The sequence below is a fragment of the Quercus lobata genome, chromosome 4 (genome assembly GCF_001633185.2).
Source record: "Quercus lobata isolate SW786 chromosome 4, ValleyOak3.0 Primary Assembly, whole genome shotgun sequence".
NCBI classification, from domain to species: Eukaryota; Viridiplantae; Streptophyta; class Magnoliopsida; order Fagales; family Fagaceae; genus Quercus; species Quercus lobata.
Window position 1 is genome coordinate 87364613 of NC_044907.1, and position 69483 is coordinate 87434095.

Sequence of the window (69483 nt, forward strand, 5' to 3'; positions counted from 1 at the left end):
TAATAAGAAAACTCTTGTTATAAGGGGAACTCGATATTCAGAAATTTGAGTTCCAAAATAGGGACATGCACCTAAATAGTTTGAAAACAAGGAAAAATTATTGCATAGTTTAAACATTAAGAGAAAAAACCTATTTTCCCTACTTTAGTTTGTGATTTACTGAAATTGTTGTCTTGTCTATACTCTAAACTTTCTATTCTTTTAGCACGGTCCTAGTTAGCTATTCAACTTAATTAGTACATGTTAAATCAAGAAATTAAACATAAAATAAACCATTTTTTTCCTCTTTTTTTTTTCTTAATAATATTAATATATTAAAGGAAACTGACATTTTCACTCAAGGAAGAGATCCCGGTTACAAACACAAACTGAAAACTATAGAAAAAGCTATGGAAGAGAAAATAAAAATTGTATGCATTTCTTTATATATATAACAAAAAAAAAATGCATAAATACAAAAAAAAAAATAATAATAAAAGCACTAGCATCAGTTGTGCTAAAGGCTAAAAATTTAGCATTTAATATGCCAAACACAAAAAAACTACCTACATGTGCCAAATGCCCCAGTCTCAAAAAATTTAGCATGGGGTACAATGGTGTCCTACAAATGGCTCAGTATAATTTTTTGGCATTATTTTATTCAACTTTCTCTCTCTTTCTATAATAAATTAGCTTCTTCTCTTTAAAAAAAAAAAGAAAAAAGAAAAAAGAAAAAGAAAAAAAAGCTTCTTCTCTTTCATTCAATCTGCTGTGTCTTCTCCCTGTATCTCTTGACCGAAAGATTTCTCTCTCTCAACCAATTTTCTCTCACAAATTCCCTCAACAAAACACCTCTGCTAACCACGAGCTCCAAAAATTGACAGCACTTTCTCTTTCTCCCTCTTCTCTAGTTTTCTCAGCCAAATTCTCTCTCTATCTTGCAACTCACAGGGTCTGGGTAATTTCAATGGGTTCATTTGTTTGGACATTTCAATTTTGGGTTATGGTGGTTGTTGTGGGTTGCAATCGGTGGTGGTTGGTTTTTACATCATTGGTTGGGTTGATTGAAGAGAGATAGTGATGGTGTTGGGTTGTGGGCGGCGGTGCTAGTCTATTTAGGTTTGATTGTTGGGTTATGATTGGCTTTTCTAGGTTGTGGGTGGTAGTGGCTAGATTTATTCAGGTTTGATCGGTTTGGTTTTGATGCTGGATTTGGTTTAGCTGATTCAGGTTGGTGCAGGGATGGAGAAATAAGAAGAAGAAAAATAGTTTGATTTGGGTTTTATGAAGAGGAAAAAGTTGAGAGAGAGAGGTCAAATGAATGAATGAAAAATGCTTTTTTTTATATATATTATTTTATGAATTTTTTTTTTTTTAAAAGATATTATTTTATGAGTTGGTCATATTATTTTAAGGTATTGAATGTTAAAATAGAAGATGTGATGTAGCCATGTAGGGTGTAAAGTTAAATGCTATGGTAAAATAAATAAAGTATGTTTTGATGTATTAAAAATGACATTTAACATAACACAACTGACGCTAAGAGCATTCTCATCAGGTGTGCCAAATGCCAAATGTCAAAAAATATTTGGCATTTGGCACACCAAACACCAAAAAACATCTCTCATGAGATGTTCTAAATCTTAAAAAATTTGACACACATGAACAGTACGCTCTCAAATATGAAAGTGTACGGAGAGATGTGCTATAATTTTAATGAATTTTTATTCTTTTCTCTCTCATCCTTCTGTCAGTCTCTTCCTCCTTTTTTTCTCAAACACCGATCAGTTCTCTCATATTTTCTCATCCCCTCATATTTTCTTCCTCACCATTAGTTCCCTTCCATGCCGTCGTCGACGTCGACGCCAACACCGACGCATCAATTCCATGCCGATGCCAATGCCAACGCATCACTTCCACGCCGATCTCTCTCTAGCTGTGTTTATTTATTTATTTATTTTGGTTGTGGTTTGATGGATGGGTTGGGCAATTGGTGGCTTCGGATGGACAGATCGGTGGTGGGTGAGTTCGGATGGGCAGATCGGCATCCACCACGCGACACCATCCATCTCACACTCTTAGATTAGATCGCCTTGGTTTTTTTTTTTTTTTGGTGGATGTGGGTTGAGTTTCATGGGTTTTAATGGGTTGATGTTGGTGGGTTATGGCGGTGGGTGGGCTGATTTTCATGGGTTGTAATGGCTGATGTTGGTGGGTTATGACGGTGGGTGTGGGCTGATTTTGGATTTTAGTTATGGTGGTAGGTGGTAGTAGGTTGGTTTGTTGATTTTGGGTTTTGGTTATGGTTGTCAGCGGTGGGCTACTATGGGCAGTGGTGGTGGTGGTGTGCTATGGGTAGTGGTGGTGGGGGGCTGTGCAGTATATATAACCGTTTGAATTTTTTTTTAATGATATTTTAATGTGATGTATATATTATTTTAATGTATGAGATTGAAGAATAGAACATCTGATAAATGGGATGTTGTAAAATGATATGGTAAAATAGTAAAGTAGGTTTTTGGTGTGTCAAAATGACTTTTTTTATAGAACAGCTGATGAGAATGCTCTAATGGAGATGGAGATCCTTTCCACAAAAATAAATAAATAAAAATGGAGTAAAAAGAAAGAAAGAAATACAGGTGTCTCAATTAGATAAGTTATGAGCATAAAATGGCTTCCCCTATAACATGAGTCTTTTCTATCATCTTTCTTCCAACGTCAATATCGCAGTGCACGTGTACAACATTACAATAAACCATTGGAAGGAAATGGGTGGTGATCATTACAAGTTTTCATATTTCATATTATGGGGTGCAAAGTACAAAAATAATCCCATAGTTTATGGTTTTTTTGTAAGCTTTTTTATTTATTTATTTATTTTTATTTTTTAGAGTTTTTAGAAATTATCTCTAAAAGAAATAAAGAACCATAATTTGAGTGCATTATGATGCTACCAATACTTATGTTTACAATAAAATCCGACGCCAAAATTTTTCACAAAATAGGTTGTTAAGATAAATGATAAAATAATGTTAGTGATGTATAGATGTGCCTAAGTAAGAATCAATAACCTATGCAGACTTATTAAAAGCAATGCTATTCAGTATTCAGGGTGGTGCTCTAAATGACAGGGAACAGTATTAGTAAGGTCCAGAAATCAGAATGAATAAACAATCACTAAGTTCAAGAAAAACGACTTACATGTATATAATTACAATTAGATAAACAAGGGATAAAGCAAAATCTATACAATATGATAATAAAATTATCTTGGAACATGGTATATAATAAGCGCTGGGTATGAAGCACTAATGAAAAATATATTAAGTAAAAAAAATCAATTACGTACACAAGGAAGACAAAGAATAGAAGCACTCACAAGAATTCGTATTACTTCCGCAAATCCTAAGGGATTATAAACCAAAACAACAACTTGCAGAGAAGATGAGTGTACAGGACGTTAGATCGAGTTTTAATTAAATATTTAATGCATGGGAAAGACCGTTCAAATTAAAATAAAATAATACTCTTTTTTGAGTGAAAATATAGAAAATAAAATGATACTCTTACCAAGCTTCTCCCCATTCATCAATACATTTTGTGATGCAGAACAGTAACTCATAAATGTTTTTTTTTTTTTTTTTTTTACTACAAAGTCATCGATTCACTCTTGAACATTATAGTGAAAGAGTACAGGAGAACGTAATATAATATCATTCATCAATATTAATAAAAAAATTTATTAATAAAGTAATGTTAGTGATGTGTCCAAATAAAAATCAATAACCTCTTGCTGGCTTATTAAAAGCAATGATATTTACTGTTCCGGGTGCTTTAAATGGTAGAGACCCGTATTAGTAAGGTCCAAAAATCAGAATGAATAAACAATCACTAAGTTAAGAAAGAGAAATGCTATATTCACAACATTTTTACAATATTTTTATAACAAATTTCAAGTGATAGGTTGTTAGTTGTTACCGATACACAAAAAAAGTAATTTCAATGATTGGGTTCAAGAAAAGCAACTTGCATGCACGTAAATATATAAAGTAAAAAAATTCAATTACACAAGGAAGAGTAAGAATAGAAGCACTCGGAGGAATTCGTATTAATTTCTCAAATCCTAAGGGGTTATAAACTAAAACAATAACAACTAGGACTGAGCAAGGACCCGGCCCACCCGAAAACCCGACCCGACCCGACCCGAACCGAGAGGTTTTGGATGGGTCTGAGAATATTCGGGTCGGGTTTCGGGTCTCATTTTCGGGTTATTTTCGGGTTAGGGTCGGTTTCGGGTCGGGCGTCGGGTCAGATAAATATACTACTCTGAACCCGAATTTTTTTTTTTTGTTGAATCAAACCCTACTCTGTTTCAAGCCGCCTCCCTCAGCTCTCTGCCTTGTGGTTCTCTCTCCGCCTCCCTCAGGGCTCGGTTATCTCTGTGTAAGTCATCCTTCCCGTGTTGTTCTGTTTGGGTGTGTGTGATAGTGTTGTTTTGTTTGTGTGTGTCTGATATTTCTATCTGTGTGTGTTTTGAAAATGGGTAAGAGGGTAAGGGAACAGTGAGTATCGGTAAGAGGAGGAACTTTGAGTTTGCTTCTGTTTTACTCACACACTTTTACTCGTTTAGTGAAATCAAAGTCATTTTTTAAAAATGCTCCGTTCATTTTTAACAGCTTCTGTCTTTTTTTTTTAAGATTCATATTTTCTTTTATCGCTTGTGGATTTGATAAAATCAAAGTCATTTTTTAAAAATGTTTTTTGATTTATGATCATGTTTCCTGATCTGGGTCGTTCTTAATTTCTTAGAATTTTAATGGGTTTTCTTTGTATTTTAAATTTTTTTATTGTGTTTTTCTATTCAGTTTGAGCTCTGATCTGATGGGGTATGTGGGTTTTTGTTGTTGTTTATCATTGGTTAGTTGCTTCATCATCTATGAACTTTGTTATTCGGCTGTTACTTGTTTGATCCAGCCTTTATGTGGTTAATTTTTAGATTAGTCTCATTTCCAAATTCAGGAATAAAAGGCATTTATCCAAATTCATTAAAAAAAATGATGCTCCCTTGGTAATTTTTTGTGGGTAGTTGTTTATTTTTGTTTTGGAGGTGAAAGATTCCTCCCTTGGTGTGTCAAAACAAGTTGGTTATTTTATTGTTTGCTTCTTTTTGCAGGCCAGAAGAACTTCGAGTTCTATTTGAGAGATTTGGAGCTGTCAGGGACGTGTATATTCCCAAGGACTATTACAGAGGGTGAGTTTTTATATTGAATTTATTATATAAAAGGTTTGGTACAATGATTGAGGGCAACACAAATAATTAGCATAGTATATGATCTCAGCCAAAGACATTACCTTTTGAGCATATGGTCTGAGAATTAAATGTCCCCACATTACAGTTTTTACGCTCGAATATGGAGACTTGTCTGAGTATAGTCATTGTCTCATTTAGGCTCATATTTAGATCTAACATGTGAAAGAAATTATAAAGCTGCATTCCAGCTATAGCTAAATTGTCACTTTTAGTGGTCTTCCAGAAAGTTTCAATCTAAAATCAAGTGAAGCTGTAGGTCATAAAAATCCTTGAAAGCTTTGGTCACTATCACTCACGATTTCAGTTCCTATTTACATGTGCACGGATGTGTGCACAAAATGATGTGTGTATCAGAATTTGACCAATAATGCATAATCCAAATTCCAAAGTTCTTAGTATTGATTAATTTGATTAATTTCTCATATGTTATTCTAGTAACACAGCTTTTATAGTACACCTAATTATAACTAGCTGGCCCCCTTGATTTGTTGCATACCCAATGGATAATAACAACTGTTTCAAAAGAGCATCATTTAGTCACTTCTTCAAACAAAAAACTAACATTTTTTCCATTTATCTCAATCTCAAGAAGCTATCTTTAGAAATTCTCCCTATTGCTGCTAGCCTACACTGCCCTCTCTCAAATCAATACGTTAACTCACTTCTCAACACAACCAAATAAACTCAAGCATATGGACATTTAGATTTAAGTTTTGTTATACATATGATAATGGGCATATGGTTTTTTTTTTTTTAATTATGATATGAATCTGACCATATGAGTCTTTGCCTTTCTAATTAGTTTAATGAATACGTTTTGTTTATCAAGATTTTGTTCTTCAATTTTTATATTGCTTGCTATATTATAATATATTGTATCTCTCTATGTCATCATTTTTTTAAGTTGATGATACATAATACATTACATACCTGCATAATACATTATATTCTTGGTGATACATAATACATTACATACCTGCACCTATATTCATATGTTCATGCTTGCAAAAAGTGTTTCCTTTTGATTAGAATTTGAGCTTTCTCTTGCTTTTCTTCTTCTGTTTTCCATCATTAAGTTGTATGCATTTTTATATACATGGCATTCCTCTTTTTTTAGTGTTTTAGTTTTGCAAACGTATTAGGATGATCAGAATACTCGTTTCCTATGTATATTATAAAAAAAGATTTGGTTTTAAGACTATCAAAGAAAAGTAGAATTAGGACATTGCAGTAGGCTGCCTAAGACATTGAACAGGACTCATTTTTTGATTATGTAAATTTCTATCAGTTGAAGTGTTTGGAGTTCTTGAGTTTCTTTTTTTTTTCTTTTTTTTAATGAATTGTAATAGTTGCTACTGCTCTAATAGAACTATAAACAAATGATTATGCTTTTATACATATACATCTCTATGTTTTTCTTTTGTGAATGCATTGTTTAATGATTGATTTGTTTTGTGTGGTACTAGGTCATGGATTCAATGGAGCCTACACAACCTAATGTTGCCACTACAAGACCAACCATGAGACCTCCTCGTCCACCGCAGGTGATATCTTCTTCTAATCCTAATAAAAGAAAATCACCATCAACGGCTTGGGACCACTTTGAGAAGTTTATAGATGAGGAAGGTAGAACTAAGGCTAGATGTATATATTGTAGCAAGGAGTACATGGCTGATAGCAAAATTTATGGGACTTCTAATTTAAAAAACCATACACCCATTTGTCCTGAATATCTTTATAATGAATTGCATGATGGACAAGACCCATTGTCCAAGGATGTAGAGGAGGGAAATCTAGTGCCTAGGACTTTTACAAATGTTGTAGGTAGAAAAGTTCTTGCTGAAATGATCATATTGGATGAGCTTCCATTTAGGTTTGTAGAGAATCAAGGATTTAGAAGGTTTTGTAATGTCTTCCAACCTAATTTTAATATCCCATCTCGCTTCACGGTAGCTAAAGATGTGAGTCGGATTTATTTTGAAGAGAAGGATAAGTTGAGAAATGCCTTGAGAGGTCGTAGGCTTTGCCTTACCACTGACACATGGACTTCAATACAAAATTTTAATTACATGTGTCTTACTTGTCATTTTATAGATGATGATTGGAAGTTACATAAAAGAATTTTGAATTTTTGTATTGTTGATAACCATAAGGGGAAAACCATTGGCAAAATGGTTGAATCTTGTTTAGAAGAGTGGAATATTGAGGGGATTTTCACCTTGACGGTGGATAATGCTTCCTCAAATGATGTAGCCATTAGTTACTTGAAAGAAGCTACTAATAGGTGGAAAGGTACTGTTTTAGGGAATGAATTTGTTCATGTGAGGTGTTGTGCTCACATCCTGAATCTTATTGTGACCGATGGCTTAAAACATCATAATAAGTCCATTGATAGGGTGCGTCATGCGGTTAGATATGTGAAAGCCTCTCCAAATAGGTTACAAACCTTCAAGAGGTGTGTGGAGAAAATGAAAATAGAGTCAAAGGCTATTCTATGTTTAGATGTGGCCACTAGATGGAACTCTACCTATAAAATGTTGGAAAATGCTGAAAAGTTTGAACATGCATTCAAGCGGATGGAATATGAAGATCTTGAATATATTTTACATTTTCGGGATGGGAACTATGATAGGAGACCTCCAAATGAGGATGATTGGGAGACTTGTAGAAAATTTGTTAAGTTTTTGAAACTTTTTTATAATGCCACAAAGAGGTTTTCAGGTTCCTTGTATGTGACATCAAATGCTTTCTTTGATGAGATATATATGATTAAAAGAAAGATAGATCTCTTTTCTAGGAGTGAGGACCATTTTTTGTACTCAATGGCAAAAACAATGAAAGAGAAGTTTGACAAGTATTGGGGGAGCGGGGAGGATTCATCAAAGAAGGGAAATGTGCTTTTATATGTTGCTGTGGTGCTTGATCCTCGAAAGAAGGTAGATTATTTGAATTATTGTTTATCAAATTTGTATGGGGAGAATGCTGCTAAGGTTATCACTGACCTTGTGGAAAGTGTATTGAAACGCTTGTATGAGCATTATAATTCAACTCATTCATCATATGTGTCTATACAAAGTGCGAGTGAGATATCAAGGATGGAAGGTGTTAGTGTTGATGTTGATGATGATGATGATGATGATCCAGATAGATTTATTGCCTCTCAATACAAGGCTTTTAGGCAAGGAAAACAACCTGTTGGGTGTGTAGATGAGGTTGCAAAATACTTAATGGAGAATATTGAAGGGGAAAATGACAAAACTTTTAATATACTGGCTTGGTGGAAGTATAATACTAATAAGTATAGTATACTATCTCGACTAGCACGAGATGTGTTGGCTGTACCTGTTTCTACTGTGGCTTCTGAGTCGGCATTTAGTACGGGAGGACGTATACTAGACCCATTCCGTAGTTCACTTGCTCCTGAGATGGTACAATCTCTTATATGTACTCAAAATTGGCTTCAATCTTTAGTGCAAATTTCGCTTCGACAAGCCATGGATGATGTTGAGCTATTTGAAGATTATGGAAAATGTAATGTTCTTAAAATTTATTAACTTGTGTTTTAACTGAAATTTAATATATCTTGTTAGTACATTAATTGGAATTTAATATATATTGTTGTTCTAAAATGTTTTGAAGTTTTTTTGGAAGCGAAGTTAGCTTCACCTTCAGCAGCATCACCTTCACCATCAAGTACTATTACAAATCTTGACTGATCTTGTTAGTGAGTATTGTTTTTCTTGATCTGGTTGGTTGTTTTGATCTTAGTTATGTTGAATGGGATATGAGTATATCTTAGAAATTTGAATTCTGTTAAATGACTTGTTTATTAACAACCAACAGAGAAGATGAGAATGTACAGTTAGATCGAGTTCTAATATTTAATGCATGGGAAAAAGACAGTTCATTAAAATAAAATGATACTCTTACCAAGCTTTCTCCCATCCAACAATATAGCTTATGATGGAGACCAGTAACTTATAAATGTGTTTTTTACTCTAAGAATTAACTTTCAATTTACTGTTCCCACTTATTGAGTATGAGGATTGTGATGTGAATATCTAGGATTCTAGATTATAATTCCTTCAGCTAAACATATATATATATATATATATATATATATATATATATATTTATATATATTTATTGAAAGAATCAGTCATCTCAATAACAAAGAATAGAATACAAACACCAATCCAACACCTAACAGCTAATTGCACTAAACCAAGTACAACACCTGCAAAAATGTAAAGCTGTAGTACAGCAAAGCCAAAAAACCAAATGCTAATTGTAGCTAAACAAAACCCATGCATCCTTAACCTAAGGAGTGCCAAGTCAGACTATCCATCTAATTTACAAAGCACAATTCTCAATCCCCACCTTGCAACACACTGATCAAACACCCTTACAAACTAGTAAAACATTCATCCTCCATTTACAGCAAAGCACACGATTCAAAATTGAACTCTTGAACATCCTTAAGATCTTTCATTATGACTCTAATAAATTGGTCTTCAGTATATAGTCTCTTAGCGCGAAGAATCACATTTTTTTTTTTGTCTCCACTCTGGTGGTATATAGTTGTCCAACAAGCTAATTGCATTTTTATGTGAATTACACTCCAATCAACTAAATCCAGCCAGTTGTATTTGGGGTCAGAGATTAAACATAAGTTCATAATAGATTTCCAGATCCTCTTAGTTAAAGAGAACAGAAAAAAGAGATGATTTCTGTCCTCAGTACAAGACCTTCAACAAATCCACCTTCGGCTACAAAGTTATTGACTCGCTCTTCAGCACTATAATGAAACAAAACAGGAAAATGTAATATAATATCATCCTTTAATGATAATAAAATATCATGTGAATAAATAGGACTTCAAGTAGCAGGTCTCCCTTCAAATATCATTTGTATATAAAGTTCTTACTCTTCTTTACTAGTGGCTCCTGCTACTTCCCCAAACCTTCAAATCTCTTGTGGTATAGTTTGCACCCAGTGTCATTTTACACACTTTGAGCAAAGCTCCACCATTATTAAGACATCTACCCTAAGACAGAGCAAGAGGGCAAGACCCAAAATGCCAATTTCATGAATTAACCAACCTACATCCCAGATAGATTTGTAAACCCTGGCCTTATCATTAATAAGCCACTACCCTGAAGATCCATCTATTCCAAACCTATGACCCACCCTCAAATGACTCTCACTCACCCTACCATTCAAGATTGACCAAGACCCACTGCCAATTGTATTACTCATCCAAATTGTAAACCCCCAATCACAAAAAAAACACTTCACACCATGCTGAACCTAATTAAAATATATTAAACTCAACATCAATCACCTATATATATCCCCTCATCAATAACAACCTTATGTTTTCCTACCCAGCTTTAATTCACACACAACCAAAACCTACCCACATCATTCATAAACCATTTATTGAAGCCAGATTCTGAAACCAAATTTTTTCACCACAAATTAGCTTGAACAAGGGGTTAATTTGCACCCAGTGTTATTGTTTAACATCAACGATAACCACTTAACATTGATGCCTCCACCATGTTTGAGAAAATGCCTGAACAAAGTTTCTTCACTTTCTCAAAAAAGAAAAAAAGAAAAAAAAGGAGTTTCTTGAGCCATATCCACTCCGTTGGTCTCTAAACTCCCACGGTCCCACCTCACTAACTCAACTAAAAACCTTATCACGTATTCGAGTACAACTAACCTGGTGAGTAATAAATAAAATTCTAGCCACTCTCCATAGAACACGTGGAAATGCCGCCGCCATTAGGAAAGAAAATTAATTAAACCCAATTCGAAAAAAGACAAAACAAATTGAAATTACATTGATAAACTTTCCACTACTGTTCTGACCGTTGGAGGTTTGTTATCGCTAATTACCATTTTACCCCACATCTCAGACCTCTCTCTCTTTTTATATATAAATATAACCTTCCTTAACCCTAAACCTCCATTAATAACTCAGACCCAAAGCTTTCCTTTCTGTAATCATTATTATTTCTTCTCTTCTCTGTTGCTATAAAAACATTCAATATTGCGTGCTCTTCTCTTCAAACCCACTTGAAGAAATCTTCTTTTACGCAAACTCCATTCATCATCTTCAAACCCTTTGAAGATTCTCGGTTAGTTTCAACTCCAGCGATCTTTTGAGCACTCATTGTCGACACAACAACAAGGTTCATCATCAGATCAGTGCTGGTGCAGAAGCTACTTATGGAGTTGCCACCTGGTGTCAAGTTTAGACCCAATGACCAAGAAATTGTTCTCTACTATCTTCTCAACAAGGTCCAAGGGAACCCAATCTTCGAGGACTCGATGAATGTTATCGTCGACTGTGATGTTTTTGGGGATCCTATCACGTGGATGAAGATTTTTCAAGAAACCCATATGGACCGTCTCTATTTTTACACCAAACTGAAGAAGAAAAATAAGCACGTTGAGAGATCTACACATTCTGCAACTTGGAGAAGTCAAAAGGACGAAGTGCTTTATGATGATAGCAAAGCAATACACTATGGGTCTAAGCGAAGTTTCAGTTTTGTTGCTAAGAATGGCTTCAATGCCACGGGAAGGTGGACCATGAATGAATACCGACTTGACGGGCAGTTTGCAAACACGACTAATAATGTAAGGTTTTTTTTTCTTCTTCTTCTTGATATTATATATTTATAATCCATATTGCTCTGTTTCTTGAGTTTCTTTGAAATCTATTTATATCATTTGATTCTCAAACTTGATTGCCTGAGAATAGATGAGTGTGAACTTTAACATATTCTAGGAATTGGGTGTTGACACATAATTGATTCTATGATCGAGTCCGACTTTAAATGCTTATTCTCTCCCATTTTATTTGGTTACAATTATGGTGACCCACTTTTTTTTTCTTAATGATGTTGAATTGCTTAATGTTGTATATTGTCCAAAGTTATTTGATTTTATTTATTATATATGGAATAAACAGCCATGGATTTTTTGCTGATGCATATATATGTTTCCTAATTTTCATGTTTAATTCTAAAAAAATAAAAAAAAAATACACAATGCAAAATTTCAATATAGTTTAAAGTTTGAACGTCTCCCTAAATGTTTTTATTGTTGTTGTTGTTGTTATTGCAGGATAATTATGTCATCTGTTGCATTTCAAAGAAGGAGAATATCCAGAAGACCAACATCTAAGACCTCGGGCAAGAGATGGAGCATCTCCGGCCAATCGATCTATATTAACTTTTTTTTTTAATAGAAAGTAAAAAACACTAATTTCATTTTTATTATTTCTTAAATAGTGATATATCATTTTTTTGGGTCATTTTCTGAATGAGTTACAGCATTTTTTACTGATTTTTTCAAATTTGTTAGATTAATCATGTTAATATCTTATTTTAATGTATATGTTCCTAATTTGACCTTTTGCTTTATCTTGAGCATGTATATGACGTTACTAATCAACACTAATTTCACAGGAATTCATTTTTATTATTTCTTAATTAGTACTATTTTATTTTTTTTATCATTTTCTGAATGTGAGTTTCATACATCATTTTTTTAATGGTTTTTTCAAATTTATTAGATTAATCGTGTTAATATCTTATTATTCTGATGTATTAGTTCTTAAATTTGACCTCTGCTTTATCTTAGACTATGTCATGCCATGCCATTTCGAAACATAAATAAAAGAGAAGAGGAGAGGATGAAAGAGATATAAATGTAATACAAGATAAACGACTTAACTATACCTTAGGATGTTTATGAATATTATTTAGACTCTAGAGTGATACCGGTAAGCTTGTTCAAAAGTTATATTAGCTAGACTTAAGTGTATTAGACTATTAGTTGCAAAATCATCCAATTTTCCTTATTTCCTTTTGCTTTTTTTTTAAAAAATAATAATAATTTCCTGCTGATATTAGCAGATAATAATTTCCTTCACACACTAGATTATGTGCTGAAACCAAGTAATGCAAACACTAAAAATGCATGCAAGCCAATAATTGGTTGTCTTAGTTGGACTTTGAACTAAACACATCCTTCAAAAAGAAATATTATCCAACAAAAATCAACTTTTTAATCTGGGGCCAATAAATATTCCCAAATCACATCATATATTGAAAGAAAATAAAAATCAAATTACGACAACAAATAAAGAAGTATAATAAAAAGTTAAAAATAGCTTAAGAGTCCGTTTAAGAACAACTTAATTAATTTTTTATTAAAATTTTATTACTAAAAGTACGATAGAAAAAAAATTAAAAAAAGAAAGAAAAAAGTAAAAGAAAATGTCGGCCCAGGAAACCTGTAAACAGCGCTTGCATTAAAAAAGTAAACAAAAAAGTAACTCAAATGGGCCCACAAACACTTGCAAATGATCTTTTGTCCCTGAAAAAGTAGCAAGTGGGCTTGCAAATAATGTAAAGTTTCACGTGTGGAACTTGAAATAAGCTGAATAAGCTAAAAGCTAGTTTTTTCAACTATTTTCAAATGCAGCCTAAATCAATCAGGTTCAACAAGTAATAGGACTATCATCCAAACCCAAAGACAACAGATGGCCTATCCTCCTCTGTTGAGATCCAAATACACGTGGTCAAAGGCTTGTAAATAAACACATTGTTTGGCTAGTATACAGTCCATTAGCTTGAGTAAGTCTGTGTTATGCTTAAGTGAAGAAAATTCAATTAGATTCTTAATTTTGCGTCACGTATTTTATCTAATTTTCAATTTTGTGCAAAGTAAATTATTGAGTGTAAAAATCGAAGAGTCTAAATCTAATGAGATTCTAAATTGGATTTCAATTAGAGTCAAATTTTGCACCACGTGTCCATCTAATTTTTTAATTTTTGTAGCAAATGAATTATTAGATGTAAAAACTGAAGAGTTTAATCAAATTATAGGCCATTGTGCTATCCTTTTGAAGGGGATTTCATTATCTTTAAAATAGATAAAATTTTATTTTGATCAGATGGTTGGATCAAAAATTCAAGCTCAGCAAAAAAAATGGCAAGCTTTTGGGATTTTGAACTCTTGGATCACTAGAATAATTAATCCAATGTAATTCCTCATTTTATTACTTTTTAAAAGCGTGGTTTTCATTTTTTAGGACTTAAACCAATATTTTGGCATGCTAAAGGCCTTACAAAACTTGTGAGCTAGTCGCAAAACTGCACTGATCTTCATAGCAAGCTTGATTTTTCACAAATCTCTCACACTCATTCCTTACAATTAAACCTACATAAATACAGGAAAATGATTGATTGAATATTTTGATACAAATTGTTTTACATGGAACAAAACCATATCAATGTAGATGTCCAAACCTTGTTACCATTGGCACTTTAGCTAGGCCCAGTGAAAAGGTACACATGGGGCTCAAGAGCATGCTAGACATCTTGAAAAGATGGTTAAGAGCTATAAGCATATATGAATAGAAAAAGAGAATTCACAATAGGGGAATTGGTCTGGCAAGCAATTCCACATGTACAGGGAGTTGCTGGCACTAGAAGAGGTAAATTCTTGCCAAAATAGGAGGGACACTAATTCTATATAGGCTCATTGATGGAGAAGTTAAGTATTGCATGACCACAAGAGCTTTCTTTAATTTGCACAAATAAGTAACACAAATCACTGAGCCAAAATGACCCTAGTCACAACCAAAGAAACTAAAGAATAAGAAGAAAGACAATGAGTTACAGGTAATCCAAAAAAAATATATATATATATATATATATCGAGTACCGTACGTTGAAAAAATTAAATGCCCCAATTTTCCCTTTTACTCCTTTTAGTTACCACCTGATCCCGTGCTATGATCCAGGGGCAGATTCGTCCATAATAACCGCCCTAAACCTAAATAGGCTCCTCCGCTTTAAACTCTCACCTCGGCCCATCAAAGGGTAGAGAGCCGGGAGCCCATTGGACATGAAAAACTACCTAAACAAACTAGTATCTTCTCCTTAAAAAAAAAATAGTATTACTGTTGAAAAAATTATTTTCATTATCTAACTTACCTTTTTTTAATGACTAGCGTTGGCTGCACGAGCAAGGCACGTGCTGTCCCAATAGTGAGAAAATTAATATAAATTTTGTGTGTGAAATCGTGAATTTTGACTCACCTAATTTGGTTATATTAAAAAAGAAATTTAAGAATACAACAAAATATCACAATATTTTCACAATATTTTCATTTTTAGGATCTGAATAGATTTTTTTTTTTTATTTGAGAGAAATGTTATATTTATAACATTTTTAGAACAAATTTTAAATGACAAGTTATTATTAGTTCTAAACTGATAACATTGTTATTATTATTTTCAAAACATTTATTTTCAGTTGTGGTTGGTCATTAAAAACTTTAGGCATTGTAGCTACAGTGCCAGTTGAATAAACCAAAAGCATTGTAGCTCCAGTGCTATCCATCAATAATAGCTTACCTATGATTTGTTGTGAAATTAATATTAAAATGTTGTGGATTTAACATTTTTTTATTTAATATATAAGAAAGTGAAATTTCAACCATTATGAAAATATTGTGATAACAATAAATGTTGTAACATTTTTTTAAAAATATTTATTTTCAGTTGTGGTTGGCTATAACCTCATATTTTATTATTTTATTTCGATTGGTAAGAAATTGACCTGTCAATAATTGTGAAAATATTGTGAAATTTGTTGTGTCAGTATAACAATATAAATGTCAGCTTGCATCAATATTTAAAAGGAAAAAAAAAAAAACACACACACACACAAACCGATTACTGAAGAAAAAAAAAAAAAAAAAAGACTAACTAAACCAAAGCACTATTGTAGCTACAGTGTTGCACAATGTAAAAACACTGGATGTACAATGCCAAGACACTATGCACACATTCGCACTTTTATTATAAACATTTATTTTTAGTTGTGGTTGGTCACAGTCTCATATTTTATTATTTTATTTCGATTTGTAAGAAATTGACACGTCAATAATTGTTAAAATATTGTAAAATTTGTTGTATCAGTATAACAATATATACCAACTTACATAAATATTTAAAGGGAAAAAAAAAACAAACAAATTACTTTTAAAAGAAAATTAGGTACTATAGCTACAATGAAAAAATACTATACTAACAAGTGTCATAACATTTTCACAAATAATTTATTTTCAGTTGTGGTTAGTCACAGTTTCATATTTTATTATTTTATTTTGACTTATAAGAAATTGATACTTCAATAATTGTAAAAATATGGTAAAATTTGTTATGTCAGTATAATAATATATATATATAAAAAATACAAACGGAAGACTAAAAAAATGTAACTACTTATAATATAAAAATATTTTATATATGCTCTGATACCAAAACGACGTGTTTTGGATCTGACATTAAGTTTAATGTTAGTTCCAAAACTACGTCGTTTTGGTATTTAGCTTTAAAAAAAAAAAAAAAAAAAAAAAACCACGACAGCATCACAATTTTAAACCCTAGAAATATTTATACCCACCTCCTTTTTCTTTCATCAACCGTCCAAGCAAAACAACCCTTTACTTTAGTTTCTTCTTCTTTTTAGTCTCTTAGTTTTCAAGAACTGAGTTCTTATATGGGTTTCTCTTTTCGGTGAGTTGACTCAGTGGGTCATGGCTGGGGTGCCTCAGTCAACGCTAAGTGGGATCGAGAGCTGGTCAGGTCGAAGCGGTGTCTCAAGCAATGGAAGCCCAAACGACCCATCTCGGTTCCCATCTCCTCCAACGACACCGTTCAGTGCTTAAAACGACACCTGGGATTTAATCTACGCAGCAGCTGGTCTACTGGTCCAGATCTGAAAGAGAAGCATAGAGGATCTGGGTCTTATTTGGGGTTTGTTGAGGATGGCCAATCTGGTTTTTTTAAGGTATATTTGGCTTCTTGAATGATTATGATGGGGTTTGTGTTGTTAACTACATTGTGTTTGATTTTGGGCAGTGATTGATGAAACCAGAAATTCCTGAGCCGATCTGGTCCTCTCATCCTGAAATGATAGAGAGAAAAAAGATAGAGAAGAGATATAGAGATTTCTTCCCTTTTTTTTTTTCTTTCTTCCTGAGCCGATCTGGTTCTGCCGTCCTGAAATGATAGATAGAAGAGATACAGAAAGATCTTCCAGAGAGAAAAGAGAGAACATATTCCAGAGAGAAAAGAGAGAAAACGCACCATTTAACACTCCACAAACGGACAAAAAAGAGGACTCACGAAACCAAAATCATTGTAGATAACACTATAGATGGCATTCGTGCTTTTTATATAGTTAGTAGAAGTAGAAGTAGAAGTAGTAGAAAAAAAAGAGGGTTTTATATATATATATATATATATATATATATATATATATATATAGAAAATTTAATAATAAAAGGTAGGTAATACATTTTATGTTATAATATTTTTTTTTTTTTTTTTTTTGATAGAATGTTATAACATTTTGATTAAATGTAAATATTATAATATAAATTAAGGAGAAAGTTTAGTTACAAAATTAGTTATAGTCTAAGGTTACAATTTTATTCCATATCTTTTTATTGGATGTGAATTTTGATAAATCAATTATTGGATTACATCTTCTTCTTATATCCTTTATACTTGTATAGTTTCTAGAAAATTAAAAATCAATAGTTATGTTATCGATAAATCGTTTAAATTGCAAGTTTTTGTAGTTTAAAATATAAGCTCATAGATCATATAGTAAATAAGTATCCAATTGACACAAAATTTGACATGTGCATTGAAAGAGTAGAGAACATATAATTTAACGGTTGGATTTTTAAAATATCTAGTAATGTTTATTTTATTGAGTTACTACCAGTTTTGTAACTAAACTTTATTTAAGAATAAATGTAATCGTAAGTGTGTTTTCATCGTAGGACTTGCTATGAAACACATTAAAATCATTTAAAATTTTTTATCTAAAAAATATTTTCCAGATTTTTTTTTTTTAATTTAGCAAAAGTTGACGAAAATGCCTTAATTGATTAAAATCTAAAACTTAAAGGATTAAAATGAATAAAAGCAAATTTAGAGAACTGAAATGAATTCTGAAAAAACTTAAAATATGAGTTTTGCATTTTAACCTTTTTTAAAAAAAATTAAGAAAAAATAAATAAATAAAACACAAGCCAAAGAATCCAAAACAAATGTAAGTAGAAAAAGAGAAAAAAAAAAAAAAAAAAAAAAAAAAAAAAAAAAAAAAACGAATGAAAATACGAAAAAAAGAAAAAAAAAAAAAAAAGAAAGTTAAAATCAATTTGGTATAATAAAAATAAGAAAAAGCCATGCACATGGGTTTTTTTTGTCAACCTCTTTCTCCCCCAGTACTCTTTCGGTAAAAACATTTCAGTTGATCTAGGTCCTACCAATGTTCCCTAATTTACTCTTTCCAACCAACTGCTAAAAAAAAAAATACTACATTCTTTTCTCTTTTTTTCTTTTCCTTTTCATTTTCCATCCCCTTTAAATATGACCGTAAAGTGTAGCTTTCTATGGGTGAGTTCTAGTCTAGTTGTTATGTAATTATCATGTTCTGCTTTCGCTTAAATAATTAAGAAGAAGAAGTTTCTTAATTGGACTTTCTTGTCCACTTGCTAGGTAATTATAAAGTGTGTCATGTTAACGAGTATCCTTAGGATATTGGTTAAGAATCTATTTTTGGAAAGTTTTAACATCACTTTTATAGGAAATGAAAAAAACTATCTTCTTAATTGGACTTTCTTGTCCACTTGCTAGGTAATTATAAAGTGGGTCATGTTAACGAGTGCCTTTAAGATAGTGGTTAAGAATTCATTTTAGGAAAGTTTTAACATCACTTTTATAGGAAATGAAAAAAAAAACTGTCAAAACATTAATTGTTTTTTTTCTTTTCTAATAAAAACTTTCTTTAACTGGATTCTTAACGAGTGTTCTAAAGGCACTTGTTAGCATTTTTCACTTTATAATTACCCAACAAGTGGACAAGAAAGTCCAATTAAGAAACTTCTTCTTCTTAATTATTTAAGCAAAAGCAGAACATGATAATTACCCAACAACTAGACTTTTGCTTTTGCTTAAGAAAGTCCAATTAAGATTCTTAAAGTTTAGCTTTTGCTTAAATAATTAGGATAAGAAGAAGAAGTTTCATAATTAGACCCCCTAGTCCACTACGGAACTTTCTCTTTCTTCTCTTCTATTTTTTTAATGTAGCACTAATTAAGTTCTTCCCATGTAACACGTTTAAAGAAACCAAGAAAGCAAAGTCAAGAATCTATTTTCTGTGTACATACTTGGTTTGGCATTTGTTCAAAAGGTCAAAGATAAATGCAATTGTGTACATACTTTGAAAAGAACCAAATCCAATTAATATAATCCGATCTGTTCACTTTTTAATTCATAAAAAATCTAGAAGTTTAGCTCTAAAGATTCAGAAATCAACTATTGATCACGGGTGAAGAATTAGCAGATTTGGAATCATAAACTTATTACTTATTAAGAAGGTAAAGTACCAATTACATTGGTACTACAAGAGTCTATATGCTGAACACGCATAAGTTGGCTCGTTCAAATTTTTTAAGAAAAAAAGGGTGTTTGGAGATTGATCCCCTTTTGCTTCATCTGATTCCTACAATTAAAAAAGCATAGTTGTTAGTTTGAATTGGTAAAAATACATTGTATAATTGATCTTATAAAGAGACCTTCTATGAATGTGTTTTTCTTCCAACTTTTATTTTCAGTGATTTTTTCTAGAAGATGTCAAGAACAGAGAGATAACCACTTGCATACCTACTCTATTAAAAAATTTCTTAGTTCTTTGTTCATTCATTTTTCTTTTTATAAATAAATTTGATTACTTCCAATCTTACTTTTGAGTTAAAAAAACAATTAATTGACTTGACTCATAACAATTAAATAACCAATTATTGTTTTGAGTATTAAGAAGGTAAGGTACCAATTAAGTTGGTACTACAAGAGTCTATATGCTGAACACGCATAAGTTGGCTTGTTCAATTTTTTTAAGAAAAAAAGGGTGTTTGGAGATTGATCCCCTTTTGCTTCATCTGATTCCTACAATTAAAAAAGCATAGTTGTTAGTTTGAATTGGTAAAAATACATTGTATAATTGATCTCTTAAAGAGACTTTCTATGAATGTGTTTTTCTTCCAACTTTTATTTTCAGTGATTTTTCTTAGAAGATGTCAAGAAGAGAGAGATAACCACTTGCATATCTACTTTATTAAAAAATTTCTTAGTTCTTTCTTCATTCATTTTTCTTTTTATAAATAAATTTGATTACTTCCAATCTTACTTTTGAGTTAAAAAAAAAAAAACAATTAATTGACTTGACTCATAACAATTAAACAACCAATTATTGGCTCGTTCAATTTTTTTAAGAAAAAAACGGTGTTCGGAGATTGATCCCCTTTTGCTTCATCTGATTCCTACAATTAAAAAAGCATAGTTGTTAGTTTGAATTGGTAAAAATACATTGTATAATTGATCTCATAAAGAGACTTTCTATGAATGTGTTTTTCTTCCAACTTTTATTTTCAGTGATTTTTCCTAGAAGATGTCAAGAAGAAAGAGATAACCACTTGCATACCTACTCTATTAAAAATTTTCTTAATTCTTTGTTCATTCATTTTTCTTTTTATAAATAAATTTGGTTACTTCCAATCTTACTTTTGAGTTAAAAAAACAATTAATTGACTTGACTCATAACAATTAAATAACCAATTATTGTTTTGAGTATTAAGAAGGTAAGGTACCAATTAAGTTGGTACTACAAGAGTCTATATGCTGAACACGCATAAGTTGGCGTGTTCAATTTTTTTAAGGAAAAAAACGGTGTTTGGAGATTGATCCACTTTTGCTTCATCTGATTCCTACAATTAAAAAAGCATAGTTGTTAGTTTGAATTGGTAAAAATACACTGTATAATTGATCTCTTAAAGAGACTTTCTATGAATGTGTTTTTCTTCCAACTTTTATTTTCAGTGGCTTGTTCAATTTTTTTAAGAAAAAAAGGGTGTTTGGAGATTGATCCCCTTTTGCTTCATCTGATTCCTACAATTAAAAAAGCATAGTTGTTAGTTTGAATTGGTAAAATACATTGTATAATTGATCTCTTAAAGAGACTTTCTATGAATGTGTTTTCCTTCCAACTTTTATTTTCAGTGATTTTTCCTAGATGTCAAGAAGAGAGAGATAACCACTTGCATACCTACTCTATTAAAAATTTTCTTAGTTCTTTGTTCATTCATTTTTCTTTTTATAAATAAATTTGATTACTTCCAATCTTACTTTTGAGTTTAAAAAAAAAATTAATTGACTTCACTCATAACAGTTAAACAACCAATTATTGGCTCGTTCAATTTTTTTAAGAAAAAAAGGGTGTTTGGAGATTGATCCCCTTTTGCTTCATTTGATTCCTACAATTAAAAAAGCATTAGTTGTTAGTTTGAATTGGTAAAAATACATTGTATAATTGATCTCATAAAGAGACTTTCTATGAATGTGTTTTTCTTCCAACTTTTATTTTCAGTGATTTTTCCTAGAAGATATCAAGAAGAGAGAGATAACCACTTGCATACCTACTCTATTAAAAATTTTCTTAGTTCTTTGCTCATTCATTTTTCTTTTTATAAATAAATTTGATTACTTCCAATCTTACTTTTGAGTTAAAAAAACAATTAATTGACTTGACTCATAACAGTTAAATAACCAATTATCGTTTTGAGTATTAAGAAGGTAAGGTACCGATTAAGTTGGTACTACAAGAGTCTATATGCTGAACATGCATAAGTTGGCGTGTTCAATTTTTTTAAGAAAAAAAGGGTGTTTGGAGATTGATCCCCTTTTGCTTCATCTGATTCCTACAATTAAAAAAGCATAGTTGTTAGTTTGAATTGGTAAAAATACATTGTACAATTGATCTCATAAAGAGACTTTCTATGAATGTGTTTTTCTTCCAACTTTTATTTTCAGTGATTTTTCCTAGAAGATGTCAAGAACAGAGAGATAACCACTTGCATACCTACTCTATTAAAAATTTTCTTAGTTCTTTGTGATTCATTTTTCTTTTTATAAATAAATTTGATTACTTCCAATCTTACTTTTGAGTTTTAAAAAAAAAACAATTAATTGACTTGACTCATAACAGTTAAATAACCAATTATTGTTTTGAGTATTAAGAAGGTAAGGTACCGATTAAGTTGGTACTACAAGAGTCTATATGCTGAATACGCATAAGTTGGCTTGTTCAATTTTTTTACAAAAAAAAGGGTGTTTGGAGATTGATCCCCTTTTGCTTCATCTGATTCCTACAATTAAAAAAGCATAGTTGTTAGTTTGAATTGGTAAAAATACATTGTATAATTGATCTCTTAAAGAGACTTTCTATGAATGTGTTTTTCTTCCAACTTTTATTTTCAGTGATTTTTCTTAGAAGATGTCAAGAATAGAGAGATAACCACTTGCATACCTACTCTATTAAAAATTTTCTTAGTTCTTTGTTCATTCATTTTTCTTTTTATAAATAAATTTGATTACTTCCAATCTTACTTTTGAGTTAAAAAAAAAAACAATTAATTGACTTGACTCATAACAGTTAAACAACCAATTATTGTTTTGAGTCTATAAGCTTTCTCAAAAACAAATTCTACGTGATTAATTAGTCATTTTGCATATTAATATATCATATTACATTTATCATGCATGTAAAAAGTTCTTCAATGAGGTATGAATTTTACGCTATATAGAACTAGTGTGGCTTACTCTAGTCGCAAGCACCATCATGAACAAGAACATAGAGGTGTGGATTGCAACATAAAAATGCAAACCACAGATTTTGATAGATCTGGTAATTGGTTCGGATTATCAATTACCATATACATAACTTTCTCCCAAAAAAAAAAAAACAGCCCATATACATAATGCTTATTTTGATAGATCGTTGAAAAGTAGCACACATTTTTCTAATGAGTCATTTGGTAATAAAAGGCTGGCCATATAAGTCTAGAGATGGTTAAAGAAAGCATTATTGAACATGGATAAAGGCAACAGCTCAGAAATTCAGTTTGCACTGATATATAATTATATAGAAAAAAAATCAATAAATTTTGGAAATTAAGCACATAAGTCTGTCACGCAGTTGAAAATTTATAAACACCATACATTATCATCAATTGGAAAGAATGTTACTTCATATTCTAATTCATAATCCCACATTTGTATCGGTAAAGAAAAACATTACTAAGACAATCAATCCTGTGCTCCAATTGCCATTCAACTTTGTAATAATCCCTCGGTGTCACACCCTTGAGTCGTCCTTGGTAGCAGTTGTGCTCCCTCCTTTGCTTGTACAAGTGAAGTACTGGATTTGATCGTCAGTCATCGCTTCAGGGGCATAATAGTACGATGACAGAGGCATTTTCGACGGAAGGGAAGGCAATGGTGCTTCATAATTAAGAACCCTAATTGCTTGCCTTATAGAAGGTCTTAAAGTGTGATCTGGATTAGCACACCATAGCCCAATAGTCATCAAACATTTCATCTCGTCCATGTCATAATCCCCATTTAGCGTCTCATCCACTGCTTCTAAAAGCCTTCCCTCTCCATATAGCACCCACACCCAATTGAGTAAACTAATCTTTGATGCTTCCACCTTTGGCTCCACTACTTTCCTCCCACATGCAATCTCTAATGCCACCACCCCAAAACTAAAAACATCTGATTCCTTACTAAACTTGCTTGTAATAAAATACTCCGGAGCAACGTAGCCCCTGGTTCCGGCCAAATCCGTTGTTCGTGAGCCAAGTTCGTGGTCCACAAACCTCGCTAGACCGAAGTCACCAAGTTTTGCGTTGAAGTTTGAATCTAACATCACGTTGCTTGATTTGATATCTCTATGCACTACACATTGCTCCCATTCCTCATGGAGATAGAGTAATCCAGATGCTAACCCGTGAACAATTTTGGACCTCCTTGGCCACGAAAGATGACTTCTCAAGTCAAATAAATGTGAATCTAGACTTCCATTGGGCATGTACTCATAAACCACTACAAACTCCTGTTCGTGGCTCCAACCAACGAGTTGAACCAAATTGCGGTGTCTCAAACGACTTATAGTTATCACCTCAGAAGTGTACTCCTTTTTTCCTTGGTTAGAGTTGCTTGATATCTTCTTCACTGCAATTTCCATGTTCGTTTTTGCCAAGAAACCTTTGTAGACGCTTCCAAAACCTCCTTGCCCTAGCTTCCCTTCCTCTGAAAAGTTATTAGTTGCCACAACTAAGTCCTTGTAGGCAAACATTTTTGGTCCAGTTCCTTCTATTAGATCTTCATCTTCTTCTACTACTTTTCTTTTGGAATTTCTCCACAAAATGTAAGAGCCAAAACTTACCCCAGCAACCAAAAGCACCAGTCCTGTTATTAATCCTACCAACCACATCTTAGAGTTCCCTTTCCCTCCATTTTGCGTCGAACCCAGATCCAAAGTTGAACTGAAATTCCAACTTCTGATCGCTTGGACTGGGCCGACTCCAAAGGCTGCTGCAGAGAAGCCCATCATCACTTTTTCTGGGAGAACGTCTCTCAACTTTACGTTATAAGTAAGATTCAAGGGTAGGTTTGGAAGATTCCAGTATTTCAAAAACACACTGAGAATCTCGGAGGTTCCATCATAGGAGACTGTTGCCACCAAAATGTCGGCAGTCAGATTCCAAGCACCGCTCACCTTGGAGACAATGGAGTTCACGTCGATACCAACGTGGTTGTCACTAGGATCATCCCGCCACCATGTATCTTGCAATGTATCAAACTCCACCGCTACCATCTGACTTGATGACTTGCCATTAGTTGTGGAATTGAAGAGACCCATCCGACCTCCTCCGGAATCCTTAGGAGCATCAACGGAATCTTCTGAAGTGATGAAGAATCCAATGCCATAACCAATGTCTAAGAAAGATGACGGCCTTCCGATTACAAACTCAAAAGTAGCTGTGAAATTTGTTGTGACATTTGCAACGGGATCCCAGAGTGGGATGGGTTTGTAATAGTATGCTCGGCCTACGGGACCATATGCTTGAGTAGAGTCACCCGCTGACTTATCGGTGAGTTGTATTGATGGGTGCCCCTCAACTTGATCTTTATAGGCTGTACCAGAAACTATGATGTTGTTATCAAAGGGTAAGAATTCCGGGAAGGAAAAGCTTATAATGGAGGTGGTGTAAGGGAAGCAACAAAAGAAGAAGACACAAAGGAAGGGAAGAGAATATAAGGATTGAGAATCCATGTGGTGAATCAGTGAGGAAGAGGCAGGTCCTATCTACAAATGAGGAAAAGGAAGATTGCTATAATAATTGTGATTGGAGGTATTATATATAGGAAAAAGCTCAACGTGCATGGTACGGTTTAAATAATTTGAAATTTTCATGGTTAGTTTACATCATCTATATAATTTTAATAAGCATATCAAATTTCTTCGAACTTTATTTATTTTATGATCCAAAAACTCATTTTTAATGCATAATTTTAAATTATAAAAATTTGAATTTTAAATATTTGATTGATAGAATAGTTATTAATATTTAATCTTGAAATTTTTGCAAGCATAAAAAATATATATAAAAATAATGTAATCCAGCAATAGATTTATCAAAAATCCGCATCTAATAAAACAATATTGAATAGTGTAATATTCTTAGAGTTACACCAAGTATTCTTTTTTTTTTTTTTCTTTTCTTCTCTTTGTTAACAATATAAACTATGAGAAAGACTGAATAGTTTATATATTGATGTGTTATACCATGTTGTGTATGTTAGAGTGGATGCGGAAGAGGAAGCATAGAATAAGAACATCGAGAACACAAGGGTTACGTGGTTCAGTCTTGACGGCCTACATCTACGGAGGAATCCCTTAAGGGCTATATCTTTATTGTGTAGAGAGTGTAATACAATAACCTGTATTACAATGAACCCTAACATATGTATATAGAGGCGACTAAGCCCTAGACTAGTAGTACAAGCAGGATTGGACTTGGGCCTATTACATTGGGCTAATATACGATTAATATATATCTCTAACACCCACCCTCAAACTCAAGGCGGAAGCTCGATGAAGACTTGAGGTTGGATAAGTATGAGAAGATCACTTGGAGATGCCATGAATAACGCCTTTTGATGAAACCACAATGAAGAATGTGTCAATTGTCCAATTTCAAAGCTTCAAATGAAGAAACGGAGTCCAAAATTGGAATCTATATGAAAAACTGAGCAAGATAAGCTTTGTTGGAAATTTAGAACTTTGGTCAAAGGTCAACACAAAAAGTCAAAGTCAACAGATCCTGGTCAAGTCAAAAGTCAGTGCTCACGGGTCAGATCCGGGTGGTCCAGGTCAGTTCGGCCGAATCAACGGTCAGCAGGTGACGTGGTGCTGACAAGGCGACACTGCTGACGTGGCTAGATAACGTGTCTGATGACGTGGAGGTGCTTGCATGGCTGCTGACGTGGAATGATGACGTCATCATCTGACATCAGATGACATCAGCAGTAGTTTGTTGGCGCGTGGCAAGAGCCTGCGATTTGACCGGTGCGTGGAGGAAAAGTCAGAAGCTAGGGAGGCATGTGGAGGCGCGTGTAAGTTCGGATGAGGGCTAGAATCTCAGGTTCTGTAGATCGGTGAACGAGGAGGCCGTCATGGTGGCGCGTGTACTAGGAAGACGATCTGGAAGTCAGGAATCTGAGGCGGCGCGTGGGTATTTTTTGGTGAAAACTGAGGCGCGTGGAGGCACGTGACAGGGCTTTGGGTGACCAGATTTCTGTGTTGTCCTCACGGGAGGCCAAGGAGCATGTTTGTGGGGTCGGTTTCGACAGGCGAAGGCTTGATGTGTAGAGATCTGAAAAGTTAAGTCATGGTTTGCTTAGTTGGGGAATTTGACACAGTATAGAGCCATGGTGGCTGCGAGATGCCGTGGAGTCTAGATCCAGCAGACAAACGTGTGACTTATGATGGTGATGTGCACGTGAGAATCTTCTTTGCTTGCTAGAGATGTTTGTTTGATGCCAAGAACGAAACCTAGCTCTAATACCATGTTAACAATATAAAGTGTGAGAAAGACTAAATAGTACAAGCAGAATTGGACTTGGACCTATTACATTAGGCTAATATGTTTAATATATATCTCTAACACTCTTAAATATTGTTTTTTATTATTAAACTAAAACACCGATCAATTTTGTTGCTCTAGCGTGCTTGACTAGTTCGTGGACCTTTTACTTGATTCATAATAGTTTTGTTGCTCTGGCGTGCTTGACTATGCTGTGGTAGCAATATTAGGTCAACTCGATGTTGAGCAATCTACAACATCATTGGGTTTTGTTCGAACTTCGAAGTGATGGGTCCTAGCTAGACTTCTAGTGGAGAGTTGAAGAAGGTATTAAGGAGAGGGGAGGCCGTGAATGTGAGGATTTAATTTAATGAGAATCTATTGTTTAACCAGAGTGTAACTTTTCTCTAATTATTATGTAGGTTTAACTTGAAACTATCTCTTAACTATTTTTTTAATATATATATAAAAAAATCTCTTAACTATTTTTTTAATTTTTTTTTTGTAATATGTTTATAATGTCAATTAATTATTTCTCATGAGATATATTATTATATTCTCTTTAAATATTTTATTTTTATTTTTTTTTATGTGAACACGAACCCACTGACTTAGCCAATTTGTTAAGTCGAGTCCTATCCCACTTAATTTTTTCCCTTTTTTTGGGATAAAGAGATACTTAAAAAATAAAATAAAATAAAATAAAAAAGAAACTAGGAGATACTTATATTAAATCACTTTGATAATCTATGTCCTTCCTCTATTTTCTCTTTCTTTTACTCTTCTCTCCCCTTTCCAAAAATGATTAGGTATTTTTCGAGTACAACGACGTTGTACTCCTAAAATATCTAAGAATTACTTCTCAAAATTTACATTTTTCGTTTTTTTCTCTACTTCTTGGCGGGATCTTACCAAAAATTCTAAAACCACATATTTAGCCACAAGACCAACAACTATTTCATGTGTTTTTTTTTTTTTTTTTTTTGATAGGAACTATATTACTTTTTTCTTTTTTTAAAAAAAAAAGTTTCAAGTTTTGACATTCACTCTTGATGATACTCTTTATCATCAGATTACGATACCAATCAATTTTTGATATAAGCGGGGATTGAATCTAGATTTCTTATTCAACCATTAAAACCTTTACTAGTTAAGTTAACTAGAACCCACAACTATATTATGTGTTGATGTGAGTATTGGAGAAAAGTGGTTAGTAAGGGTGAAAATCACAAACAATTCATCATAGTATGACCTTTTCTCCCTCGTAAAATTGACCTACTTTTCACTTTGTCAATCTTTTGACCGACCCCAAAAAGAAGGTGGAAAATCCGGACCATATTTGTAAAGAAGAATGTAAATTAAAGATGGGAAATAATTTAACTTTAATAAAGACAAAAGATGGTCCGGGCCCTATTACATGTGAATCCCCGTAATATCTCGATGTATAATTAGAATACAATGGTTAATAGTTTAATACATTCACAAAATGTACAATATATTCTAAATGTGGGCTATGCCAGTATCCTATTCTTAAGTGATCATAAATGTGAAAAAATGGAGTGTCACATCGCTGTGCTCTTGAAATATCTAAGAATTACTTCTCAAAATCTACATTTTTTCTTTTTTTTTTTTCTCTACTTCTTGGTGGGGTCTTACCAAAAATTCTAAAACCACATATTTAGCCACAAGGCCCACAACTATTTCACTTGGTTTTTTCTTTTTCTTTTTTTAAATTTATTTAGGAACTATATTACGTGTTTTTTTTGTTTTTTTAAAGAGTTTTAAGTTATAACGTCCGCTCTTGATGATACTCTTTATCATTAGACAGAGATACTAATCAGTTTTGGTATAGGTGAGGATTGAACCCAGATCTCTTATTCAATTATCAGAGACTTTACTAATTAAACTAACTAAAACCCATAATTATATTATGTGTTGATCCTGAGTATTGGAGAAAAGTGGTTAGTAAGTGTCAAAATCACAAACAATTCATCATAGTATGACCTTTTCTCCCTCGTAAAATTGACCTCTACTTTTCCACTTTGTCAATCTTTTGACCGACCCCAAAAAGAAGTGGAAAATTCGGACCATATTTGTAAAGAAGAATGTAAATTAAAGATGGGAAATAATTTAACTTTAATAAAGAGAAAAGATGGTCCGGGCCCTACTACATGTGAATCCCCCCGTCATATCTCGATGTATAATTAGAATACAATGGTTAATAGTTTAATACATTCACAAAATGTACAATATGTTCTAAATGTGGGCTATGCCAGTACGTATCTTATTCTTAAGCAAAGCGGCCATAGTGTAGAGACAGATGCAACAAGCAGGAAAGCAGTCCCTTTTTGACCCAATGCTACCGGGAAATTTTTTTTTGAATTGAAGAAAACAAGAAATGGGACTTACACACAAGTATAATAAAATCACCACACCACCTAGCAAAAATCCAATGGGATACAAAAAGATCACCACCAAAAAGAAATCACCAAAGATACAAGGTTCAACACACTCACCACTCAATGGAATCTATTCAAAGTGATACAAAGAATAAAACATGTATTTCTGAATAATCATTCTCTAATTCCTCATTCCAATCACATTAACATCTATACATAGTGTTTAGATCAACCTTCTTACTGTAGCAGCAAGAATCAGGTTAATCAGACATCTAGGCAAAGAGTTTACAACAAAAGTACTGAGACAGTGCAAGATTTTTCCAATTTTGGCTTGAATGAGTTTCTTTCTTGCCTTTTTTATTTTTAAACATCTTTGACTTGTTAATTCTTCAAAAAATATGCCTCAATTGATCTTAACCCTTGAATTTTCTTGGATGCAGGACCGGCTCTATGGTATGAGCAAATAAGGCAGTCGTCTAAGACCCCAGGTAGAAAAAGACCTCCAAATTTTAACCAATAGAGTTATTGCTTTCATTGTAATGGAATCAATTAAATCCAAATATTAGCCAACAATAAATTTTTTTTTTTTATCAAATGAAAATAGAGAGAGAGAGAGAGAGAGAGAGAGAGGGAGGGAGGGAGGGAGGGAGAGAGAAATACGTCTACAATATTTTCACAACAAATCCTAAATGTCAAGCTGTTTATGGTTGTTATTGGTGGGCACAAAAATAATGTTAGTAGTGGGTTCAAATTAGAATCAATAACAACTTAATATTTAGGATTTGTTGTGACAATGTTATAAATGTAGCATTTCTCAGGAAAAAAATAAATAAAAACAATACATAAAATTTCACAACAGTTGATTGACAAATTTTTACTATGGCAAACTTTTACTAGTTCTCACAGGGACACCACTAGCATCACATTTTTACTTATCACAATCAATCTATCATATCAAGTGTGAAAAGTTTTGTTAAATATTTTGTGTCTATTGGCTTTCTGAAAAAATAAATTCTACGTGGTTAATTAGTAATTTTGCATCTAAAATAAGATAATAGAATTTAAGTAATATTTAAATTATATATATATATATATAAGGTCTCAATTTAGTTTTTTCACCTAAAGCCCTCAAATGCATCAAACCGCCCTTATTTAATTGTATGTTTCTATGATTAGCTGATCAGTTTTAATATCTTACAAGAGGAAAAAAAAAAAAAAAAAAACATGTAAGGAGTATATTTTAAAGAAAACTTTTAACTCACATATTTACATGTAATTGCAAGAATAAACACAAATTGATGTGATAATGTCTAACAAAATTAAGACAATAGTGTAATTTTAAGCAATTATCTATAGTTGGTGAAGAAGGTACGTGTTGCGTCTTCACATAATAGGCTAATGGAACTAATTAGTTGTATTTAAGGATCCAGAACAACTAGCTTTAAATGTTGATTGCATCTAAAGCTTTGAAATGGGCAGTGTCGCTAGCTCCATCCCTCCCTTTTGAAGAAAGCATAATGGAAGGGGACTCACAAGGATGCATCCAAGCAATCCAAAATAATGGTATTGACTTTCACTGGAGAGTTAAAAATGTATTAGCAAAAATTGTTTTTTTGGCTAGAACAATCCCTAGTCTCTCTTTTAGTTGTATATAAGTCCAAAATTAATTAAATGGAAGATGGTAGATAACTATGTAACTAATATAAAAAGGAATGCCTAAAAAAATATAAAGGGAGTTTGCATAATAATATATATTAAGCTTTAAAGCTCAAGTAATCACCACTGCATATTTAAATGAAAAAAAATATTGAATTCAATAATTAAAAACGACAAAAAAAAAAAAAATTTGAAAACTTATTTAAGTGGTAACCTCAATTTAATAGTTAGTTGTTATATATATATATATATATATATATATATACAAACAGTTAGTAGTTAAGAATTAAGAAAACCCTAAATTACTAAATATTTAAAAAATAAAAGTAGAGAGACTTATATGAGAATTGATTTTTCTTTTCTTTTTTCTTTGAAAACGAGGGAGGAGGGGAGGAGACATCAAATTTCACCCTATCAAAAATATGTGTGTTTAATGAAATAGAAAAAGAAATGAAAAAGAAATGATAGAGTTAAATAACCTTAGAGAGGAAAAGAGAACTTGTAGCTTTCATTATAGGCATCCTTTAAGTATTGCTTAGCTGCAAATAATTATATACATAAGTTTTTCAGACCTTTTACTAGTAAGAGATAGTAGAGTTTCAACTTAAACTCTAATATAAAATCTCATCAAATTATTCCCTATAAAATCTATGATCTAATCTCAAGTTGTAAATATACTTGAAGATAAATATGAAAATAAAAAATTGTTGATAACCTTATTTTTAGATAAGGATAGGCATATATAACAGATATAGACTTTTGCATAAGTAGACAGTATGATAGATGAGACCAAATTGATATTGGTCTTTAAGAAAATGAAGTAGTGCAAATGATTAAAATAATTCTTTTTCAAAAGATAATGATTTAGTTTACAAAATTTTATCTTTTAAAATACATATATGTCAGTAGGATTAGTAGGATTATAGAAATTTTCATAGCGTAAATAAATAAAGATATAAATGCTAATATCTTTTTCAAATTTTGCATTTATTGAATGTAGGTTGCATGTTTTTGTTAAAATATTTTCGTTATTTTATACAAAAAAAATTGATAATAACCAACAAGTTGTTTTTATCTAAAAATTACTATAATTTGGTGCAGTCACTTGTCACAATTATGATTTTTAAGCCCAGCTTTTATTATATTATTATTAGTATTATGCCCATGCGATGCACGGTTTAATAAAAGAATTATATATAATTTTTAAAATATAATTTTTGATAATATAATTAAATTTAATAACAAATAAAATAGTAAAAATATTTTAAAGATTGTGGCAAGTTTTAAATTTCTAAAAGCTTTTAGTAGTAAACGGGTCAGGCTTTGCATGGTTTTGGTCACAAACTTATAACATGAATAATTTTATTGAGAAACACTAATTAATGATTGAAGAGAAATGCTATACCCGGTCGAACTAAGAAATAACTTTTAGTTATAACAATTAGTACTGAAGTAGGGTGAGGAACAACAAATAATAATTATAACATACCAACATAATAACATTTATATTTAATTATAATGAAGCGTTTGCATCTCAAAGTATCAAATTAATATCAACATTAAACATGCTAAGATGTTTATGTTAATTAATGTAGATAAGCATAAAATTAATATCAACATCTAACACCCTACTATTGCATGAATTATGATTAAAATTGACATAGAAATCATCCTGAATTTACAAATTAAAACTACCCAAATTTATAAAATTAAAAAAAAAAAATTGAAAGAAAAATTCACAATAACACACACATAAATATATAGACACAAAGAAACTCTGAATTCAATAATTACAAACAATATTAATTTCTAAACATTAAAAAAAAAAAATTAGAATTAGAGTTAAAGTAAAGATACTCACATAAAAATTGAATTAACTTTGATAGCAAGAGGGAGGCAGCGAAGTCATAAAGATTTCACATCACCTTAAATATCTATATTGTTTTTACATTACCCTTTTTATATTTAATCAATTTTTTGTGTTCATTCTTTGTGGAGTGATATTCATTATCATAGTTTTGGATGCTCAAATCTTGGTCTCATGGCTACCTGTGAGATCTACACATATTGGAAAACAGATCTTTCAAAAAGTGAATAAGATTTTTGTTAAAATTAATTTGTTAGTTTTTATGGAAGATATACAATTGATTCTAAAGACCATAATAAAAATATTAATTAGATCAAAGTTAACAAAAATAACTTAAACAAAAGGCAACCCGCACACAAAACATATTCAATTTGATGAAAAAATAAATAAAGAAGGGAATTTTATGAAAAAAAACAAAAGAAGAATGCAAACACATACATGCAAGTTTCATAGGTAAGGTAAGTATGGGAAGGAAAAAATACATCAAGAAACCGTACAGTAGGAAAATGGGAAAATATACCAAACAGTATATATACCTCCACTTTTATATTAGATAATTTTAAGTTGTGAAGAAGTTGATAACTTGATATGAATAGAAAGAAGGAGTTTACATAATTAAGAAGTTTATGTTAATTACATTTTTTTTTTTTTTTTTACTTTATCCCCAAAAAATAGTTAATGTTATTAGATTGTAATTAGAATTTTTTTTTTTTTTTTTTTTTGTAGTTTACGTGAAAGTTAATAAATATTAGCTATTTGTTTGTTATTTATTCCAAAAGAAAAAAAAAATTGAGAAGAAAAAAATAATACTTTTAAATTTGTTACTTTATTATTAGGAAATAGATGATGTAGGATAAATTTTTATTCCAAAAAAAATAATAATAATACTAACGTAAGCTAGTAAAATTGTTACTTTATAAATTTTTATTTTTTTTAAAAAAAAAGAGGAAGTTCATTAGAACACTTAGGGTCCGTTTGGATTGAACTTATTGTTGTTGAAACTAAAAACTAAAAACTGAAAACACTGTAGCAAAAATAATTTTTAAATGTGTGAATAGTGTCGTGGGAGCCATGAACAGTGCGTGAACAGTATTTTTTTGTCCCCTACACAGTGATTTTATTGTTCACGCGCAGGGAAAAAAAAAAGCATGAAAACGCAGAACTGAAACGCCACTTTCAGCTCTCCCCAAACGCTCACTTAGGGTCTATTTGGATACCGCTTTTTGCTGAAAACTGAAAACACTGTAATAAAATAATTTTTAAATGTGTGAATAGTGCCATGGGACCTAGTTTTAATGAAAATTTTGCTAAATTAGACAATTTATGGGTCTTGTGAACTGTTCACGGGACCCACTGATAGAGACACAAACACGATGAAATTTCATTTCAGCGTAATCCAAACTCTCTCTTATTGTTGCTTTATCAAAAGAAGTTGATAAAGATCAAAAACTTTTTGTTTTTATCTAAAAACTTAAGTGAATAAATTTATTCAAAAATTGGCATAACCATAATTTCTAAGTCCAACTTTTATTATATAATATGATTATAATATGATTTATGTTCTAATTCATTCTTCATATTTTTAATTTTTTTTAATATATCATATCACATTTATAATGCATGTAACAAGTTCTTTAATGAGGTATGAATTTTACGCTATATAAAACTAGTGTGGCTTACTCTAGAAGCAAGCACCATCATGAACAAGAACATAGAGGTGTGGTTGGCAACATTTATAAAACAGCTAGCCGGTTAACTAATCCTAAATGTATGTAACAAAATCCTTCATCACGAAATTTAACACATTTTTATAATGAAATTGGAAAGAGGTCATCTCCGAGTAGTCCCCAATAAAAGTTTGATATATAAAAGTCTAGGTATGAATTATCCACTGATGGTAAATTGTAATGCATGTAGGCAAAACTGAGGGAAATTAGTAATATGGTAACAATGATTGTAGCAAGGGAAAAATAAGATTGTTTATCCGAATTAGTTCTTCATTTGGTTTTTAGGGTTTTTAATTCTTTAAATATATACCAAAGGGATAGAAGGTTACTGCTGCAAAATGATCGAAGAAATATGATTTGTATTATTAGACATTGAATGTAAGACTACTGATATTGTTCTTTTGAAACAAAGAAATTTTATTCATAAACTACCTCCTGATTCGTCTTGTCATATTACATTATTATAATTGCATTTAAGTTTTCAAAAGTATTTTTAGAAATTCTACACCTAAAAAAGATCTTATTTTTCAAAAGCTTGTAGGGAACATGTGTGTGAAAAAATAATTTATCTGTTCTAAGGAAAATAGTACCCGATGAAGCATTAGTCACGTTTGCACTATACTAATCCTAATTGACCTAGAATATATTTGCTGTAAATTCAACACATGTCCTAGCAACATATTAATATTAGATTGGATGTAATACCATTTATTATAACCTAATCTTTTTATTATAGAGTTTCACAATCTGTGGTGGTTGCTTACGATAATTGCGCTCTTTATCATTAAATCAAGATATCAATCAATTTTTTTGGTGTAGGTTGGAATTGAATCCCAAATTTATTATTCAACCATAAGAGATTTTACCAATTAAGCTAACTGAAACCTACAATTATAACCTAATTAAGGATTAGTCACATCTTTACTGCACCCAAGATGACTAATCAAACAATAATTAAGACTTTTTCTAATTTTTTATATAACCAAACTTGGACTAATATATTGTGTAATTCAATTCCATATTCAATCTAGTTCTTATATATATATATATATATATATATATATATATATATTCAATCTAGTTGGGGTTATCACATTTTCTTTGTATACCTTTATTGTATAATTTGTCAATAGTATGTATTGTTTGCTTTTACTTAAGTTTCAATTATATAAGAAGTGACTTGTCTACATTTGGGGAATTGGTTTGGATCTTGTGTATTGTATTTGTACCTATTGAGATGCAGACGCGTGTTAAACACTTGTTATACGTTCACATCAAAACAAGTCCAATGCATAGAAATACTAAATCCAATTTTTGCCCAGCATTATCTGAAGTTAAGAATCCCAATATGATGATAATAATTACCTTTTTTTTTTTTTTTTTTTTGGTGTAGAATATCTCTGTATTTTATATTCATATCTTCCTTTAATTTTAAAAAAGAAAAAAAAAAAAAAAAAAAAGGATTCATAAGCTAAATTTGTCATCTAGTGATAGACAATCTTAGGAATAGTATTAGGAAATCTTAGTAACGAAAATCTTCGCCGTGAGAATCTTGTTTTGCTGTAGGAAATATCATTCATTATGCCATAAAAAAATTTTAATTCAAATGTGAAAAATATTTCCTTTTTATTTTTTTCATAAGTAATTGGACATTAACCCAGAGACGAGGTATCGAATCTAGACCAGCAGACCATATAGACTATATAGTCTCAATCAAATCAATTTTACCATATTTTCAATCACTTTAATACCTCACTTGGTTCATTTGGTTACTAATCTCGATGAAAAGATTCCCTATTCAACTATATCAAAATTTGTATTTTGCTGCAGTGAGTGACGATCTTAAAGCAGAAGAAAAAAACTTAAAAGGAGGGAAGATTATGAAATAAGAGAATATGAGTAGTACGTGCATGCTACATATGATTTATTATAAGACACTAGGTTGTTGTTTGGGAAATGAAATGGTTTTGAGATGATAACAGAATGGTATATGATGGATCTGTTGGGTATGATGAGTGCCTTGATGATTTTTGGTGTAGGTTTCTCCCCTTATTTTATATTGGAGATTAGTTTGATTATGTTGGAAATGGCCAAGATTCCAATACTGAGTAGTCAATATCTTGTCTTTGCAAAAGCCAAAGGGAGTGCACCATCTTCAAGGTTCGCTATACCTCTATCACATCTTTGGAAGCAAAGTTTGGCAAAGTGATTTTGATTTAGCCATAAGGAAGAAGGGGTTAACCTTCCCATTACAGGGTGGCCCAATATAATTTGAGGTCTAAGGTGAAAATTTTATGTGGGATTTTTTATATGTAAACATTAATTAAATAAAATTATTTAATACAAATTAAATTAAGACTAATTTGATGTATTATATTCAGAAACTGATGAATAATATTTACTAAACTAAGGTTAATTTCATAAAGAGGATTAAATATCATAGTTGAAGTATAAATTTTAACAAAAAGAACTAAATATATTTATATAAATATATATATATATATATATATATATATATTTTAAAGAAACTTACTTTAACTTGGATAGATGACTACGTATAGTTAACTAAAGTTATAACCTAAATTCTTCTATAAAAAATAAAATAAAATAAAATAAAATAAAAGTTGTAACCTAAATTTTAATTTTATATCTTCTTTTTAAGAGGAAGAGATAGATAGATATTATTTGATGTGTAGCTCTATAGGTGATTAGCTTACAAAAATTAAAGTCTCAAACTATTAGGGAAGATTGGTCATCATTGATGATATAACACATTTGCAACTTTTTTTTTTGAAACATTTTAGGGTTTCAATTAGGTTAAATTTCTATTGGTCTCTTACAAAATGTTAGATATGAAAAAGAAAAAATACTAAAGATACTACAAAATGTTCACAATATAATGTGATAATGATTGTGATTGATGAACTTCAACAACCTAATTAATAAGAGTTTGAATTACTTTTCTAAGTAATTAGTGACATATCAGTTTGTAAGTTTATAGTAAAATTTGTGGTATCTTTAATATCATTCATTTTAAAATAAAGTGCTCAATCATTTAAAAAAATTTATATTTTTATAAAAAAATTTATAAGGGAGAAAGATAACTCTATTATGCTGCCACACGTTTACACCAAACCCTTAATATTCTGCAGCTTAGTTACTCATAAATTGGAGTGAAGTATGGTTAGCTGAGGTGTATTGAGAGTTTTTAATGCAAGACTTGATGAAGAGGTTTTATATAGCTTTGGAATTGGGAGATCCATAGGGCCCAAATTTGAATAGGATTAGCTTATGATTTGTTTTTAAACCAAGGGATAGCTTATGATTTGTTTTTGCTTAGGTAAAAAATAGGAACTGGTTAAGTCATGGTTAAGGAAATATGCTGACTAAACTTAATTAGCTGAGCTTTCTATGCTAAAACATCACCTAGGGCAGCTGTTAAATGTGACAAAGCTCGTGAGAAGTAAATAAATGAAGTAGCATGCATTTGTGGACTAAACATGGGTTCAACCACGGATTTAGCAATATAGAGGAGCAGACATGGTTCCACTTGCGTGAAAGTGGTCAACACGTTACTTCTTCATGGATCCTCAAATTTTGCAAGTAGTCTAATTGTACTTACCAAAATCCATGAAAAAGCCAAAATATGGCTAATATTACCCTCCAAACTATACTCCCTTAAAACTTGCGCCATGTAGAGAACATATATGTGTAATAGTCCCAGAAATAATTGGGCTTCACTTCCAGACATATATTCTATTCCACAACTCTCTTTTTTCTTTTTCTTTTTTCACTACTCATTGGGTTATTCTACAACTAATAGAATTTATTTAGTAGTGGAAAATTTGGTTTTTCAATTATGGGTTAATTTTAATTTAACCCTTAAATATTAATTATATTAATCTAACTCCTAAAATTTAGACAATGATTCAATTTTAGTTTACCCAAAACAAACTAATCGGTTATCAAAAAAATATATATCATATTTTATTAAATTTTTTCGTGCATTTTACAGATTACAAACTAATTTATTTATGAACCTTGAATACTATAAGAATATCATAAATTTTGTGATTTAATATTGCATGTTTACTGGAGAAGGGAAAAATAAAATAAAAATAAAAATAAAGGATGAAAAATTTTGTGGCTATATTTTAAATGACTTGTCGGTTACGGGTAGTGAATAGTGATGCGATTTGTGGCTATAAATTTTACTTTTTCTTTTCTTTTCTTTTTTTTATGGTTCTGATTTGTGGGCATATTTCTTCTAATCTCTTGTCGGCAATAGTTAGCATAACACTTTTTTCGGTGGAACTTTGGGCTTTTAAAGTTGAGTTACAAAACCCATATTAAGTTCGTGGGCTTGCAAAGTAAAAGAAACAGAAAAAAGAATTCAAATTTCAATCCATTTTCACAATTATATGATGTGAAGTGAATGTGATTGATTATAAGTTAAAAAAATAAATAAAAAAAAGAAGGTGACAAGTAATTCTTATATTAAAAAAAAGTGATAAGTAATTAGCCATAGTTTGCCAGATAAAATAGATGTGAAAATGGGTATAGAATTAGTTATGATCCTAAAATTACTCAAAGAAACATGCATATCTCAATTGAGTTGAAACAATTCTTAAATAGACACACACTTACCTATACACTTTGACACAAACACTTAGGGTTATTACATAAAGAGCTTAAATAATTGAATCAAATTAAATACATTTTTAAATAAGCCTAACAAAATGACCACAACCCAATTGCCTAACCTAACTCAATCATTGTAGGGTTCTATTGGGTTGGTTTAATTTTTAGAGTTATCATGGGTTGGGTTGGGTTGGGTTGGGTTGGTTGAAGATTCATCAATCTAATGAAGTTGAATTGAATTAAAAATAAATAAATAATTATAAATTAGAAAGAAAGGGGGAAAAAAAACTAATCTAACCCAACTCAACTCATGCGCATCCCTATTGAAGCTCCAACTTAATTATCTCTAAATTATTCTCTAATAATTACTTATGAGTCTTATGATTTAGTGGTATTATTCCATTCTTCTTATATTGAAATCTAGTTTCAAATTCACTTCCCTATTTGCTAAAGAATGAAAATATCTCCAATAATAATAATAGTAGTGGTGGTGGTGGTGGTGGTGGAAAATTTATTTAAATTCTCTCCATGGAGTCGAAGAGATGTTCCACCAAACAAAAAGACTCATAACTGTGTGCATTACTTTTTTGCCAAATGATTTTCAATTGAATGATTTCATCAATGCTAGCTTAATGGGGTGCCTGAAAATACTACTGTAGTAGTAGTAATAATTGTGCTGACTCTTGACCATCAATCTTGTCTAGACCCCATTACATTGGTGCCATATCTTGGTGAGAGTCACATCAATTTGGAACCACAATTTCACATCACAAACTAACTTTGGGGCTAGTCTTTGTTATCACTTTCTTGCACCGTTTTGGTCTTAAATAGGACATCAAATCATTGAAGAAGTATGTTTTTCCATCTTAAACTAGTTTGGCCAGTGGTTCAACTGCACATCTATTGCATGAATTTTGGTGGAAGTTTCAACCACAATAGAGAAAATTCAGGAAGATTATTACACTGTTTAAAACTAAGTAATTCCTCATAACATGGTCTAGGTGAGAATTTGTTTGTGCATGTACGACTTTACAAGTTTTTAGTTATAAATTCAGTCCAATTATTTTCTTTTCTTTTTCTTCTAGTACAGACTAGGCCACCTGCAATGTCTCATTGCTTGTTGGCCGACTATGGGACTGAGAATGACTTGTGAGACAAACAAATGGAACCAATAAAGAATTTGTACACAGATTGGTTGAGGTAACCGGCCAAAGATTTTGTCTTTAAGGCCGGCTATTTTTACAGTTAAGACTTTCTAATCTTTTCATGTATATAATAATGAATGTAAGAACAAATTGAAATTCTTTTTACCCACCTTCATGTAATTCTATATGATTCTTCAATAGTTTGATAATGAAGGCACCAAAACATAGGACAAATGACCGCCTACTTTCCCAAAAGATGTATGAAGTACATTCTTTTTCTTTTCAAGTTGCAAATTTATTATCCTCTTTGGTGCATTGCATTTGAAAGTATGAGTAATAATATTAATTAGAAACCAAAATATATGACATTTGATACGCTTAATTAAAGCAACTACCGAAGATAGTCACAAGAATGGAAAATTATTAGGTACTCCGGGAGTACCATAAATGCGTACTCCCTCCTCTCACATGAATGGTGGGTCCCACCATGAATTTAATTAGTGGGACCCACCATTCATGTGAGAGGAGGGAGTACGCATTTATGGTACTTCGGGAGTATACAATAATTTCCCCACAAGAATTATGGTCTTATCTAAAAATGGTGACATTATTTACACCCTCTAAATTAATTTGAAGTTACTTTTAAACCGATCCATTGATTACGTAAACTTACAATATACACCCTCAAGTTTTACAATAATGTCTATGTGTTCCTTCCAAAAATTTGCCATTAACTGACCCAAAAGCGACTTCGTTTTGAACAATAAATGAGATGAACAGTTTTTTTTTTTTAAATGACGTGTTGACATCATTATAATAGTCAATGAATAAATGAGATGAACAGTTTTTTTTTTAAATGATGTGTTGACATCATTATAACAGTCGATGATGTAGATTGAATGTCTTAAAAGTTGAAGAATTGGTTTAGAAACGACTTCAAACTTAAAAGGTGTAAAATAACATTTAATGATATAAAATGATATTGACCTTGGCTCAGCTAGCACATTTAGTTCACCGAAAATCAATGTCTTTTCATGGTTAACAATGTGCCACGGTAAACATCACAACTAACCCTTCCCAATTCTTCCTTCACAAATTATGTCGCGGGCCACTACTGTCTAAGGTCCTTTCACTTCTAAACAAACTACCTAACCCTTTGCCATTAATTTATCAAGCAACATTGCCAATTCAAGAGCAAGATTTCAATATCAAATTCATGTGACTTGTCTTCAAATGGAGCTACTTCTATATCAATATTAATATGAAAATTTTAGGAAAAAATTCAATAACTAGGTGCAATTCTCAAAAATAAATAATACATTGTCAATGATTTACTAGTTTTTTTTTTTTTTTTTTTGACAAACAAAAGTGTTCAAACCTCTTCAAATATCTGACTATTCCCTCGGGTGTATGTAGTCCACCATCCCGCACTAGGTTATTACAGGGAGGAATCCTATGGGAGTAGGCCCAAGATACTAACAAGAGGTTTTAAACCCAGGATCTCATGAATATCATGAGGTTTTAGGAACCACTAAGGCAACCCCTTGGAATTTAATTTACCAGTTAATGATGCAAAAAAATCAAGATAAAAGTTAAACAATAGAGTATGAAATGCACCTTCTTTCTGTCCTTAATGAACTCTCCAATAAAATCTGTTTGTTTTTATAGTAATACATATGTCCCCCCCTGGAAACAAGGAGAATATTCTTACTCAATATACTAAATAAATGCATTAGCCAAAAATAAATATTAAATAGTGGATCTGTGCGCTATATATTAGACACTTTTGTATTGTGACCAAGGCTCATAAGAGTTAAGTCTGAAACTCTTAGCATATTTCATTCCTCCCCCCAAACAATGGCAGCCTTGAATGGCTGGTCGTCCTTCCCCATGCATGATAATCTCGACCATGATCTGGCCATTCGAAGGTTTTGTCCAGCACGAGTTGAGCAAGAACACGGAGAGTGTGAGTGGGAGTGGGAGGATGAGCTACTGAATGAGCTTGAACTATGTTCTCCCTCTAATACCACTACCATACCCTGTTTGCCAGCTCCAGAGGTAGATGAATTTGTTGATAGTTGTATTAACATGGATCATTATGAAAAAGAATGTAGTAACTTGCAACATGATTTCAATCTGTTCCAAGAAGAGATGGAAACATTTTCTTTGGTGAATGATGTTTATGGTGATGCTTCAATGATGATAGACGGAGATGGATTGGAAATGAGTGGCTCATTTGAGGATTTTGGAGTACTTGATCCTGTAATGGTGCCTAGTGTGCAAGAAGAGGTGAGCCATGGTGATTTGAAACAAGGGCTTCATTTGGTGCACTTGTTGTTGGCTTGCGCTGAGGCTGTTGGGTGCAGGGATACTCAACTTGCAGACTCAATACTCAAACAAATATGGGTTTCAGCAAGTCCTTGGGGTGATTCACTGCAAAGAGTCTCCTACTGCTTTGCAACAGGATTGAAGTCTAGGCTATCACTTCTCCACAATGTCAATGCAAACGGGACATTCACAAATGGTGCTAAGGAGAAACCTTTGATCACAAGGGAGGAGAAATCAGAAGCCTTCCAACTCCTTTATCAAACAACTCCATACATGGCTTTTGGCTTTATGGCTGCTAATGAAGCTATATGTCAAGCAGCAAAAGGGAAGGATTCCTTGCACATCATGGATATAGGAATGGAGAATACCCTTCAATGGCCTTCTTTAATTAGAACCCTTGCATCAAGGCCTGAGGGTCCTCCAAATCTCAGAATCACTGGATTAATCAGTGAGCACTATCTCTCAGAACTTGAGGTAAGCATGAAAATTCTTGTAGATGATGCTAGCACACTAGGACTAACACTAGAATTCAACATGATATCAGGGCCAGTGACGCCATCAGGTCTAACCAAAGAGAACCTAAACTTGAGAGAAGGGGAAACACTATTTGTCAATAGCATCATGCACTTGCACGAGTTTGTTAAAGAGAGTAGAGGGTCTCTTAAAGCAATCCTACAAGCAATCAAGAAATTACGTCCGACTGTGCTTACAGTTGTAGAGCAAGATGCAAACCATAACGGACCCTTTTTTCTTGGGAGATTCCTTGAGTCTCTACACTATTATTCTGCAATTTTCGATTCCCTCGAGGCCAGCCTCCCACGAAATAGTGCACAGAGGATGAAGATAGAGTTTCTCTTTGCAGAGGAAATTCGCAACATTGTTGCTTTTGAAGGCACGAATAGGGTTGAGAGGCACGAAAGGATAGATCAATGGAGAAGACAATTAGGCCGAGCCGGGTTTCAGGTAATGGGAATGAAGTGCATGAGTCAAGCTAAGATGTTGATATCAGTCTATGACTCTGATGGCTATACTCTGTCTAGTGAGAAAGGTTGCCTTCTCCTTGGATGGAAAGGGAGGCCTATAATACTTGCATCTGCATGGCAAGTGCACAATGTTTTGTCCACCTAGTTTCCTGGAAGACATTGCATCTAATCTGGCTAGACCATTAGTTAATTAGAAAATAATATGGTGGAGCATCTTGTGATCGAAGGTCTCCATATTCCTAATGATTGTTGGAAATTTAATAGTCCTTGATTCTTTAAGAGAAAATGCTTTTCCTTAGGCTCCATATTTTTTTCATTATATACAACCAATAGTTTGTACATCGCCATGCAATATATTAGACAATTCATGTGTGAAAAGTAATTGATTTTTTTTTTTTTTTTGAGTTTTAAACATTTAAATCCGAGTAGGCATAGCAGTGCAAAAACACATCATTCATACGCTCATATATTGAGACCAATTGAAGCAAAGCTGAGCTTAATTTACAGGTTCCTTTTTGCAAATTATTAGGTTCACATTTCAAAGAGAACGTTGATATTACTGATGATCATTCTTAAGCCTTCAGCTTTGGATCATCAATAGAAAATGAAACATAATCCCAAGACATACAAAAAATGGGGGCACACTTTCTTCTTTTTTGACAAGAATGGGGCACACTTTGATGTACATGACTGCAACTTGTTTCATAATTGTCACAGTATTTGCAGGATGTAGTTTCTTTTGACAACATTAATCCAATTGTGCGGTCCTGCTATGAGCTATTGTACACTTCAGAAATTTATAGGTCCTAGTGATTTTGAAACCAAAAAGTTGATGGCAGGGAACATGATTAAATGCCATTATGTTAGCTCAAGAAAATTAATAGGTAAACATCTAATTATTATCTTCATCTAGATGTGACCTTTCACCGTCCAGTCAAACTCCCATAGTTCTTTTTTATTATTATTATTTTTTTTTATGGGTTTTACTAGTGGCCTTAGGCCATTTATTAATAAACTATTTTAAAAAAAAGAGTTAATAAACTATTTTAAAAAATTTTTTATGAGAACTATATTCTCGCCCACCATCCCATGATTATGGGACAAGGAAGTGCTAGTTGACCTCATCCTCCATCAAACATTCTTGATAAAATCATTCTATATCTCAGTCAGGTACCTCAAAAGCTAACCTTGACCAACCAAACTGTAATGACTAGGGACAAGGTGCTACCTTACATCCCAAAGGACTAGTCAAGTTAGAATTAGGACTTATAATCACTTATATACCCAAGATTTATTTTTCACATGCGAAACACCTAATGTGAATTTTAACAAACAATCACGCAACACACTAATACAATGCAATCCAATCAAATCACACAATTTGGGATATAACACAATGACACAAACACTGCTTTCCAGAAATACAGAGACATTAACAAGAAGTTAAAAAATGCCTGTCCAGCAACAGCAGAGAGAGATGGAAACTTCGCAATTCCATTTAAGGAACTGTAACATCTATTAAAAAAAATTTGTGAATTTCGTGGAAAATGAAAATGATTATAAGGGATTTCCTTGAAAAGAGAGGCTATTCCATATTGAGAAAAAAAAATATGGGAGCCAATTATTCCTGTGACTAATGTAATATACAATCTCTCTAGTGTGTAAAATTAAATTAATAAATTTATCGTATAATAGCTCACAGTGGAAATGGCATAAGAAGCCATTGAACCATTACTTAGATGACTTTTGACCGTGTGATTTGGCTTGGCTAGCTGCTGCAGACATGACGCGTAAACGACTAGTAATTTCTGTGAAGGATGGCCTGGTTGCAGGATTAGGGGCCCAACACTGCTCCATTAGCATTCTCCATTGAGGATCACAGTAACTTGGAATGGTTGGCCTCAACGTGTTACTCACGATACCTCCTACATGTACAGAATTTTCAAAATAACTTTAGCCTTGCAGTTTGGAATGACTTTGGGGGTAAGAGAGATGGGGTAAATGATCTGTAAGCATTGACAAGTGACAGCAATGTTGATACTTGATGAACAAAATGTAAAGAAAAGGTGGATTACTATTTACGGTGGCTTACATACAACGATAAATTATATTAGTTAATAGAGGTGAAGGTTATCTGCTAATAATATGAACCACTGCTGTTGAAGTCCTAATCTGCATTTTTTTTATTGGTTTGTTACACGTGTACCCCAGGGTCTTAAATTACGACCTCAATCTTGCTCTTACAAGGGAAACCTTTGAGCTCATTGGCTCCTAATCTGTATCTCAAATCCCATAGTTCTCAATAGAACACCACATATTTTAAGTTTTAACCCAGTGTTTTTCTAGGATCCTCATCAACATAACCATAATAAATAATAGGGTAAGCCTAGAGTTACCATAGTTCAATATTACCTTGGTGAACCAAATTCATTATCACATTAAAAAAAAAAATGCATCTTTTTCTTCTGTTATTTGAACTTTTGAACGGCCAGTATTCTAGGCATGACTAAAATGCTCCTCCCCCATTCGTTGATGCAAGGAATCTATCAGTTCTTAACATTGATGGAGGAGTAAGATAATTTAACCAACTGAAGGCACCCCCACCCAATGGAAACCATTGAATCTGAGCACAGAGATGAAACTTGAAAATCCATCAGCATAGAAAACCAATCATGTCCAAGTAACTCACAAGGAAACTTTTTTTTTTGATAAGTAATAAGATATATTGATATAAAGGGGACACCCTAGTGCACAGGGAGTGTACAAGGGAAAAGAAATCAAATACAAAAATTGCAAGAGTTTAGGAAATCAATAAAAGAGGGGAAAGATTTATCTTGCAAATCAAACAACCAATCCCTTAAAGTTCTAAAAAAGAGAAGTTTGAGGTCCGGAATAGATTTCTCAGTATCTTCAAAACATCTACTATTCCTCTCCCTCCAAAGACACCACAATAAGCAATGAGGAATGATGGACCAAATATAACCATTTCGATGACGACCAAAGCTGCCTTGCCAACACCATTACAACCCCAGAACAGTGTGCGGCATAACCCAAGAAACTCCAAAAAGGCCCAAAACCATAGACCATAGATCCGAAGCAAAAGGACAATGAAGGAATAGATGGTCAACCGATTCACCATTTCTCTTACACATGTAGCACCAATCCAAAATCCACACCTTCCTTTTACGTAAATTATCAATCGTTAAGCATTTCCCTAAAGCAGCAGTCCAAACAATGAAAGCTACTCTAGAGGGAATCTTCTGCTTCCAAATACTTTTCCAAGGAAACCCAAAGAAAGCAATGCCAGCTAAAATTCTATAATAATCACTAACCAAGAAACCCTTAACTTTGCTAGGAATCCAACACATTTTATCCTCACCTCGCCCCCTTATAGGCGAACCATAAATAGTTACCATGAAGTCAGACATAGCCTCTAGATCCCGAGCATGCACACTCCTAACGAATCTCACATCCCAAAAGAGGACACCATTGGTGGACATCATAAGCTCAGCCACACTGGCATCCTTATTCCTGCAAAATCTGAACAAGTCCGGATATCTAACAGCAAAAGAAGTCTCTCCACACCACCGGTCTTGCCAAAACTTCACTCTAGACCCATCACCAATATCATACAGAATATGGCGAGAGAAAGAAGGCCATCCCTGACTGATATTTTTCCATAAACCAACACCATAAGGGCCAATCACAGCTCTGGTATACCAGCCCCCCCACACACATCCATACTTCATCTCTATCACTTGCCTCCAAAGGGCATCTTCCTCAATCCCAAATCTCCAAAGCCACTTCCCAAGTAAAGCTTCATTGAAAAGTCTTATCTTCCTTATCCCTAAGCCACCCGAAGAAATAGGAGAACAAATAGTAGCCCATTTAACCAAATGAATTTTAGGATCATCTCCAAAACTGCCCCATAAGAAATTCCGCTGGAGCTTCTCAATTCAGTTAGCCACACTAGCAGGAATAAGAAATAAAGAAAGAAAATAAGTGGGTAAATTAGATAGGGTGCTTTTGATTAGGGTGACTCTACCTCCCTTGGATAAGTATAAGCGTTTCCAACCCGCCAATCTCCTCTCCATTTTCTCTAGAATAGGATTCCATATAGTCTTATCCTTGAATTTAGCACCCAAAGGAAGACCTAGATTTTTCATTGGGAAAGAGCCCTGCTTGCAACCAAGAACAACCAAGAAAAGGCCAATATTATTGACTACCCCAACCGGAACCAATTCTGACTTGCCCAGGTTAATCTTTAGGCCTGACTCCACCTCAAAAAGGAGATGAGACACCGCTATGAATCTTCCCTCCAAGTTACCCACACTAAAACCCGACATGCGACCTTCAAGAATTGCTTTGTCCAGCATTCTTCCAAGAGCTTCCATCACCAAAACAAACAACAATAGAGATAACGGATCACCTTGCCTCAAGCCTCTGGTGCTACCAAAAAACCACAAGGAGAGCCATTAATCAAGATGGAGAAACGGACAGTAGATAGACAAAAGAGAATCCATTGTCTCCATTTGGTAGAGAATCCACTTCCTTCTAACATCTGCAGCAGAAAATTCCAGTTTACATGGTCAAAAGCCTTCTCAACATCCAGCTTACAAATCAGCCCCGGCACCCTAGACTTCAATCTACTGTCAAGACATTCATTAGCAATAAGAACAGGGTCAAGGATCTATCTGTCCCTCACAAAAGCATTCTGAGATGTTGAGATTATATCCCCCATCACCAAGCGGAGACGATTAGCCAAGACTTTAGCAATAATTTTATAAACCCCCCCCCCCCAACCAAACTAATGGGCCGAAAATCTCTAATCTCATTAGCCGCATGTTTTTTAGGAATGAGAGTAACAAAAGTTGCGTTTAAACTTTTCTCAAACTGACCATTGGCAAAAAAATGATGAAATACAGCCATGAGATCAGGCTTAACAATCCCCCAGCAAGCTTGGAAAAAAGCCATAGGGAAGCCATCAGGACCAGGAGATTTATCACCATGAAAACTTTGAATAACGTCAAAGATTTCTGCCTCTTCAAAAGGCCTCTCTAACCAATCCGCATTCTCACCAGATATCATTGGAAAAACCAACAAATCCGGAAACGGCCGCTCAACCTGCTGCTCAGAGTACAGATTCATGAAGAAATGAGTAATGTAGTCTACAATTATACCCTGATCCGACGACAAAGTACCATTAACCATTAGGCTTTCAATACCATGATTTTTCCTGTTGGAATTAGCCATTCTATGAAAGAATCTGGTATTGGCATCCCCTTCCTTCAAATGCAACATCCTAGACTTTTGTCTCCAACTAGTCTCTTCCATAAGAGTCAGCTTTTCAATATCTGAACGAAGATTAGTTTGAGCTAACTTCTCCTCAGCAGATAGACTATGAATCTCCTCTTTAGCATCCAAATCATTCAGCTTACTCCAAAGGGCCTGTTTCTTAAAAGTGACATTGCCAAACTCAGTTTCATTCCACTTTTTTAAATCCAACTTCAATGCAGCCAACTTCTTAGCAAGAATAAAACTAGGGGTTCCATGGAACAAATAGGATGCCCACCACTTCTTCACTTTCTCTACAAAGTTATCCACCCTCAACCACATATTTTCAAAACGGAAAGGAATTCGACCTCTTCACTGACACCCGCCCTCCAACAAAATAGGAAAATGGTCAAAAAGAACTCTAGGCATCCTTTTTTGGGTGAACTGAGAGAAGTGATTAGCCAAAAGAAGGGAGAAAAGGAACCGGTCTAGCCTAGAAGCTGAGGAAGTATTGGACCAGGTATAAAGGCCCCCTTCCATATGAATATCCATCAACCCATGCAAAGAAACAAAGTCAGAAAATCCATACATAGCCCTGGAGAAGCTAGCAGCCCCCAAACGCTCTGATGGGAAGCGGATAATATTAAAGTCCCCTCCAAGGCACCAAGGCAAATCCCACCAATTGATTAGCCCGGTTAGTTCCTCCCACATCAACCTACGCCTATTGTTCAAATTTGGCCCATATACGCCTGTGAAAGCCCACTCAAATTGGTCGCCTACATTTTTAAACTTGCATGAAACTGAAAAATGCCCCACCGCTTCCTCCACCTTTTCCACAACCTGGCTATCCAACATCAATAAAATTCCTCCAGAAGCACCATCAGAGCCCAGGTACAACCAATCTACATATGGACAACTCCAAATACTTCGAACAGTACCTCTAGTAATCCACTCTAGTTTGGTCTCTTGCAAACACACAATATCAACTTTCCAGGATCGCAACAAGTTACGAATCTGAAGCCTCTTGTCAACTTCATTCAGACCTCTGACATTCCAAGAAATAAGCTTCTAATTCATTGAGTGACAGTAAGAACCTGATTCCTATTAATACCACATCGCCTAGCAGATGAAGAGCCATAATTAATGGAACTTAACAGCCCTTTCAACTCTCTTAAACCTTTCACCCCCGAACCTTTTGAACCACACAATTTCTTGTTCACCTAAGCCCTCCGATATAATTCAGCTTCAACAGCCAATAAAAATTTTGTTGCTTGATCTTCTAAACCCACAAGGGACGTGCCAAGGAAGCTATCGAAGTTATTGAATCTCTTTTGAAACCAATCGAAATAAGGTTCCTGACTCCTTTAAGTATCCAAACCCACAACACTTTCCTCATCTACAAGAGACTACTCTGCCGCGGCCAAAGGTAGAGAAAAAGCAATTGGATCAACAACTAAGGGCTGATTAGCTTCCTCCGAGGAGGTATCCGAAGCCCCATCCTCCACCAATACTTCATCCTCTTCGAAAAGAGCCAATGATACGTTCGTAACGTCAGAAGACTCCAACGAAACTAAGTCAAGCTGTTGTTGCTTTTCCAAAACCTCTATAGCTTCACACCGAGGCAAAGCGATCTGCACCGAAACCACAACCCTCCTCCCATCGCGTAATTCAAAAACCCACTGCTTCGAGTTCCCCCATTTCTTGACAATATTGCCGGAATACTCCTGGAGAATTAGTCGGGGGTCACGCACTAAGCTCTCATCGTGATCTGTGGTGCATGCCGACCCATTCCTAGCCTCCTCGGACTCGTCGGAATCGAGAAGCTCAGACTCGACAACATCGGAAACTAGATACGAGTCAATCGGCGCCGATGACTCAAACCTAGCTTCAACGATCTTGTCAGAGTTGAGAGATTGGGCAGCGGCGACATCGGAGACATCGGAGACCATCAACGACCTCAGAGGCAATATCAAAGGGCACGATGAAGACTGGAAGGGTCTCGCGCATGGACTCGACATACTTGGAATATGGGTCTCTCGCAACGGGGAAGACTTGGTGGTCAGTTCTTTTCTTGCTGTTCTTTTGGGTTGCCAGACCAAAGAGGGCTTGGGCTTAAGTTTGGGGACAAGAGGTGGGTTAAGTGGGGGAGCTTCAACAAGTGCATTGGGCCTAGAGACATCTTTCAAGGGCCCAACACCAGAACAACCCACTTCCTTAATGTTGGAACACTTAATATCCCACTTGCCATTTAGCCCACGCACCAAACGTAAAGAAACTTCTAGCAAGAAAGGAGAATCAGCACCTTTAAGAGCGTCATCCTGTATTTCAAGCGTGATTTCAGCCTCAAGAACCGCACTACCCTTATCGCGCAAATCCAAGCTTCGAGTCTTCTGACTGCTCAAGCTAGACTTGATAACTAGATTTGATTTGATAGAATTTTGAATATTGGGCATTGCAAGCTTTCCAGTTCCGCTACCACCATAGGTTTTCCGATCACCATCCACCGCTGCCGTAAAAAAGGATTTATGATTTCTGAACTTTTGCATTGACGGGAACAGGGCAAATTGAGATGGCGATTTGACGCCAAGAGAGTCGGGAGCAATGGCCTTACGAAGATGAAAGCCAAAACCTCTCCACCCACTACCCAGCTTTCCTTCTGGTACAATGATGAGGCCCTTCCGACGACCATGAAGAAGTTCAGAGATCACAAGAAAGCTTCCATGTGCATTGAGTCCCATTTGCAAAATAAAAACCTTATTACCATCCCTGAAGGTTCTAGCAAAGTTTTCAGGATGAGTATTTGACATGAGATCCTCAATATAAGTTAGCAACCGTAAAGCACTCTCTTTTCCCATGAAAACCGATCGGAGAGAATCCTTATATCTTTCAAATATGCGTAACAAGAAGAAAGTACCACCCTCTTCCACAGAAAATTCAAACAATTTGGATTCGACAAAAAAGAAAATGGAACCACCCATGATAACCAAGAAAACGAAAAAAAAAAAACTAGGAGGTAGACTTGGTAAAAAAGAATGAAGAGTATTTTCAAGTTATACCTATTGCAATGTTAACATAATTTGCCCAAATTTTTGAAATTTGGAAATAATTGCCGATCAGGAAGCTCTTTGCTCTGAAGAAGCCACAAATAAATCATAGGAGTATCAAGGTTTATAGCACATTTCGCTTCCTAAGAATCTAATCTAATGATCTCCGAAATGCTATACTTGTGCTCTGATAGAAACAACTCCCCACCAATTATTCCCATGATTTCCTACCACACCCCCCCCCCTCTCTTTTCTATGGGACCTTAAACTCCAAAGGGAGCCCAAATGAATCCAACCTCTTGTGAAATTTACAATTTCTAGAGAAGTCCTCAATAGCTTCCTCTTCCTTACACAGCATTGACATTCCCATGTTCCACATCACTAAAACACTACTTACCAAGCCCAATGCTCCCAATCCACAAATGGGCTTCCCATAAAGTTCTAACAATCCTCTTATTGATAAGCTCCATTTTAGTTTCCTGTATGCATACTATGTCAGACCTCCATTCATGCAACATATTCTTGAGTCTTGACCAGTGCTCTCTTCCTTTCATCAAAAATCCCCTAACATTCCAGGATAAAGTTCTAACTTCTAAGCTTAAATTGTGACCAGTCATCAGGCCACTCCCACTGCTACTTTGATTTCCCTTGCCAGGACCTCTCCTACCATCATAATTTATGGAACAAGGTAACCCCTTTAACTTCCTACTACCCTTTTTTGATTAAACAGCCCACCATGCACTAGTGCAAGTGCAGCTTATGGCTAAATGGTCGTTATGAGAAATAAAATAACAAGTGCACTTATCAAGTTTTGCTAAATGGGCTGCATTGTAAATTAAAATAACAATAACCATTTTCAGTGTCTAAATCCATTAATTTTTTTTGGCTTGATGGAACAATCATTAACTCTAGGATGCAAACAGACCAAACTGGGCCGAACTTCCAACTACTTGAGCTTTAGCCCCTTCAAATAGTAGATTCTACCCAAGCATGACTCAAGCCTAAACTAATTGGAGCTCAGCCAAGTGGGTGCTCAATGAGCTTAAAAGCAGTTCATGAGCCAAACCAACCTCGACAGAGTACCACATGAGGGCGCTCACTTTCTAACAAAAAAAATTTAACTAGAGGACAGAGTTCCATATAAGGGTCTTATTCTGTGGAAATATAACTTCTGAATAAAATAGAATATCCTACCCCCCAGGGAGAAATCAATCCAACTAGCATGGGGGGACTAAGATCCAAAGAGAAGTGATTGCCAAGTACCTATCCTTCAGTTTGCACTCAGTGGTCTATCCAAAGAGGCAGACCTCCACTCTCATATTTTGAATGCAATAAAATAGTCTTCTAAAGCTTACATTGTCATTGACATCATGATGAATGGAATCAATGGACAAAATGGCACCCCACTTAGAAATAGTTAAGCTTTACATAGTCTTTATAACTATTTTTCCTCATTTGAGAGTTGGAATTATTTGTGGACCCTTATCAACCAGGGTAGGAGCCCCATGACACAAACCAGGTTTGTTGGCTTGCTCATTTACTTTTTTTTTTTTTTTTTTTTTTTGAGAGAAAGCTTGCTCATTTACTTAATGAGGCCTCAAACAGGTCTACTTGTTTGCAGAGCTCTAGTTGACTCATGTAGAACCTTATAACTGACATTTCTCTGTGTGGACAAACTGTTGTGGAATGGTGCCAATTTCTTATTGCTGTTTTAGCATGCAGACTAACATGACCAAAAAGGTGGAGAAGAAACAACAAAAAGGTAAAGAACAAAAAAGTTAAGCTATACCTATGATTGCACCATAGTGCATGTTGGCATATGGCTCCTCGCCAGTGAGAATCTCCCATAAGACGATACCAAAGGAGAACACATCAACCTGTAATTCAACAAAATTAAAGAGCATTGCAAGGCACAAAACTTCAAGAGGTAGAGATCAGGAAAAAGAAATAAAGAAGATAAAACCATAAACCAAGTTATGCTTCTTTTTTTAAGGAAAAGATGATGTACAGATTAAAAACTCCTCAAAGTCCTCTACTGTAAATGAAAGGATTCTGGTTTTGAGTTTCTCAATAAACTAGAAAAAGCAAAACATAGAGATTCAAAATATTTTTTTCTCTAGATGATAATGAAGAATACTTCTTAAGTACCAAGAAAAAATCAGTAAGAGATTTCCATCACATCAGATACAGACTTCTGTAAATCTAAATGGGATAAACATTAGTACAATTGTAAAAAAAATTCAGTTAAATTCTCTTATGCCATCATAGAAATATCATCATTTGTATCTTACCTTCTCGGATACCTTATTGCTGCTGCCATTCAACAGCTCTGGGGCCATCCATGGTAAGGTTCCCCGTACACCACCAGAAACCAGCGTATTTCGCTTGATTTTTGACAGGCCAAAATCACCAACCTGGGTAACAATACATTTCATAGAAACATTCACAGTTAGCATTAAATCCATACTGGGATGAACTGTACCCTGAAATGTGTAAAGCCATAATTCTTACCTTGCAAATTGGTCGTAAAGGATCTTTCAAGTTCACTAGCAAGTTGTCACATTTTAAGTCAAAATGCACAATATTCTTTGAGTGTAAATATTCCATTCCAAATGCTGCATCCATAGCAATTATTAGTCGCTTGCGACGATCAAGATACCTGCAAGATAGATCATGTTAAAGAGGATGCAGGAAATTAATAAAGTAACTGCTTCAATTTGAAAACAGCAAACATGAGAAGACGAACAGATGCCTAGCTTTTTTAACAAATGAAAAAACTCTAGATTCGTTTAGAGTAATCATCATTGCAAAAATTTAACCTACATTTCTCTTTGTCCTGTTTAGCAACAATACATGTAGAGATTTTAACATACAATTCATAATTGGGACATGACCCAGAAGATACCAAACTGAAATTCAGGAATTATACAAGTAGATGCATTACCTATCCTTGCGAAGTAAAACATGCCTAAGAGAACCATCAACCATGAACTCTGCCACGGTTGCTAATGTCCCCCCTGGTCCATCTTGCACTACACCATAGAATGCCACCACATTTGGATGGTGAAGCTTTGAGAGAATGTCAGCTTCTCGCCAGAACTCTGCAGTCTGAAAATGATGGTAAGAATTATCTAATATGTCACTATAGCAATACAGAGTGCTGGTTTTAATCTTATGATTTGCTTTTATGATATATGCAAGGTTCATTACGATACAGAGAGAGAATAATTGACTACTACATCACAAAATTATGAACATGAATATGTTCCACATATTGAACAAGAGTTACCAGTCTCTCTTGCTCTGATGATCGGCCCATGAAGCAACTCTTCTTTATTCTTTTAATAGCAACATCTGATCCTCTCCATTTGCCGTGATACACTGTCCCAAAGGTACCAGAACCCAGTTCCCTCAGCTCTTCAAGATCTTCGTTCTTTATGATCTATATGCATATCCAGAATAAATAATCAAACAGTAGTGGAAGGACGAATCAATGTTGTAAAAATCAGAGGTTGAACAATCTCAAACTAACAAAACCACAATATAAGGCAACTTTGCAGGCCAATGCATGTTAAGTTCTTTGTATATTTCTAGAAAAAGGAAAAAAGGACTAATGACTGGGAAGGCAAATGCTATTACAAATTTAAGGAAATCCAAATCTCAGCATCCATAAATTATAATTTATAAGTATGATCAATTAATTTTCTTTAATGACAAACATATCACTATATCAGTAGTTTTGGTACCAAATAGTACTAAATATGCCTATATTTTCTGATTAAAAAACTATGGCTCCGTTTGGTTGGAATTATGGAAAAGTGGAAGGATGGAAGATGACAGAAAAGTAGGATAGAAAACATTTTAGTTTTCCACCATGTATGTTTGGTTGGGAGGGGAAAAAAAAATTTCCTTTGTTTGGTTGAGAAGAAAAATGAGAGATGGAAAATATTGTTTGTGTGAATTTACTAAAAAGGGGCTGGAATAGGAAAAAAATGATAGTTGGTGGGTAGGAGAAAAAAACAAAAGTGGTGGAAGGGTAGTTAAGTCATTTTGATTTAACTACCCATTTTCACCAAAGTTTTCTCCACGATTTGGGGGAAAGCAATTTGGAGGGCCCAAGTGGAGAATGCCTAGGAACCACCATTTCCCCCCTTATTTTCCCTTGTTAAACAAACAATGGAAAGCTGAGTTTTCCACCCACCCTCCCCTTTCTCACCCGGACCAAACAGAGCCTTAGAGAAGTCAGCTGTCTGTAGGTTTTACTAGCTAGTCCAAAGGGCTCTTCTTTAGAAAGGTTCCCTACGTTATTAGAATCAGAAACAAGAGGAAGACAAAAAAAAAAGACAAAAAAAAAAAAAGCAATGCAAAGGCGGTCTTTAATTATGTTTACAGAACTTTGTAGTACAGATTCATACATATTCCAAAAATTCTCAAATTTGTTGACAGTTCAAAATGGTGCCATGTGTATAGAGATGTTGCAAACAGTATTCAAAGATGCTCTCATGAGACATCAATAAATAATGCATACGAATTTACTGTTTAACTTGAATGCTTAAATGAAAAAAATAAGCCCTTAACACACCATACAATACAAGATAACTAAACAGATAATTACTGGTGTATTTCAGTAGCAGGCATGCACCATTTGAGGGTTCTAGATATTTAAGACTAGGTTTCATTGATTGGCTCAATCAACCAAGTACCTAATATTTATAAGATATCAATATGACAATAAAGTCACACCATAATCTATTTCCAAAAAGTCTTGACAATAGTATAAATTAGTTAATATTTCTCAGGAAGTAGGTTAGTCCATAAATTTGCAAGTTGAGACACCATGACTTCAATGTTGAGGAAGATAGATGCTTCATAAAGGACTGATTTCTATGATACCAATTGAACCTCAAGTAAATCATTTACATCATTCAAGAAGGGCAGATCTTATGCAAATGTATTCATAACAAAACACATGTATGCATTGCACATACATGAATCATACCTGCAAAGTGCTGATATCAAAATCATCAAGTGAATGATTTAGAGGAGGTAGACCACTATTTCCAGATTCAAGCTTCCCCTCCTACATCAAAGTAACATGAATTCAGCATGAGAGTGTAGATGTTTAGAAGAAGGAATTCTCAACCAAATAACCGTTCAAAAGAATACCTCATACTCTGACTCTGGTATTCTTAGGTTTTCCATCATAATATCAAACTGCACACTTTCAGTGTCCTTCTCTTGGGGATGATCATATTTTGGATGCAGAGTGTTGTTGTCAGCTCCAGGTATTCCAGGTAATTCTTTCTGATTGTCTTCACCAAAATTGTGCTGAGACTGGCTATCTAAAACTCCTTCCACTTCTCTAACTGCAGATGAAAAAGCAAAATGATCCTGGTCTATAAGAGAAACATCTTTTTGAACAAATCCTTCTTGTGCCAATTTCTGAAAATAAGACCAACGCTTAGGTTCATGATTCTCCATGTTTATACTCAAGCCAGCTCCATCTTTATGCAGTGGACTAATGCCAGAGGAATCTTCAGAAATAATTGCTTTGGAGAATATATCAGAAAGGAAATCACGAGAGAATCTGTCTTCAATATCAATAACAATCTCTCCTTGTACAGGTGCGGAATCACCACCAGAGGCAAGTTCTTTAGAAACATCTTCAGTTGAGCTTCCCATCCAAGAAAATGGCTGTGCAGATCCCATTGCATCATCATTACTGGAACCCTTGCCACTGGCCTCACCCCAATGAGCCTCCAAAAGATTAGATGCCATATCCTCATCAGGCTTAAAGGTTACTGGTCTCACAGCAGGAAGTTCTGATCCAGCATCTGCAGGTTCATCAGCCAAAGGTCTCTCATGCCCATCTTTAGAGAAGTTTGTAGCATGGTCAGACGTAAGAACAGAATTCTCATTCACAGCATCTTTATTATCCTTAAGTTTTGGCGATTCATGATTTGACTCATAATCCACATCTTGTGGAAGCTTTGAAGTCATCTGACAAAGTGCATCAGCAAACTCTTTGTACTTTTGAAGTTGGGCAAGTCCCTCATCAATAGTATGAGTATCTGTAAACAATGGCTTTGATGTTGAAGTAGACTGTTCAATTTGGGGAGCTGTATTTCTGTCATGCAATTTGTCAACACATTCTGTAATAGAATCCTGCTGATCAATATTAGAACGTGACTGAGATATGAGAAACTGAGAACCATGTGAATCATCAGACTTTGACAATCGATTCAGCAACTCTGCCTGCTCCCTGGGAATTCTTTCTGAATAATAGAATCTCTGAGGAGGCATCGGCAGCTCAAGGTTATTAAGATCAATTGCACTGGACTCAGAATCAGCATAACCAGGAGCGAATGCACTACTTGATGTGGAATAATGGTCATCGTCACTAGATTTGGCCACCTGTGTGGAATTCACAGCATCAACGGATGAAGAGACATGTTCAACTTCCTGGTGCTTTCCCTCATTTTTTGAAGACAATAAAGGTAGATCTCCATCAGGTGCAGCAATGGTGGCCCCTGCTTCTTCAACAGAACGATTATCTATCAAGTTACCATCATAAGGCTGTGAGGGAACAGTATGATCTTTCTCCAATGAGCAAATTGTATTGGTGTCAATCTTTTGCTGAACAGAACCATCACATTTTGGTTTCACCTGCTTTCCTGCCAACTCTGAATTCAGTACCCGTAAGCCACCATATGGCAGCCCTTCAGTCAAACCTCCCTGTTGATTCATAAGCTCATGAAGAGGTACCAGAGTAGGAATTGCCCCAAAAGGGGAGTGATGAGCAGGATCCTGGCCATGGTGCAAAGGATACTGCCTAGATTCTACATGATGCATCATCTGGCCAGGGTAAACCTGTGGATAGGTTTCATAAGCATCTGAGGAACTCGGTAGAATTGGCTGTGAAGATGGAATAGTTGAAGATGAGACAATAGTACCAGTCAAAGGAAAAGTGCTTACCCCTATCGAGTCTGTCACAAGCCTACTTTCCCTCTCACTCTCCTGTCTGTCTAACATAGCTAAATTATTTGTTGAAGAGCTCACCAGACCATGCAGTGTAGAGTTGTTTCTAGATCCCATGTCCATACCATTGACAGCAACCACATACTGAACCTCAGAGTCACCATCCACACTGCCCAGACCAAACTGAGCATCATCCAAATCACTCATGGAGAACAGAAACATCCTAAGCTTCTGTGATCCTTCTCTATCCTCTAGTTCATTACACTCCTCCATCATATTCAGCAGATCCTCATCACCAGAAACAGAAACCAAAGCATCAAGATCTTCCCCAGGAAGCTGATATTTAATAACATGAGCTTGGCTATAAATTGATAAAGTTTTCTGCATAAGCTCCTGCCAAGAAATGTCCTTTCTTATACGGACAATGTGTGTTTCACCACCAACATACCTCAGCTTTCCATCACTAGGCCGGGGCAGGATTTTTCCACCAAAGCTGCAGAGAACCTTCATTTTCGTTGATAAGCTATCTGAGGCTCCAGAGGAGGCATAGCCAAGAACTCCCCTACCACTTTCATAACCTGACAAAGGTGGTGGCACTGATTGAAATGATCCATAGTTACTTCTGTCTCCATACAAAGAAGAGTTATTTCTCTCAACACCTTTTTGACCTTTTTCAACTGTGTTGAGCATTGAAATATCTGATCCACTTTCAGACCCTGTACGACTGATACCTAAAATTCCTTTTAGTTCCATATAGCCTGTTGCATAATTGAGATCAATATTTGGAAGCAAAGGCTTCCTTGGATTCACCCGATCACGCATAAACTCAAGAGAAAACTCCTCGCCTGTCTGTATGGAGTAATTAAGAACTGGTTTAAATTCTGATATGTTAAGGTGAGGTGATCTAATATTAGTGTGGATAGTACTCAGAGGGTCCTGCACAAATGATTGAGGTGCAGAATAGAATTCCTCATCTTGAGGATCCATGGAATTGTACTGAAACTGTTTTTGTGCACTTGATTGTTCCATCAAACCATTGTCTGGTTTTCTTTCCATTTAACTGAACTTTACTGTGATTAACCCCAATGCCAAAATACCACAAAGAACACAGTAAATAAATTTACAAACAACCCATCTAAAATACCAAGTTAAAAACTTCACTTACGGCCTTGCTTATCAACTATAATTAGACTGCAGAGAAACCTGGAATTCTCAGAAACAGATACTGAAACAGGAATCAAGCTTCGGTTTGATTCCAGTTTCAGTTTCCCAACAGAGATCAGAGGCTTCACTAATCCTGAAAATAGTGGAAATGAAAAGTAACTCAAACCTTCTTCAATAACTTAGGGAGCTTTAAAGCATATTATGCTGCAAACATAACATAATTCAGGAAAGAAGTAAATCTAACATTTAAGTGAATCCAGAAACACAAACTTTAAAGTAACCTGAAAGACTGAAAGTAAATTTAAAATTTGAGCCTTAGAAAAATAACATTATGAACACTAAGAATGAAATTCAAACCCAATAAATAAATGGAAAATAAAAGAGGCACTTCTAACATTCAGCAAAAGTAAACAGAGTCACATTTTGGCCCTTTTTTGATGGTCAAAACCTTGTCATTAACTCATGCAGAAATAAAAGATACACTAGGCTAAATTACATATATCCTCATTACTTACTACTTAGCAAGCTGCAATCAACATTGCCCCAGGAAATGGAAATTTAGCATTCAATGTTTAGCTGTTCTTTCATAGTTTCCATTATATTCTAGAACACAAGAGCAGGTGAATTGCCCCATTATGGACCACATAATTTTTTGATATGAAATAAAATTTATTTAAAAATAGCTTACTTCATGCTCACAATGATGAGCACTCTGTAACCGAAAAGAATTACAAAAAATTATGCACAAAATAGAAGTGATTCAGTGAAATTTAGAAGAGTGCTAAAATTTGTAAGACCCTAGACACAAGACCAATCAAACAGAGTTCTAATTAGCAACTCCTCCAACTGACTCTTTTTTTTTTTTGGAATCTTCAAAAGGTGCATTTATTTCTCTTCTTCCACAATATCTACATCAGACATAACAGTACCACATTCCAAATCCCTGAAGAGTGCCTCCCAAACCAATTCTTCCACCTGAACAAAAGTTTCACCACCCTCCTCAATAACACCTATCCCAAAAGTTCTAAAACTCAAGCTCCATAAATCGTAGCCTACATCACAATGAATCTAGAAATGATCGATTGTCTCTCCATTACGTCGGCACATGCAACACCATCCTACTAAGGTAAATCCTCGCTTGATAAGATTATCACAAGTAAGATCTTCCCCCAAGCCGCTTTCCAAACAAAGAATGAGACCTCTTAGGAGCCTTGACACTCCAAACACTTACAGGGGATAGAGTTAGCCAGTCCACCACAGATAGGATCATAATAAGACCGAACGGTAAAGATGCCACCCCCTTGCAATTTCCATATCATCCTTTCACATCCCTCTATCCTAGGGTTATTGGGGGGTTGGTTGTGTTGTGTTTCAAATTTATTTTAATTTCTTTAAAGAAGGTCATCTCCAATGTCAAATTAGTGTTTAAATGGGCAAACAAATTTCCAAAATGAAAATATTTCCCTCTTCTTTGACGTTAATAATTTTTTTTTTTTTTACATATTTGTGATATGTCTATGAAAGCCTTTGGCCTGTGCATGTCATATTATTACAGCATGATTTCTTGTTAGGTTAGTTATCATCTCTTTTGTTACTCAAATCTGAAAGATTTCAGCATTGATTTTGATGGTGTATCCACAAGAAAAAAAATTAGATTACACAAGTGAAACTTCAGCTCAATCAAGATCTAACAGAAAAAAGGGGTCATGCTAGTGTGAAGGAAGATGCCACTTATAAGGAATTGTCTAACCAAACTGGAAGAGTTGTAGCAGAATTGAAAAGATTTACTAAAAATCCAATTTTTTTTTAGGATAGATACAACTTAATTGGAGTATTCAATATGAAGAAGTCACGAAGATTGATGGGTTTAATGAGACCATCAAATACAGGATGAACAAATAGTTGACTCATTCATGTTGAAGAAGACTAGATTTTCATAGATAGTGATTAGAGAGTTTCTTCAACCAAAATAATTGAAATTAATGGCATATTTGTACTAGGATATGAAGACATTGCATTACTAGGTTGAACTATTTTGACCAAGTGGATTGTTTGATTTGTTGAATTTGGGTTTGAAACAATTGGGAATGTTGACATGTTACTTAAACTATTTTGAATGGGTAGATGATTAAAATTTTGAATTATTTGGATGGCAATATCCTGAATTGCGTTGGATTGATGATTTTAGTACTTTTTTTTTTATAATGGTTGTGAACTAAATTGATTTTGTACTTGGTCTACTTTATTCATGTCATGAATAAAAGTTTTGATTCATGAGTCATGACACACCAAAGCTACTAATTTAGCTAATTCAATGGAAGAATTCATACACAATGAAATCCCAAATCAGCCCGAAATTAGGTTCATACATTTTCACCTTTAAACTAGCCTTCATCAACTTACATCTACAAAATCATCCCTCCATGAAAATTAACATGTAGTAACAGGCTAGTCCCAATTTTACCTAAGCAATAGAAACACATTCCTGATTTTTTTTTTTTTTTTTAAAAAAAACCCATTTGAAAACAAATCGAATTGAGCACAAAACAAGTACCAATATCTATCTTGAGCTACTTGATGTTTCAATATCCTCTCATTCCCATAATCTAGCATCACATTAAAATATCACATACATAAACACATACCCACATGCATACATACATAGATGCATGTTCCAAGAACCCTAGCTTGACAAAAAAAAATCACTCACAGGTCAAAAATCAGAAAAAGTACAAAACTTTACAAAAACAATTAGATTAAAATAAACCAAAAAAACAAAAATAAAAAGTGGAATCTAAAAAATACCTTATAAAAAAAAAAAAAAGAGAGTAAAGCAATGCTTTTGTTTCCCTTGTTCTCAGCTCAGGCCTTGACTTTAAGAGGGTTTGAGTGAAGCAGCCATTACTGTATCAGAAAAAGCATCTCTATCAAAGCTCAAAGAACCCATCTTTCTTTTTTCTATTTTTCAAAAAATTTCCTTCACTTTCCCTCACTTTCTCTCACTTTCTTTTGGTTTCCAAAAAAAAATACCCAATAGAAAAGGAAACAAGCTCAGTATTGAGTTTACTTCAAAACGGTTTTTGAAACACAACAAAACGACGACGAGTCTCAGACATCTCTCTCTCTCTCTCTCTCGGGAAAAGCTTTTGTTTATGTTTTGTTGAGAGAGAGACAGAGTCAAACGAGAAGGCGACAACTACTGTTCCGACATTGGCCTTCATATGTTGTTTTTATTACTAAAATGCCATGATGTTTAAATTTACTCGTTGACTATTATAATAATTGTGTGAAATTCTTTTTTGTGTTTTATTATTAGGAAAGAGGAAGATTGACATGAGGTTGTGTTTATTTTGCCTTGCCATGAGCTTTCTTTTTTTATCACAAGATTTGAGATCAAGAAGTCATAGAAACTACATGTTTTTTCTTTTTCTTTTTCTTTTTTTTTAAGATGGATTAAATTTAATAAATTCAACTAGTGTAAATATAGTTTTTGGCTAAATAAGATGTAAAAAATGTTATGAAAATCTAGCCAAGCAAATATCCAACTTGATTATATATACACACAATATTTAAGAGGCTTTCTCCCTTTGAGATGAACAATTATGTGGTTCAAAAATACCACACACCCTAAATTTAAGCAAAGACAAAATTTAAGAACAACCCGGTAAAAATACGTCGCTAACTCCGCATAAAACAGTGCCTAAAAAATAGGACCACATTGTATTCAAGGATTTGAACAAAAAAGAGATTTGAAAAAATAAAAACAAACACAAAAGAAAAAAAAAAGTGAGATTAGGGGTAAGGAAATCACAAATTCAAAATATAAAATAAAAATAAAGAAACACTTAACTCTTGATAAAGGGGAAAAAAACACTCCTACTATAAATTTAGGCACTACCACATATCTTTATTCTTTCAAAACTGCAACCCAATTGCCAAAACAAAGCATAAATAAATTCCTTCTCTTCTCCTCCCTCTCTTTCTCTCTAAGGCATAAGTAGAGGTAATTTTCTTAATACTCAATAATTTTTTTTCTTTTCTTACACACATATTTGTATGTTTATCTTTATTTTACACAAGATTATAATTCTGAAAAGATTTTCTTTAACTTTTTTAGGAGTTCAAACTTGAAACACTCTTCTACACTAAATTGGTGTATATTTCAAATGATCTTTTTGTACATAGAAATATAAAGAAAGAACAGTAAATGCAATATAGAAATAAAAAATTAATTAAAAAAATCTTTAAACACACAGGTAGCGCATATTCAGAGGCTAGTATGTATATATATTCCATCCTTCTATTTTGATTTTAAAAACATTTTCTAAATTCATCAAATCTGTGAGTACTAATCTAGTTTTTTAACTCAATTGATAACTTCAGGCAGCCATCCCTTTTAGGGAGGAAACTAATTTTAATGCCTACTAGTGTTTGTCCCCATGATTACTATAAAAAAAGGGGTCCACCCAAGACTTTTTGGAAATTTTTATTACATTTAGTATTATTGAATTAACTTTTTTATAGCTAAAGTATAATGTATGCTTTTAAATTAAAGTATATACTTGTCCAAATTATTTTTACAATTTCAAAATGAATAAATTTAGGTACACAATATTTTTTACAATTCTTAAATACTAATTTATTGTAATTATTGCATAGTGAAATTAGTATTAATAACAAATTAAAACGAAAGTAATATTGCTCAAATCATGATAGACTATATCAACAATTGTGAGAAAACAATAAAAACAAATATTATATTTCTAACATTACTCAAATCAGTTCTATTAGAGTATAGCGAGTTAGAAAATCTACCCAACACCAACCCACTTTCAAATTCTAATCCCTACTTAGGTAAATTTTGTATCCATTGATTACTAACTATTTATTAAGTGATGATAGGATGCCACATGGCATTTAAGTTCTGTGAGGCATAGGATAATCTCTCAGTACATATAGGACACTATTTTTCCTTATTATTCATCTTTTCTTAAGGAAGATTCTCCCTGTTCATTTTATATGAGATATGGCCATCTGGAAATCATGTAATAAATGCCAAGAAAGCGATGCAAATAGCTTGCAATGTTAACAAGTGCAAAGCCACAAAGCAAGCTTACTTTAAAGTGTGAGATTCATTAATAAAATATAATGAACCCTCAGCCACACCATACACATGGCTGAACAAGAACCATCTGCTTTGCCTCTAATTATTCTATTGAATAGAATCATCAATATTTTTCTTGACTGAGTGATAACCTTCTAATTTACTGTTAGTTTTATTTGAGACTAAAATTCTATAATAAGAAACATGCTTATTTGTAAAGTTATGGGAACAATCCCCATCTCTTTAGTTTTCCAAGATCTGTTTTGGATATGCTTGGGAAGCAGATGAGGCTAGTTCAATGTTTCTAATCTCCTCCACCACCCCCCCCCCCCCAAACACACACACACACACATAATAGGCAACATCAACCATGATTGCAAGAATAACCCAACCCTTTTTTTCCAAAGAAAAAGAGATAATCACCATTTAGTTTTGAAATTTTATGTCCACAACATTTTCTCAATACTTTCACGATAAATTCTATGTTGCAGGTTGTTATAAGTTGTTATTAGTGGGGCAAAAAAGTAATTTCAGTGATAAGATCAAATTAAAACCAATAACAACTAACCATCTATAATTTGTTATGAATGAAGGTTTAATATCTCAATAATTTAAAAGTGAAGATGATATTAAGCCATTCAAAATCAATTATTAAATAAAGGTTTGACTTACTTCAAGTACTTTTTTAACTAGAATATTTTTCTATTTTAATGAAAAACTATCACATTATCCACTAACTAAATAAAAGGTGAAGATTAAAATTCACTACCTTTTGTCATTGTTATTTAAAACAAAAGAAAATATTCAGTTAAAAAAAAATATTGGAGGTAAGCCAAACCCATTAAATAAAATGGAATGAGATTTTAAATTGTTTGACATAATGCAACTCTAAGTTCATTAAAAAATAAACAAATAAATTGTCACCATTTCAAAGCAAATAAATAGGATCCTGAAAAAGAATTCTTTAAGATAGACTTGATTCATTGAATGCTGATAATTAACCACAATAAAAGAGATAAAATTATGACAAGTGAAAAGAAAAATTAAAATCTCTATGTAAAATTATACTGTGTTTTTGAAAAGTTGTAAGTTTTTAAAATTTTTTTTCCCTTTGGTAAATAGAAGAAAAAAATACGTGAGATTCACATCCTAGACACTAAATACCACAAAGATGTGTTAAACTATGAAAAAATATAAGACATATAAATTGGCACAACTTATGCTATAATTGTTCACGTGAAAAATTATGAATAATTAAAAAAAATGGTGAATACATTTAAAAGTAACAGGCATATATCAAATCACAATCTGACACATAAATTAATTGTAGTAAAAATTGTGACATTTTATATAATCCTAAAACTATTTTAACCGTAGGTGGAACCATGTCCGTGTATCCATTTCATCTTCCGTTCTCATTGGCCGCAATCTACGAGTTACATTTTCTTAAAACACCTAAAGCATTTATCAACCACAGAATCAGAGAAAATTATAAAAAATACTTTTTTCTTTAATAATTGAAATATAAAATAACTTACTTTCAAAGAGAAGCAAAAAGTATTGAAAACAAGGGTAGTAAGGGAATCCACGATTGAATGAAGATAAGGACTTTTTTTTTTTTTTGGAGAATGAAGATAAAGACATTTTTTTGAAAACGAAGATAAAGACATTTGTTTGACCTTGCTATAACCTTTTTTTTGTTAATTTTGTTATAAGATCAATCTTATCTAATAAGAAATATGGTCATTCTTGCAAATCAATCAATCCTACATATTCTAGAATGATGAAGTTTTTGAAAAGGCCAAATATGGCCGGTGAAGGTAGCTTAAGAAAACAAAATCATTTTGCAAAATCCAAGCAACCAATAAAGTCATTGAATTATCAACAAAAATAAATAAATAAATAAAGTCAATTTTCATATGAACCCAATAAGAAAAATTAGGTCGGTTCCGCCCCTTAGATAGTGACAATAGTCTTTTTGTTAAATAGGTTGGTGGAATTGCCACATCCTTTTTCTTTCTGTCTTTTTTTTTTTTTTTTTTTCCCTCAATTTTTTAATATTTTGGATAATTTTTTTTCCCTAAGACGTGCATCCAAAACAGAATGTCATTTTAAATGAAAATTTGCTATGGAAATTTCCATTTCCTATCGCACAATTTGCATTGTGGGAAATGCTTCTTGAACACTTGGGAATGAGCTAGTTGAAAATTTTTATGATAACTATGATTCATTCTCTTATCACATTTGTAAGGGAATGACCTTTGTTGATGTCACATTTTGCACATCTTTGTACATGTGAAAAAACTTACCTAAAAAGGTAGACAAAACCCAAAGCCTATATTAGGGTTTTTTTTTTTTTTTCATATTGTCATGCTCAATATTATGATTCTTATCAAATCCTTTATACAGGGGGGGGGGGTCTTTTAGAAAAAGCTATCAAATCCTTTGTAGAATTATCTTTTATCTAGCTAATTATATGACTTTAATTCCTACATTTTGGTGGATAATAAGTACATTACTTTTTTTGACAAAATAAGGGATTTTTTTTTTTGCGAAAATGCATTTTTGATCCCTATATTTTGGGCCGATTCTCGATTTGGTTTCTAAATTGATTTTGCTCCTAGGTCAGTCCCTAATTTCTAAAAATCGTTTTTATTTTGGTTCCTACTATCAATCCAGTAACAGAAAAATCTGAGGTGGCAAATAGAATACACTATGTAAATGCTGATATGACTAATAAAATAATTTTAAAAATTCTTATTTTGCATTTTTTTTAAATGCCACATTAGCATTTAAAAAGCCACATCAGCATTTAAATTAATAAAAAAAGCAAGCTCAGAAAAATAAAAATAAACATTTGTAGGGACACGGTTCTTTTGCGGCCCAATAATGATGTTGGGCTCGCACATGAAAGATCCCTCACAATATGATTTGTAGAGAGTGGGTTTGAAAAACTTGCCTTTGGTCACGAGGCGGTGTTCCGGTCTTGATTTTAGAGGAATTCCTGTGGAAAAAGGAGTTGGGTTTGAACATTTAAACCCTACAGCGTTGCATCCTATGGGGTTGGACTCCTCGGACTTGATCCGAGGATCATTCAGGTCTTACCCCGGTTACCCACCGGTGGGTTTTTTCTGTGAGGTGCATGTGTTGTTAAGGTGTTTTCACCCATGGAGTCTTTTTTCTGGAGGTAGGATGAGAGCCCCCTTCCAGATTCACTTACTTTTTCTTTTATACTAGCCTGCGTTCGCTATCCTTCGTCCACGTGTAGGGTCAACCTTTACAAGACTGATATTTGTCCCATCAGTCCAATCCCAGAATTGTTGGGGATGGTTGATAAAGCTGAAGAATACGGCTTTGTTAGGTGCAGAGTCTTATCTGGGAAGGGTAGTAAGGATAACTTTCCCAAGATATTTTAGATATCCTTCCAAATTTGTTCCTATATCTCTTTTTTACCCCTCTTCTCAATGGAGCTTTGGGTTTGCTGTCCTCGGCTGCATCTTCGGATCATAACCTTTTTCGGCTTGGGCCTTTGGACTCCCCATGAGCAAGTGGGTCTGGCCCATAAATTATTGGGCCCCACAATAGCCCCTCAAAACCCTGCTGTCCAACATCCTGGTTGGAGTGGGGGGTTTTGGTAATACCAGGCCTTTATTATGACTCACTTAATTCAGCCTTTGACTGACGCTGGCGACTCTTCACCTGCCCAGGAAGTGTACCGGTCTACAAGATGCTCCTCTTAATTTCTTCATGATGCGCCTATGCCGTTTGGTTATCCGAAGCGCGT

General features: G+C 33.7%; 4 protein-coding genes across 6 annotated transcripts; 2 read left to right on the forward strand and 2 right to left on the reverse strand.

The window, feature by feature from the left end:
• Positions 1-11244: 11244 nt before the first annotated feature.
• On the forward strand, positions 11245-12557 carry LOC115983285 (NAC domain-containing protein 1-like). Its single transcript, XM_031105935.1, has 2 exons — positions 11245-11941; positions 12431-12557. The coding sequence occupies exons 1-2, from the start codon at positions 11528-11530 to the stop codon at positions 12488-12490; spliced, it is 474 nt and encodes a 157-aa protein (XP_030961795.1). The 5' UTR covers positions 11245-11527; the 3' UTR covers positions 12491-12557.
• Positions 12558-23458: 10901 nt separating this feature from the next.
• LOC115983198 (L-type lectin-domain containing receptor kinase IX.1-like) lies at positions 23459-25603 on the reverse strand. The gene has a single exon (XM_031105844.1). It carries the CDS (start codon positions 25574-25576, stop codon positions 23594-23596), a length of 1983 nt encoding a protein of 660 aa, XP_030961704.1. The 5' UTR covers positions 25577-25603; the 3' UTR covers positions 23459-23593.
• A 17028-nt stretch (positions 25604-42631) lies between these two features.
• Positions 42632-44502, forward strand: LOC115987153 (GRAS family protein RAM1-like). Of its 2 annotated transcripts, XM_031110631.1 has the most exons (2): positions 42632-43600; positions 43697-44502. In XM_031110631.1, exons 1-2 carry the CDS (start codon positions 42682-42684, stop codon positions 44278-44280), a joined length of 1503 nt encoding a protein of 500 aa, XP_030966491.1. In that variant the 5' UTR covers positions 42632-42681; the 3' UTR covers positions 44281-44502. The 2 variants fall into 2 exon arrangements, with proteins under 2 accessions (XP_030966491.1, XP_030966490.1); XM_031110630.1 differs by having other exon boundaries at positions 42632-44502.
• Positions 44503-45578: 1076 nt separating this feature from the next.
• Positions 45579-60747, reverse strand: LOC115983309 (probable serine/threonine-protein kinase drkD). Of its 2 annotated transcripts, XM_031105957.1 has the most exons (9): positions 59429-60747; positions 57620-59323; positions 57453-57533; positions 55743-55895; positions 55398-55561; positions 54965-55112; positions 54745-54867; positions 54243-54330; positions 45579-46060 (listed from the first exon to the last, which is right to left on the reverse strand). In XM_031105957.1, exons 1-9 carry the CDS (start codon positions 60485-60487, stop codon positions 45867-45869), a joined length of 3714 nt encoding a protein of 1237 aa, XP_030961817.1. In that variant the 5' UTR covers positions 60488-60747; the 3' UTR covers positions 45579-45866. The 2 variants fall into 2 exon arrangements, with proteins under 2 accessions (XP_030961817.1, XP_030961816.1); XM_031105956.1 differs by having other exon boundaries at positions 57620-60747.
• Between the last annotated feature and the right edge of the window lie 8736 nt (positions 60748-69483).

Coding starts and splice junctions, on each gene's coding strand:
- LOC115983285 (XM_031105935.1), top strand. CDS start 11,528: ATGGAGTTGCCACCTGGTGTCAAGTTTAGACCCAATGACCAAGAAATT. Junction 11,942..12,430: donor TTGCAAACACGACTAATAAT/GTAAGGTTTTTT, acceptor TTGTTATTGCAG/GATAATTATGTCATCTGTTG.
- LOC115983198 (XM_031105844.1), bottom strand. CDS start 25,576: ATGGATTCTCAATCCTTATATTCTCTTCCCTTCCTTTGTGTCTTCTTC.
- LOC115987153 (XM_031110630.1), top strand. CDS start 42,682: ATGGCAGCCTTGAATGGCTGGTCGTCCTTCCCCATGCATGATAATCTC.
- LOC115983309 (XM_031105956.1), bottom strand. CDS start 60,487: ATGGAAAGAAAACCAGACAATGGTTTGATGGAACAATCAAGTGCACAA. Junction 55,896..57,452: donor TTGATATCAGCACTTTGCAG/GTATGATTCATG, acceptor ATATGCATATAG/ATCATAAAGAACGAAGATCT. Junction 55,562..55,742: donor CATCAGAGCAAGAGAGACTG/GTAACTCTTGTT, acceptor CATCATTTTCAG/ACTGCAGAGTTCTGGCGAGA.